Below are 72,089 nucleotides of genomic sequence, written 5' to 3' on the forward strand. Positions count from 1 at the left end.
CTATGATCTCATTTCTTTTCTCATATAATTTATATTTTCTCTAAAATTATTAATTGTCTTATTTACTCATTTTCTTAATTATCCATGTATGTATCACTTATTCACCCCAGATTTATCAATACAAATGAAAATCTGCTTTCTATACTTTTAAACTCATTGGTTATTCCAACAGTTTTCTTTTTTTCCTTGGGAGATATCTTTTCCTAAAGATTTCTGTCCTCATTTTATAGGCAGAAATAATTTTCTCTTCCCTAGGATTGTTATATAACCATCCTTTTGCCTCTCCCTGTGTTGAACGTCCTATTACTTCAGCGATAGACCTAACTTTTTCTTGTTTACCACTGTATCCATAGCAACTTGCACAATACCTCCACAGAGTAAACACTCAAATATGACTGACAGAATGAATAAATGTGTGATTGAATTAATGTCTTATTGCTTCCTGGATCATTGGTTGAGCCTCCAAATAAATAGCATATCTCCACTTCTGCGAAGAATTTAGTGACATCCCCAGGGAATAAACTTGAGGAACATGGATAATAAGTCAACACACAAGTTTGAGCCTCATGGTCTAGTGTAGTGGTAGAATCCATGGCAGTAGAAAGTATAAAGCTGGCTGGTCTTTGCAGGAGCTCAGCCTCTTGCCCTTGGCTTCATTAACTCTCTATTCTATCCAGCTGAACTAACTAGCTATAGGCAAGCAGCTCAGGAACTAGCCTGGTAAGCTGGCCCCCATATTACTGCTCCTGGCTTTCTGTTCCTAATGAGGATTGCTACTGTCCTTGAATTTAGCCCAATTCCTTCCAGTAGGCTGCCCTTTAAGGATACTTCTTATCAGCAGTCACTGACCCAACAAGGTGAAGAGGGCTTCCTGCTCTCATAATGACTCTCTATGTGTTTGTCCAGACCAATTTACTGCTGAAACCTACCTTCACTGAGTAGAGCTTTGCTCTAAGCTCCAGAGGTTACTGTCAAGCTTTCTTCAAAAGTCTTTCTTCCAAAACCTTAAATTATTAATTTGTTTGCCTTCCACTACACTTTTTTGAAGCTCAGTCAGCATTACCCTTTTCTTGCCCACAGTTCAGAATTGCAGGGACCTCACTGAACATGGACTATTCACAGGTCCTCTTTGACTCTCAGATTTTCATGATAGCAGACAGCCCCCAAGTAAAAGGCATGTTCTGCCACAGTGTATTTCAAAAGTCTTGGTTGTCAGGGGGTGTTGCTTTCATCAGATTGCACAGATGTGGAACCTATCCAGGAAGTAGATAAAGGTAAGAAGGCACTTATAGAAAGGGAATGAAAGGGCAGGTATGAGGAAGCAGGAGGCTAACTAGAGTGGGGGATGCTTGAGGCAGTTTTCTCTCCCATTTCCAAGGTGAGAGATTTTTCCTCAAAAATAATGTTGGTTCATTCTTAACAAGGACTTATTGTATGCTGATGGTAGGCATATATCATCTCACTGGATCTTTACCATACATCCATAAGGTAGGAAACAGGAGGAAGAATGGAAGAGAGGGTATCCAGAACTGTGGGTATGGCATCCTATCTCTTTATGGTGGAACCAGGCATGCACTGCTCATATTTCCTTTCTAGCAAGGCCTTGCTACACAGTAGCCACAACAGACTCAGCAGATAGTCTTTGCCCGAAGCTTTTTTTGTTGTTGTTGAAGATTTTGTTTATTTGACAGAGCATAAGCAGGTGGGTGGCAGACAGAGGGAGAAGGAGAGGCAGAAGCAGACTCCCCACTAAGCAGAGAGCCTGACAGGGGGTTTGATCCCAGGACCCTAGGATCATGACCTGAGCCGAAGGCAGATGCTTAACTGACTGAACCACCCAGGCGCCCCTGCCTGAAGCTTTTTCAAGGTGTGCCTCAGCATCACAACCTGAGCCTCAGTGACATATGACACCCAATGTGAGATAGGTGCTGGGGTGACCTAGTATCCCAATTTGCTGAGGGCACCTGGAATGTGGGATTCTCTGGGCTGAAATAAGAAAAGTCTTGGGCAAACCAGGACAAATTGGTCACCCTACGACAACAGATAAGCCACATCTACTCCACAGTTCTCTACTGGGTTGGCCAAGTTTTGTATGACCTCTGACCTATTTGTCCCGCTGTCTTACCTGTTTCTTCATCTCACTTCCTTAGGTATTAATCCCTGATAAGCATCTTGCACAAAAGGTTCTATTTTAGCCTCTGCTTCTGGAGACCCCCTTACAAATTCCCACTGCCATAAAGCATCAATGCTCTGGAGGAAACCCAAACCCTAACCAACAAAGAGCCCAGGCAGAAAGGGGTACAGTATGTGAGAAGGATTGAGGGCAGAAGATCTGAAATTTCCACTCTCAGACACAGAGACTATCCAATTACAAAAGTCACAATATACAGAACCAGGCTGATGATATTCTGACTTGTTAACCTCTCATTGGTTATGAGAGAGGAGGAAACAGCCTGACAGTAACCAGAAACATTTGGAGGAATACAAGGAGTGATGGGCAACACCAACTTGCTCCAACATTTGCACACTTATTCCTTCTCCCCTTTGCAGGCATGTTCTTATCACCCTCTGGCCTCAACTTCTTGGCTATACTCTTCTTTTCTATTCCTACCCAGACTTTGCATTGTGGCTGCATTTTTGTGAGGATATCCTATCACTGACTGAAGGTTTCTTTAGAGGCAGGTTTCTCAACTTAAAAAATGGATTTGGGTGAGGATGTAACTTTTCAGTTATGAAAAAATCCTACTCCCATTAATGATCTTTGTCCTTAACTATAGGTCAGAGATGATGCCTTTCCTCTGGGATAATCTACCTCTGAGTCCCAGAGTGGTCACATATGTCCAACCTATTCAAGTGTGCACGAAGATCATGCCTCTTCGTTACATCTCGTAAGGCTCCTGATGTTGCCAAAGCAGGATGGTTTGGAACAGATGTTTGGACAGAAGAATAGATAGTAGTTGAGGAGGCATCTCTTCTGATAGTCAAAGCCCTCTCTATGTGACAGCTTTGCCACATCCACATCACATACTTTACACTTCGTCACACCTGTTCACACTTAAGGGCATTGACGAATCAATTAACAGCATCCTCCAGGTGCTCACACATCACTTTGCATCAAACCAACCATTCTTTTGACAGGGGCTGACGTTTACCATTCTTGTTGGAAATTTCCCAAGGAATGAATCAAAATACAACCAGACTTGACTGCAAAATCTTTGGGAAGATTAGTAGGGGCCACAAACAATTCAAGGTGAAAATGGGAATGAAATTTCTTATTTATTTTAATGTGATGGCCATTGCAATGTGTGGTGTGCCAACTGCCACTTACTTGCTATGCATTTGATCTTGGGAAAAGAGGATTCCCTCTGAACTGAGTTTCATCATTAGGATAGTGTAGGTAATACTTATCATTTTATCTCACAGGGTTGTTGAGGTTCTAATGAAATGCTATGTGTGAAACCACTCTTGCTGAACTGCAAAGAACTATGTCAATGTGTGGTATTTTAGTATACTGCAAGGACATAAACTGTAAAACAAAACAATCCAACAATAATTTATTGATGAAGAAATTCATCAGAAAGTCTGGTAAATAAAAACAAAACAAAACAGTGGTATTGGCCATTATGGGTAGCACAGCCATTTAGAATGAAGTGTGCTGTGACATGTGGCTCTGAGCATTGGCAGGAAGCTGTGAGGAAGGGGAGACCAGTGCAGCTGGCAGCCCACTCTGGCAGGCAGAGGAAAGCGGTAAGCCTTACTTTTAGAAATAGCAGCTCAGCAGCGGCAAGGAGCGCTTGAGAAATGCAGATGTTGATCCTCAGACATGAGACCTGCACGTTGCTGGTGGAATGACAGGTTGAGATCATGGGTGTCTGGAAGCAAGAGGGCTGCAGTGTAAGCTTCAGATTTTTGAGACTTACCTTCACACATGCATCAGAACAGCAATGACCACAGTAGCATTGCCAAACAGAGGACACCAGCAAACTTGCACTAGCATTTCTATGTAAAATCTTAAGACTTTCTAGAGAGCTCTGAGCCAGGCCCTTAATCATCATCAAGGCAAATGTGAGCCATAAAGACCAGAGACAATAAACGCCACTAGTATGCAAAATCCAAGTCACCCCTTGTCAGTAAAATGCCTCCCCCAGGTACCCACACACTGGGATAAGACTCCTCCAATATTCAGTGTCCATGCTTTAATTGAATCTCATCCTTTGCTGGAATTTGAGGGAAACATGCAAATGAATCCTGCCTGCTCTAAGGTTTCCCTGTCTGCCTTTTTTTCCCCATAGGCATGGGAATTGGATGTTGACTGACTATTATTCTAGCTCAAGAATGACTTTCTGGGTTAAAGAGAATTTCCCATCCATCAGTATAAGGACTTATTCTTCCCCTGAATTAGGAATCCTGCTAGGCTCATAGGACAGACTTTGGTCTGCTTTCTAGCATCCTGCAATGACACCACAAAGGGAGTCCATGTTCTGCCCAGTGGGTGCAGTTTTGAATACTTAGATGAACTACTGTGATTCTTTTCCTTTCTTTCACCAGCAGACTTTGACCTTGCATCTTTGCCTCTATCCAGGCACAGAGAGATCTCCTCAAGGTCACCAGTAACCTCCAAATACATCTATCTTTCACTAGTCCACAAGCTTCATTGTATCCAGGCTTCATTCAACATGGGTTCCCCCCAGCTCTTTCTTAAAACTGTGTTCTCTTTTGGCACCCTTAATTCCGCTTGGCCCAAGCTCTTCTCTTCCCTCTATAGGCGTGGCTGCTCTCCCTCCTTTGGCCCTTCTTCTTACCATCGATGGGATCCCTGCACAAGGCTTAGCTCTCTGGTGAGGGCTGGGCCCTGCCATGAAGGGCTGAGCAAAACAGGCTGCTTCAGGGAGCGTTTCTTGGTTTGGGGGGAAGCCTGGAGAGTTGGGCTAGGGCCTCCTAACCAGAAATATAGGGACTTACAGAATAATTTTAGCCTTCAGCTCAGTTTTACCTTTAATTGGAAGATCAAGCTCATTGAAGAGCAATTTTATTTTTGCTTATGTTTCAAAAGAGAAACTGCACATTCTGACAGTTTGATACAGTGTATGAAATCGCTGATTTATCTTGTCTTAAGAACAGATCTGGCAGCTAAAGGTCTATGATGCTTATTTTTATAAATATAAATATATCATAGTCAAGCTTCTTTAAAGAACTGGTGTCAAGGGACAAAAAAAGCCTCCATTATTATTGGGTGGCCACTTTATGTGAAGTTATGTTTTAAGACATGGTGCTGCCCTATGGTAAATCTGAATCAACATAGTAATCGGGCATGCTATAACACTGTTCAGCTAGATAATAAAATATATTATGTTTGGTTTAAGATACACCAGGGTGATTTTAAGCATCATTTTCTTCATGAAGGCTGTTAACATTAACTGTTACAATCCCTCCTGGTCTCTTCAATGAGGTTTCCCACAGTTGCATCAAGAATAAAAGCAAATGAAATTTGTGTTAAGACCTTTTAATTCACCAAATTAAGGATTTCCCAATTAGGGGCAAAAGGCAGATCTAGCAAAAGAAATGTGTAAGTATTTACTCTCTGTTTAAAGACTTTTTGGATTAAAAGATATTGGAACGGATAACACCACAAAATTAGTTTTTGCTGTGATGGCAAGGTTAAGACTTCTGCTGTTGCTAGGATATACCTCCCTATCACAGCTGATCTTGACGGTGAAAATTGGTGCCTTAATTTCCCAGTGGTCCGTGCTACTTCTGACTTCGGCCTCATTCTGGTTAATCACACTGTCATTCTCACTGCAGATTGCCTTTTGACATCTTCATCTGCACAAGGGTCCTGCAGCCAGGACTCAGTGTGTGGAGTCAATTCAGTGGTCTTCAGTGGTCAAGGCCTGGTATCTGGGACCTGGGATGATGGGGGAGGAAGGGAGCTTAGAAGAAATGTGTGCCACAACTGTAAGCAAGGCTGGAAGGAAAACAGTATTTCTCTCTGTGTACAGGGAGCTATGATTAGGAGTCATATGCAAATGAAATTATGGAGAGAATCTTAATGTGCAAAGTCAAAGTCTACAATAATTACAGCCGGTGATTTCTAATGAAGTAATACTAATGAAAAAATCTATCACAATTTTGAATTCAAGGAAGATGGAAAAATCAGGTGTACTGAATTGGAAAATCTAGCTTTTATCTACCTATTTTATGCCTTCAATCAGTCAATATATAAATAGGACCTTGAGCCAATACCTCATTTCCTTAATCTACAATGGCTCATCCAAAGTGTTTCTGTATTGCCAGTTATTTGCCCTAGTATTTAAAAATGTCAAGAATGTATATTTTTCATTAGAGTGTTGTTGTAATAGAAAACCCTGATTTGAATTATCACCAGGATTTATACAGCATCCGATTTTAGGTCTAGTATGTAACAAACATATCTCTAAAACTCACACAATTCTGTATGGTAGGTATGAAGTTAACTGAGGCTTGGAGATGTTAAGTCACTTGTTCAGGGACACACAGCTGGTAAGTGGCAGAACCGATCTGAACCCTTACCTCTTTCGTCCCTAAACCCATAATCTTTTTATTGCAATACATTAAATTGCCTCCTGACTGTGTTGGAAGTTGTATCATATATTTCTGAAAGCATGTGACTTATAAATTGTAAGTTATATACAGTAATTATGGTAAAAATAGACACATGGTGTGTATACCTGCTTTTCCATTGCAGTTTTTTCTCTTATATTCTCTTATGCTTATATTATAGATAGACTCCTGGGCTGGGGCCACCAAAAGTACCCATACCCTTTCAGTAGAGGCTGCAAGTAGGGAGGGGCCGTAGCAGGCAATTTTGCAATTTTGTCTCCACCAAGAGTTGAGTGGTAAATAATATTCCTCCTCCAGATGCACAGCTCTTACCTCAGTATCACTTGCTGAAGGATTCTTTCTTCCAGAATACTCAATCTGTGGACATTGTATTGCACCAGGAGAATGAAATTCAATGCTTAGAGTCTCCCAGCATTTCTGTAAGGGACCCAAAGGGCTGTTATGCATAGAAAACTGAGGTCTGTAGCAGTCTGTCATTCTGATTTGAACCCCACAGCCACTTCACAGGATAGAAGGGCAATAGGGATCACTGTAGGAAAACCCAGAGAATCCTGAAGCTGCAACCTGGCTAAAATATAAAAAAATGCACAGACCCAAGTGTGGAACACAAGCTTGAGTTTTGGGGGAGAATTCTTATGGGTTCTTGGCCATATCTCTCAAATGAGGAACCACAGACTTTAATAAACTCTTTCTCTTAGATATTTGAATACCCCTGTAGTTGCTTGAAAGACCACTTAATTCCTTCTTAATATTGATATACTCTTTTATAAAGAGTTTTGGGAAATTACCTAGATGGAATGAAAGAGAAATATGACTCAATTCATTAGCTTGACATGTGACTCTGAGCATCATTTCACTTCTCTCAGGGTTTCCACAAATTGAGTAGATGAGGCTGTGTGTGCTCTAGAGTTCTGTTCCAGTCAAAAATTATGTGACCAAAAGCAATGGAGATTCATAATGGTGATTTTTAGTATCTTCACATATTAGCATGTCCTATCCATCCAACTCATAATTATACTTCATGTCTTCATGACAAGGGAAGACTCACAGTTTAGAAAATGGTTGCCCCTAAGAAAAATTGCAGATATACTCAACATGACAGCACAACCTCAGGGGTCTTTTGGGTTATCATAGAATGGTCTATTTCCTCTCCCAAACGTTTCACATATCAGTTTCCACACAATAAAACTAACAAGAACTCACATTTTTTAGCACTTACCACATGTGTCTGTGAAATACTTTAACAAAAATGATCTTATGTTACCCTTCCAACATACTCTACAAGGCAGATCCTGTTCTCATCCCAGCGTACAGCTGAGGAGACTGGAGGCTGGGGAAGCAAAGTGACTGTACAGTTTGACAATGCTGATAAGTAGCGAAGGCAGAATTGGAACCCCATCTATCTGACCCCTGGTCTGTGACATTCCCCTCCAGAGCACTGCCTCCTGATAGATGGTTAATATTCACCTGGTCTCATTTCCATAACTCCAGATGGTAAAAAGATGTGTACATTTATAGATGCCAGCGTGGAAAGGGTCACGGTTCTGTTTAAGAGAGAGCTAAGTTTAAAAACCAAACGAACAAATACAACTCTGGTTTTCTTCCCTGGAGTGCTCACTCGTCACACCTCCAGGATGGAGTGTAGGTGGGGCCCTGGCTGAGAACATACCTCACCTCACAGTGGGGCCCTCCCAGCTACTTGTCCTCCTTCCTTATTGCCCTATTGATTGGCCTCTTTCATTTACAAAGAATGCGGTACTTGAAGAAAAAGATAAATGGCTGTGATTGTCTGCCCTGATCCCCTTCCTTCCTGCTAATGATTGAAGAAACCTGAAATTCTGGGTTTAGCGCCAAGGAGTAAACACACATTCCAGTATACAAAAACTAGGAGTCAAAATAAAAAGAGAAGGGGCAAAAGCAAACCTGAAGCAGCCACCCCCTCTTCCTTTGCCTGAAGTTGAAGAAACACCTCCGTATGGCTTTATCATTTTTATAGGCCATATGGTTTTCTCAGTTATAGAGAAAGGTAGACAGCTAAGGTGCTTGTTCAAATTTTTGGATTAAAATTAGCGTATTGGCAAGTCAAAAAAGCACCATAGGGCATAGTTCTTGTTGAACGAAAGAAAATACTCACCTAGAACAGACCATCTCTATTTTCTTTACTAACCTTCTGTTACTGAAAATATCTATTAGGTCCTTAGAACGCATAGGGGAACTGAAATTTTCCTCTGCAGGGCCTGGTGTAGCATTCAGCATGTGCAGCTCAGAGATAAAGGCTAACTTATCTGTAATAACCCCCAAAATAGCATGTGCAATGTGCTGATGAGGATTTGCATGGAGCAAACAAGAGACCATTTTAAAAGATGATGGGAATTGGGCCCTTCACAAACAGCATGCGGGGCTGAAACTGCTGAGATCATTAAAGAAATTTCCGAAGAAGATGCAAGCTGGCCCTCATCCCAGGTGGTCAGCTCACTTTCCCTTGTATGTTGAGTTCGTCTTTGCTTTGGCACCATGACTAAACATCCCACTCAAAATGAATCTGTTTTTTACTGACACACATTTCACAAACTAGATACAGTCCCTTTCGGGGGAAATATCAGGGCTGCTTCCAGCTAAGCATGTGTTTCCATAGTCAGTGCCAATCAGGTGGACGGAATTCATTTTCCAGCACATCCCACCTGGTGCTCTACAGTTTTTAATCCATGGATTCCCACAGAAAAAGCCCCTTTAACTGTTTATAAGCCACACACTCTGAATAGATGTAAAAATTGGCATTGATTTTTATTTTAAGCTTAGAGAGGGTTCACTTGCTCTTTCTGCAGAGGAGCTGCCAGTAATTACACTTGTGGTATACGGTGCCCCATGTTCCAGATTAACCAATGCATCTGAAATAGCAGGATCATCTAGAATGGCAATGAGCGGTTTATTTCTTCTTTGCTCTTCAGTACATGTTTCAACTTTATCATGCTTTGCTATATCTCTGTACTAAAGTATGTAGCAGAGGGATTTTCTTCTTCACCTTCCCTTTATAAAATAATTGACTGTGGTATCAATAATCATGACCTCTTGCATAGCGCTTTTCAGCAAATACAGTATATATATCTCCAATATACAGAGAGACTATATAGGATTTTTTTTTAAACAGTCTTTTAATGTGGAGAGTTATTCTCTTCTCCCTACTTGCGGAAGGGAAAACTAAGGCTCAGAGAGGTTGAGTGATTTACTCAAGGCCACACAGATAGTAAAGGGCAGACCTGAAACATGAAGTCAGGCCACTTAATTTCAGAGTCAGTGCTCTTTCCATTATTCTATGCTGCCTCCTGAGAATGCCTTCGTGGAGGGAATTTTTTCCTCTAAAACCCTGTAATGGCCTTTTCAACACACTGAAGTCCAAGTCAGAGGATCTGGGGGCATATACCACCCAGGCCATGTCCACAAAGAGCAGACAGTCACAGAGGGATGCGGAGCATACAAACGGCTGCTCTAAAGCCCAGCCATCAATATGGATTACTGCACAGCTGATGGCGTCCAAGGAGAGCTGCATCAATTTAGCAACAGGCAGTGATGAACAGTGTGAGCTCTGCCGTTGTCTGTTTTTGCTCACTCCTAGAGATGGGAAAAATAGTGGGGTACACAACCCAGGCAGCTCCCCTACAGCACACAGAATAATCTGTTATGGTCTGTTCCCCTGTGGCTCTGTAAGAGGGTCTGGACAAGCCTCGCATCATTATTGCAGCCCTTTGGAAGGGGATATAGCTCAGGAGAACGGGCCCAGCAAGGCCCAGCTTCTGTTGGCAAGTCTTGTACCTTCCTGTACACTGGCTCTGTCCTTCGCCTTCCCATCCCCCATAGCTGCCATGGAGCTGACAATAAAAAACGATGCCCTAGGCTGTCCTGTTTTTATTATTAGTTATATGGCATCATAAATGTACATAGAGATGTTCAGTAAATGAAATTGTGCCAAACACCAAACAGGGCCACTGCCCCAAAGATCTTTTGGCCTCAGGGCAATGGCAGAACAATATAAGAGGAACAAAGGGAGCTGAGAGCCAGATGAGTGAGGTTTCAGTACTGTTTGGCCTTTCAGAGGGGGAAGGAACAGGCTGTCCAGCAGGCTGATGGAGAGGTAGAGCATGCAAAAAGCATTGTGGCCACAAAGGAACTTTGAGGCCAGTAGCCAGGCTCCTAGGAACAGGCTGGGGATGATTTTGGAAAGTCAGGGGAATCGGGTCCTTCTGTTATTTAATAAGGTAAATACAAGAGGGGGGAAGGAAGGTGTGATTATTTGCTTTTGATCATGAGCAATCTGCCTCTGTTAGGAGAGGCATAAGCTGCAGGCTCACCCTTTTTGTAAGTGTCCCTTCGGATTCCACATAGTATTAAATTGCTTCTCCGGCAGATGCAATGTGTAAATATAGGACAATAACTGGAAACTTATGAGGTTAAATACTGAGGAATTGCTGAGTAGTAAAATGAAGAGACATAAATTACAGGAAATGCTGCCCTTCAATGAATACATTATGCATAATAATGAAACTTTTAAAAGGCAACAGAAACCAAATATCAGAAGAGGGTCTGAAGGAGAAAAGCCAAGTGAAGAAGTAGGACTAGGACAGTCCAAAGTCAGTGCTGCTTTGTCACTGTTAAACTGACACATCAGTTCCCTTAGATTTCTGTGGCTCTTTGTCCTCAGAGAGGTGCCCTATTGCAGTGAAAAGTATGAAGAGTGCAGTCGGAAAAGAAACTTCTTCACTACCCATATGACCTTCACCAAGTTACTTAATCTATATGATCCTTGGTTTTCCCTTCTGTAAAGCATTTTTAATAAAACCCATTTTATAGAATTATTATAAAAGAATTAAGAAGGACAGACTTGTAAACCACTTGGCCTAGCATGTAGGATTGTCTCACACACACGCGCGCGCATGCGCGCAGACACACACACACACACACACACACACACACACACACACACACACACAAATGAGCTTCCTTTAAGATCTAGATCAAATAATAAAGTGTTAGCAAAATACAGAGGAGGAAGATTGGCTGTGACCAGAGAGATTGGGGAACACTTCTTAGGTGGAGGAGCTTTTGAAATTGGGGTTAGGTTCTGGTGAAGAGATGGACAGGGCCTGAATCAAGGCAAGGCAGAGAGAAAGGACAAGGAATGTTCTGGGATGGGAAGTCAGGGGAAATAGAGAAGATCAAGCAGGCATTAGGCCTACGTTCTGGAGGGTCTTGACTGGCATGCTCAGTCATCTGGCCATTGTTGTGTAGGCACTGGGGAGACACCACAGGTAGCAGAACAGGGAGTGAAATGATCAGGGAGGTATTTCATGAAGAGGGCTCTGGCATGGCATGAAAGATATATTGGAGTGGGAAAAGACTAGAAGCAGGGAGGCCAATTGGGAAATTGTGGAATAGTCCAGGCAAGCACCAACAAGGCCCTGAGCTCGGGCAGAGGCAGTGAGAATAGAAACAAGGAGACAAATATGGGACACTGAGGAAGCTGATATGGCAGGATTTGGCTATTGGTTGATTGTGGGGAGAGGGACTGCAAGGAATATAAGAAGACTCTGAAGTTCTACGTCTAAGGGAACTAAGGATCTGATGATGTCATTTACAAAAATAAAGATGGGAGAAGTACATAAAAGTGAGTTAGTTTTGGATTTATTGAGCCTGGGGTTCCAAGAAGAACTGTTGAAGAACCTACTGGCAATGCAGTCCTGTGATTTGAATCTGGACTAATACCCAGATTTGGGAATCACTGACACTGTAGTTTAAATTGATGCCATAACAATGATGGGGTCTACCAAGGGAGAGAGAATGGCTTGGGAATGGAAAAAGTGGGAAAGAGGGGAGGAGAGGACAAGGGAAAATGCCAGAAAATGTGTTTGTTTTGCGGCAGGAAAAGGAGGATGCAAAGGAGGTGGAGGGAGAACATGAGAGAGACAGGGCCAGTGAGGGTATTTCTGGGAGAAAGAACCATCAACAGTGTCCAAAATCAGGGAGGAGCTGAGATGGGGTAGAGCTAAGAAGAAGCCATAGGTCTTGGTGACTTTAGTAACTAGGTTTTATTCCCTGCCTTCTTCCAAAATACATGTGAAGAGACTTAAAAGATCACAATACACTTCAAACAGTACAAGTGAAATTAATGTTTTAAGGAGACAACTCAAAAGCCCGCCAGAAGGAGGCACTGGGGTGAGGGAAGTACTGCAGCTGAGTACTCAACTTAGCACTGACCTCCTTGTCACAGAGGAGATTTTGGGGTCATGGTGTGCCTTAAAGGTTCAGTTTCACTGGGGGCAGGAGACCCACAACTTATAATGCCATGGGATGTGAGGAAGGAAGTGGAAGAGCACATCTAGACAATGTCCAAGAGTGGTTTTGTGGTGCAGAGAAGGAAAGAGGAGGACAGTATTGGCATCTAGAGTAAAAAGTAAGTTGTGGGGACAAAGAAGAAAAAGAATAAAGAGATGCACTGTCTAAGCCCATGAGATAGACCAAAGCAGCCTCTCATACATATACCCTTTCTACAGAAGTATGCACATGAAGAGGGGCAGGACGTCTGAAAGAGCAGGGAGAAAACTTCGCACAGAAGGCGGCTTCTCACTTAGACATAGGTGAAGATACGGGGAAAGAACATTATACTGGGAATGGGGGGGAGCAGCTAGAGTAAAGGTGCTGAGGTGGGGTGAAGCATGGAGCCTCTTGAGTGGTGAAGAATCTCTTTCTCAGAGCACATTCAATAGTCTACCTCTTAAATTCCACTTGACACAAAGGTTTTACAAGTCTATGGGTGACAAAGAATTGAGTGGAGCCATTTCCCTGGTACATTGTTGGGAGAACTTGCCCGGAGGTCTTGCAGACAGAGATTCCCAGCAGCTATAACAGGGAAGGAAGTGGAGTGGCTGGGAGAACCTAAGGAAAGGGCTGTGTTGGGTTCCCTTTCCAGCCAAGCATTGCAGACTCCCCCACAGGCCCCAGGTCTGCTCTCTGCCCCTCTTCCAGGTGCTCCTGTCTGGAGGCAAAAGGTGTGGGAGAGTGTGGGTAGACACACAACACTTCTCCTTGGGCCTGCAGCTCCATTTTCCCATTCCCCAAGACTTTATCTATATTAGTGATTTTCAACCTTTTAAGAACCACAGGATGCTTTCAGCTTTTCTTTTGACACCATAGGACACCCAGATGACGTAACCTAAAAGTATTATCACCTTGATTGTTGCTTTCTTAATCTGAAAGTAAGATTAAATCATAAAAATCAAGCATAGTTATTCACATTTAATGGACCAGCAATAGCCACTTTTTGGAATATTTGAAAATTCACTGATGTTGTTTTATTTGATACTTTTGTTTAAATGTTTGAGCCTTTTGGGAAATACATTTTAGTATAGAAACCATAATAGTTACTCTTAGTGCTTTTTTTCAACTGGAGCTCCTGGTCATTTTATAAAAGAAAAAGGGGTTATAGGAAACAGGGATAATGGAACTGACAGTTTTGGGGATATCTTCTATATGTTCAGTACTTGGTATCTAGTAACATTTTTCAATCTTCAAACATTTGTTTAAGGTAGGTTAAGTATGAGGCTCAAAAAATTTGGATGACTTGCCCCACATCAGTAGTAGGGGCAGGAACTGAGTCCAGGAACATCTCACTTGAAAATCTATCTTCTTTCCATTGTACCACATTGATTCCTATAGCAGAAGACAATGAGTGAGAAATGGAGCCATGAAATGGGCTTCTTCTCCCTTAAGTTCCCCACATCATTCCTACTGTAGTTCCAAGTGCCTGCCAGCATGCCTTTGCTTTGGATGAATTGTGTATGTGCACCTCCAATGAGTGTTTTGTCATTCAGAAGTGTTATGTAGAAGAGAGGTTAGCCTTGTTCTGTGCTGTTCAGCAGGTAGATCTTAGGCAAATGGATGAAGTTGAAAGGTATAAAAGAAAAATCATGAATAGGGACAGAAAATGGATCCAAAATGAGGTAAATAATAATAGGAACTATTGTACCCCTTTATACAGTTGAGGAAACTGAGCTATTGTGCTTAGGTAAATTGCCCAAGATGGAATAGGAATTTTCCCGTTTGGTTAAAAACTTCAGTCAAAAGAAATAGGGCCAGTAAGATGGGCCAGAGGATGTCTATTTTTTCCCATCTGGTGCCTGAATTCTAACATATAAACAAAATGGTAGACTGAGACAAAAGGACAAATGGGAAAGGAAGGGTTACTTTCTCTACCTTTTCAAAGTGGTCCTTTTACCAAGAAATTGCATGGAATATCTCTGAACCATGATCCAACTCGTTTACCTTGCTGTTTCTTCACAATAATTAATTTACCTAATTATTCACTTGACAAACATTTATTGGGTATCCCTCATTCTAAGCATGATGACAAATCCTGGAGATACAGTGATGAGTAAAACATTGTTCCTGCCCTCAAAGAACCCCCAGTTCCCACAATAAGAAGCTAGACAAACACAAATCAGGCTGTAATGAGATACCCCAAGAGAGGCAGGCATAAGCAAAGTGTTATGGATTTGAGGAAGAGAATAAGAAATAATTTTTAATGGAGGTGGGGGATCTGGAAAGACTTCATGAAAATGAAAGTACCAAAAAAACCTTTTGAAAAATGGATCAAATTTCAGTAGAGACAGGAAGAGAAGATCTGAGCCAAAGTCTTGATAATTAAAAAGCAAGGATTGTGCTGAGAGTAAAGATATACAGATAGGGAAGGAGGGAGGTAAGGATGCAAAGTCATGCCGGAACTGAAATGTAAGCCATCTTGAAATTCATGGACTTTTAGCTGGACTTGGGGAACAATAGGAGGTATTTACAAATGAGATCCCATAAGCTAAGAGATGTATAGACTATGAAACAACATATGCATGAAAGAAGACACGGAAAGAAGGGCAGTCAGGAGGCTGCAGTAGTGAGGAGCAGAGTGAGCCTTTACCAGGGCTCAGGAGTCAGCCGGACTCCTCTCAGAATCTTTACTCCTCCCAGCTAGTCCTACTGCTATGAGCAAGTTCTTTTTTCTCTCTGGCCCTCAGTTTCCTCATATGTAAATGATTACTTTGTAAATTTGTTGGGAGGACTGAATGAAATATTGTGAATACATCTTTTAGCAGACAATAAGCAAAACCAAAGCTAGAAATAGCCCACGGATTGAATGTGTCTCACCTGTTCACCAGATTCTCTGCAAAACCTATTGTTTTATATGTAGGTTTTTACACTCTCCCCTCTATTTGACATACTGTAAAGGAAAATACCATCACATCAGAAGACTTTGCTTCATTTTGCCATGGAAATCAGGGTAGTGGTATGTTCCCTGCAGTGGACTTTCTCTGTGGACACTCTGAAATTCTACCCAGCAACAACCACACCACACAGCCAGGATGATTATGCAGGATTGATCACCAGGCCTTGTCTGGGGCACACAAAGAACCCTGGAGGAGAGGAAGAAACAGTTACCTGCTTTGTGTGTACAGGGCAAAAATAATGGGAAGAAAGCCATTTCAAGTGACCATCCATGAGTTGGGCTGAGACACACTGGACAAGGAGAGAGAGAGACAATGACACCTCTGTGAGGTCATACCTTTTACAAATTTGATGTGGCTCATAGACGCACAGCACAAACTATTACCTGAGCTTTCCTTCATATGCTGTGATTATGTGTTCAGTAAATAGCATGGAGACTGTTAAGACTTTGTTGTGAAATCAGGCAACATTAACTCATTAAGTCAATAATTCATGGACTCTTTTATCTAAAGTGGCAACATCACACCATCAATTCACAAAACAGCCACTTCTCTGAAGTGTATGTGATGATAATAATGGATTTTCTAACAATACCCTCTCAAAGCAAGGTCACTGCGCTCAGATGCTGTGGACATGCTGATCTGACCTAGGTCAGCAAAACAAGCTTTATTATTGAACCTAATTATGAACTATCAAGATAATGGTCTAGACTAAACTGTTTCCTAGGGGATTATTTAGAAACTAGTAAGCCATTTTAGTTTTAAATCTACTGTACTTGGCAGTACCTGTGATCATGCAGGAAATGTGTTTGCTATGTAGAATGGACTACAATTTGTGCAAATACTTCGGGATCTTAGGAACAGTAGTGATACACAATGTTATACTAGTACGTAATTTTCAGATTACTGTCTATGTTGTTATATAACCATCTTACAAATAGCTATACAAGTAAAGCTCAGATTATCAAAGCTCATAATGAAATATGCAGTCCTGAATATTTGTAGTCAGTTCTGTAATGTGATATAAAGGGACACATGGTTTGTTGTAGTAGCTTTTATGTCTTAACTTGGTAACTGCTTGTAAAGATATTTATTTCTGATATTTATTGAGAACTTTTCTCCTGCCTGTCAGAATGTGGTTAATATGTTTCTCCTATTCAGGTTCATAGACTTCATGATTTCCTGACACTGGGTAATACACCAACACTGGCATACTTTTGCATGAGAGTTAACATGGGGTAGAATTCTGGGAGAAGGAGCCAAAGAACATGCTATTTCCTGGATTGTAAACTGCACCAACAGGTTTACCACAGCTTTTGGAGAAAAAAATGCATCTTAGACTTGAGGAAATAAGATACATCCTATTTGACTGATAAAGTCCTGGTAAAACTACTCATCTTGCATGAGTGAAGACTGCATTTTTAGGTATAAAAATAATACTATGGCCAGTGAAACCAGTGTTTTGTGACCAGTGTGAAAGATGTTGTGGTCAATTCAAGTCATCAGTGGTGGTATAATCAGATATAGGGTATTTATCATTCTTGACTTTTTGATAAAAAATTTTAAAGATTCATGTATTTTAGAGAGGGTGCATGCATGAGTGGGGGAGGTACAGAGGGAGAGAATCTTCAAGCAGATTCCCCACTGAGCACAGAGCCTGAGGGAGAGGGCCTGGATAACTATGACTCATGAGATCATGATCTGAGCCAAAACCAACAGTCAGATGCTTAGCTGACTGAGCCACCCAGGTGCCCCTTGAATTTTTGATATTTTAAATGCAATTCTTGAAGTTTACGTGAGAAGAAGGTTTGACACATCACTACAACTAAGAGCAGTATCAATCTATAGAGTTTCTGCTTCATAATTGTTGCATGGACTTTTACAGTAATTTGCAATGGACTTTGAATCTCTAAAACTACAAAAGAAGCAAGTAGTGTGGTAGTTCATAACATGGTCTCAGTAATCAGAGTGATGGGTTTATATCCTGCCTTTGCCACTTTCTAGAAATGACTATGGACAAGTTGCTTTACCCTCTATAAGCTCAGTACCTTCCACTCTAAAACGGTGAGGTTAATCTCCTACTACATTATAGGCTGGTTGAGAAGATAAAATAAGGTAATATCCCCAAAGTGCCTGGCACTTAGTAAGCACTACTAAATATAAATTATCATTCTTCAATATAAATTGCCTGAATTTACCATTTATAGGATTTTTCCCTTGGGTTGTCTTAAAATTTTCCTCTCTTAACCTAGATCTAGGAGCAGGGCTCCTACTACACTTGTCTTCTCCCTTAATTCTTAGCAGCTTCAGCCTTATGAACTGAACTCTGATTAGACTGCAAAGATTTGTTTTTCCTTACTTTTTCCTGCTTCTCTGTATTTCCAACATTTTTTTGCAACAAACGTGTTATGAAATAATTGATGTGAGCGTTAGAAAACAAAGTCTCTCTTCCTATGTGCACGTGTGTTCACACACATGCACTTGCACATGCAAATATGCAAAGGCCCAAGTTTAGAGCCATTTCAGTGACCACAATTTTGCCAAGTTGCCAAAATAAACAAATAGATTAAAAACTGCCCAGTGAACACATGTAGGAATAGACTTTGTTGAAATATTTGCTTGCGGGCATATTAGTTTTTCTTATGCACTTGTTTCTTCTTTTCTTACTGTGATTTTAAAATTTCACAGCAGTCAGTTTGGTACAGGAAAGAAATATTAATGGAACTTTCTCAAGAACTCAAATAATGACCCCACCTAGTCTTCAGCCCTATTCAAGTCATAAGGAGATGATTTTCCATAATTAATACATTTACTGTAGATGTTACCAGCCACATAAGTAGTTAAATTATTACATTAAATGTGTTGAGAAACAAAAAATTTTATTTTAGTAAAATAATTTCATTTGTATTCTATTCTAATTTATGAAGGATAAAATTAGCTAATATCTAAAACTTTAAGTTAGTAGAAATATACTTCTATTTCTATTTATAATGGAAAATAATTTTGCTGTATTCTTTTTATTCCCTGTATCTGAATTTTCAATACTAATAATAAAAACAACAATTGCTATTAAAAATGTCAGTTTACTTAATGGCTCAGGATTCTTCATTTAACTTTAAGTAATTTTATGATTCAATTAGTATAAAAAGACCCAAGATCAACAGAGAATTCTTTATATGTGGGATTTTCCAAGATAAACAGATGCTTCTAGGTTAAGAACTAATGAACCTCTTAGGAGTTAATCAACAAATTCTGAAATAGTGCCCAGGCCATAATTAACCACTTGCTTCTCTGAGAGAGCACCCATCATGACGAGGGTGCAGGGTTTGATTAGAACCACTTTACTCAGGAGGCTGCTTCCAGGCTGCACTTAAACAACTAATCTGCAACATCGCTCTTGGCTTTGGTGGCGGCTGCCCACATATAAGGGCTTCAGGATGGAGAAGATCAATTACTCAGACATGTAATTCACTAGAGCCTAGGCTCCTGAAGCTTGGTAACAAGGCTGCATGAAATTGATTAGGGTGGCTCCCGTAGTGAGGTTTGTGCTTCTCTAGTGCCGTTGTCAAAATGGCACGATGGGATGGAACCAAAGAGTTTGAGAATCATGCAGATGCAGAAGACTACTAGACCACAGGCACAAATTCCTTTATTGAGAATTTATCATTCTATCCCCTCGTGCTTCTGGCTGGAGCTCTGACTTCTTCTGTGGTTTCTGGGTCACCTAAGAAAGGAGTTTACATTTCTTTTTTTTTTTTTTTTTAAGATTTTATTTATTTATTTGACAGAGAGAGAGACAGCCAGCGAGAGAGGGAACACAAGCAGGGGGAGTGGGAGAGGAAGAAGCAGGCTCACAGCGGAGGAGCCTGATGTGGGGCTCAATCCCATAACGCCGGGATCACGCCCTGAGCCGAAGGCAGACGCTTAACCACTGTGCCACCCAGGCGCCCCAGGAGTTTACATTTCTTATCAGCCAAAATAGGTGGAGACCAGTTAGAATATTAATAATAGTAATCCCTTGTAGTTGGTGCCTTTTAGGCACAAAGAAAGAAAGAAAGAAAGAAAGAAAGAAAGAAAGAAAGAAAAGAAGGAAGGAAGGAAGGGAGGGAGGGAGGGAGGGAGGGAGGGAGGGAGGGAGGGATTAAATATTTAGATTGATTTGCAGTTTACAGAATGTTCTCACATCTGTTGTTTCAGTTGAGCCTTGTAGCCTGAGTTTGGTATCAGTGTCTTCACTTTTAAAGGTCACCTTCTGTTTCTTTGACTCTCAACACTTCTAACACCAAATGTGTGGGTTTTCCACACCAAGCAATTCTGACACTAACTGCCTGGAGTTAGTACAGACCCCACAGGTTAAGGGCTTGATCCTATACTATACTCAATTCAGATGCTGGTCACAAGTTCCAGTTGTCTCCTGTACTCTGACCAACTGGCTATAAATTAAGGGTTCCCATAACTCCTTTCTCAGGTTTAGTAATCTGCTAGAATGACTCACAGAATGCAGGAAAGTGATTTACTTACTATTATTGGTTTATTATAAAGAATGCAACTTGGGGGCACCAAATGGGAGAGATGCATAGGAGAAGGTGTATAGGAAGGGGCACAGAGCTTCCGTCACCCTCTCAGCACCTCAGTGTGTTCCCCAATCAGAAAGCTCTGTGAAACCTGTCATTCAGGGTTTCTATGGAGGCTTTATTGCATAGGCACAATTGATAAAATCACTGGCCATTGGCAGTTGGTGGGACTGAAAGTTTCAACCTCTAATCAGTGTTTGGTTCCTCTAGGAATCAGTCCCCATGCTCTAAAGTCACCTAATTAGCATAGATTCAGCTATGGCAAAGGGGGCTATTAGGAATAAAAAGAGATGCTTCTGTCACTACAAACACTGAGTATGTGATGAGGGTTTTAGAAGGTCTGGGCCAGAAATTGGACAAAGACCAAATTTATGTTTCTTATTGTGTTACAACATCATGAATTTGAAGGTGGGAAAACTGACATTCTGAACAGTGAAATGACTTGTTCAGACACATATTGATTCGATGTAGCAAAACCAAGGCAAAACCCAGAAATTCTAAATACTAATCTACGAGACCATAGAGTCTAGGCAGAGAAGACCTGGACTGGGGGCAGTCAAGGGGATGCTGGAGAAGGAGGACAGCAGAGGAAAATGAGACAGATAAAAAGTGGGTGAGGTATTTCTCTGCTGTACTGTATATAATGTGCAATGAGAGTAAAATGAGATAGACTTTAAACCAAACACCAGAAAGCCCACCAGCAAATGTGTGGGGTTCCCTTCAGAGTGGTCACTGTGGGAGGGGGAGAAGACCATGGCTGAATGTGTGTTTCAGAGAAAGAAGGCAGTGTGGTGTCCAAGGGAGGTTGGCTCTACCCTTTGACTTCCACTCTGCTGTGGCTTCCGAGGAGGGACTGTGCATTGCTGGGGTGAGCTTTTGCAGGGCCATGACCATGAGGCAGTCTGTCACTTTTATGACACAATGGCAATAATTCTTTTTAATGTGTGGTGCACACTGTTAACAGTTTTCCTGACCAGATATAGCCTTCCAATAAAGTGCTACTTCACTTAATGCTTCAGTAGTCCTGTGAAATATGTATTATTTTTATTCCTATTTTATAAATCATAAAATAGAGGTTCAAAGAAGCTAAATAACTTGTCCAAGATCACTCAGCTAATCAAAGCCAGGATGATGATTTAATTGGTCGATTCATTCATACAATAAATTAAAGTGTATTGAGTACCTTCTACACACCATGCTGTCTTTTAGGGAGTACAGTTGTAAACAAGACCAACAAGGTCCCTGCCCTCATGGAGCTTACATTTCAAACTTCTGATGGTAAATCCAGTGTTGTTCCCATGAGCCATAACTGTCTAAGAGTTCTAGGGCCTCATTTCAGGGTACCAAGTCCCTCCATGATATGTCTTTCTCCAGACATGTTCTTTCTGTCCCTCTGGAGGGAAGGCCTTCTTCCATCTGCATTCATGGGTTATGAGGACTGCTCCCATCCCTCTTGCAATGGTCCCTGGCCAATGATTTAGCATCTTCCAGCAGTAGCAGCCTGAGATACATCTCCCTGTGCACAGTTTACAACACTGAGTGCATCCTCCATCCAGGCCAGGAGTGACCCTGCCTGATAACCACTACCACAACTACAGTTTCTCAGGTATTCACAGTCCCCAGTACTGTGCTAAGCATATGGATTAACATATTTACTCCTCACAACTACCTTATGAGGGAGACATTTTCCACTTGAGATATCTCAGTTGCCAAATATCTAGCTTAGGTCACAGAGTAGAATTGGAGACTAGTTCTCTGTCACTTGGAGCTGGGTCCCAACCTTCATGTTTTGCAGTGTGGCACTGATACACCACTCAGGCCTTTCTGCAACCTGACTGGCTATGCTAAGAGTAGTTTTCCTGCTGCCAGCTCTGTCTGTTGAATTACATAGGATGCTGCAGCACTCAACAAATCATTGTTGAGGATTATTCTTTATTTTTTGTTTTTGTTTTTGTGTTTTTTATAATAATTTTTTATTATGTTATGTTAGTCACCATACAGTACATCCCCAGTTTTTGACATAATGTTCCATGATTCATTACTTGCATGTAACACCCAGTGCACCATGCAATACGTGCCCTCCTTAATACCCATCACCAGCCTATCCCAATCCCCCACCCCCCTCCCCTTTGAAGTCCTCAGTTTGTTTCCCAGAGTCCATAGTCTCTCATGGTTCATTCCCCTTCTGTTTACCCCCACTTCATTCTTCCCTTTCTTCTCAAGGGAAGAATGATGATTATTCTTTAAAGTAGTTTTGTAGAATGAATTTTTGAATTAATCTTCCATTTTTTGTTTTTTAAAAAATATTTATTTAAAAATATTGAAGTGTAGTTGACATACAATGTTATATTAGTGTCGGATGTACAACATGTAGATTTGACAATTCTATACATTACTCAGTGCTCATCATGGTAAGTGTAGTCACCATCTGTCACCATACCATGTTATTACAATATTATTGAGTATATTCCCAATGCTGTACTTTTCATCTCTGTGGCTTATTTATTTTACAACTGGAAGTTTGTACCTCTTAATCCCCTTCACCTATTTTACCCATCCCTCATCCCTTTCCCCTCTGGAAACCACTGGTTTGTTCTCTATATTTAAGAGTCTGTTGGGTTTTTTGTTTGTTTTGTGTTTTAGATTTCACATATATGTGAAATCATATGATATTTGTCTTTCTCTGTCTGACTTATTTCACTCAGCATGATACCCTCTGGTCCATCCATGTTGTTGCAAATGACAAGATTTCTTTCTTCTTTATGGTGTAATGGAGTAATATTCCATATATATCACATCTTCTTTATCCATTCATTTATCGATGGAAACATGGGTTTCTTCTATGTCTTGACTATTGTAAATAATGGCACCATAAACACATGGGTGTTTTGAATAAATGTCTTTATTTTCCTTGGAGAAATATCCAGTAGTAGAATTACTAGATCATATGGTATTTCTTTATTTAATTTTTTGAGGAAACTCCATACTGTTTTGCACAGTAGCCATACCAATTTATTTTCCCACCAACATTGCACAAGTTTTCCCTTTTCTCCACATCATTGCCAACACTTATTATTTTTTGTCTTTTTGATACTAGCCATTCTGGTATGGGGTGATATCTCATTGTGATTTTGATTTGCATTTCCCTGATGATTAGTGGTGTTGAGCATCTTTTCATGTGCCTGTTGGCCATTTGTCTATCTTCTTTGAAAAAGTATCTATTCAGTTCCTTGCCCATTTTTTAATCTAATGGTTTATTTTTTTGGTGTTGAGTTGTAAGAGTTCTTTATATATTTTGGATATTAACCCAAATGATATATCATTTGCAAATATCTTCTCCCATTCAGTTGGTTACCTTTTTGTTATGTCGATGCTTTCCTTTGCTTTGCAAAAGCTTTTTATGTTGTTGTAGTCCTAATACTTTAATTTTTGCTTTTGTTTCCCTTATCTAAGGAGACTTATTCATAAATATGTTGCTAAAGCTGATGTCCAAGGAATTGCAGCCTCTGGTTTTTTAGGAGTTTTATGGCTTTAGGTCTCACATTTAGATCTTTGATCCATTTTGAATTTATTTTTGTGTATTTTGTAAGAAAGTGGTCCAGTTTCGTTCTTTTGCATGTAGCTGTCCAATTTTCCCAACATCATTTATTGAAAAGACTGTCTTTTTCCTACTGAATAATCTTGCTTCTTTTGTCATAGATTAATAAGCCATATGAGCATGGGTTTATTTCTGGGCTCTCTATTCTGTTTGATTGATCTATGTGTCTATTTTTGTGCCAACACTGTACTGATTTAATTAGTATAGCTTTGTAGTAGATCTTGAAATCTGGAATTATGATACCTGAAACTTTGTTCTTCTCTTTCAAGACTGCTTTGGCTATTCAAGATCTTTTGTGGTTCCATGCATATTTTAAGATTATTTGTTCTAGTTATATGAAAAATGCTATTGGTATTTTGGTGGGGATTGCATTGAATGTATAGATTGTTTTGGGTAGTATGGACATTTTAACAATATTAATTCTTCCAGTCCATAAACATGGCATATCTTTCCATTTGTGTCATCTTCAATTTTCTTCATCAATGTCTTATAGTTTTCAGAGTATAGGTCTTTCACCTCCTTGGTTAAATATATTCCTAAGTATTTTATTCTTTTTGGCACAATTGTAAGTGGGATTGTTTTAATTTTTCTTTCTGCTACATCATTATTAGTGTGTAGAAATGCAACAGATTTCTGTGTATTAATTTTGCATCCTGAAACTTTACTGAATTCATATATTAATTCTAATAGTTCTTTGTGTGTGTGTGCATGTGTGTGTAGAGTCTTTAGTGTTTCTGTATATTGTACCATGTCATCTGCAAATAATGACAGCTGTACTTCTTCCTTACTGTTTTGGATGCTTTTTATCTCTTTTTCTTGTTTGATTGCTATGGCTAGTATTTCCCAGTTCTATGTTGAATAGAAGTGGTGATAGTGGACACCTTTGTCTTGTTCCTGATTTTAGAAGAAAAGATTTCCTTTTTTCACTTTGGGTATGTTAACTATGGATTTTTCATATATGGCCTTCATTATGTTGATGTATGTATGTTCCCTCTAATCCTACTTTGTTGAGAGTTTTTACCATGAACTAATGTTGCATTTTGTTGTATACTTTTCCTGCATCTATTGAGATGATCCTATGTTTTTTACCTTTCTTCTTCTTAATTTGATATATCACATTGATTGATTTGCAAATATCAAATCCTTTATATTTTTCAAATAAATCCCATTTGATCATTGACCATGATTCAACCTAGTTTTGATTTTTGGTTTGCTAATATTTTGTTGAGGATTTTTATATCTATGTTCAGTAGGAATACTGGCCTATAGAGTTTGTTTGTTTGTTTGTTTGTTTGTTTTGTTTTCTTTTGTTTGTAGTGTTTTTGTCTGGGTTTGGTATCAGGGTAATGCTAGCCTCATAAAATGAATTTGGAAAAAAAATGAATGTGGAAATTTTCCTTTCTCTTTTATTTTTTGGAATAGTTTGAGAATAACAGGTATTAATTTCTCTTCAAATGTTTGGTAGAATTTGCTGATCCTGGACTTTGTTGGAAGTTTTTTGATTACTGATTCAATTTTGTTTTTAGTAGTCTGTTCAGATTTTCTATTTCTTCCTCATTCAGTTATGAAAGATTGGGAACTTATCCATTTTTCTAGGTTATCCAGTTTCTTGGCATGTAATTTTTTCATAGTATTCTCTTATAGTTCTTTGTATTTCTGTTGTTATTTCTCCTCCTTCATTTCTGATTTAATTTATTTGCATCCTTTCTGCTTTTTTCTTAATGAGTCTGGATAAAGGTTTATCAATTTTTTTTTTATCTTTTCAAACAACCAGGTCTGGTTTCATTGATCTATTCTATTATTTTTCTAAGTTTCTATGTCATTAAATTTTGCTCTAATATTTATTATTTCCTTCCTTCTACTCACTTTGGGCTTTGTTTATTCTTCTTTTCTAGTTCTTTCAGGTGTACAGTTAGATTGTTTATTTGAGATTTTTCTTGTTTCTTGAACTAAGTCTGTATCACTATAAAGTTCCTCTTAGAACTGCTCTTGCTATGTCCCAAAGATTTTGGACTGTTGTGTTTTCATTTTCATTTGTCTTCTTGTATTTTTGATTTCCTCTTTGGTTTCTTCATTGACCTACTGGCTGTTCAGTAGCATGTTATTTAGCCTCCAGGTGTTTGGGTTTTTTTCCAGTTTTTTCTTGTAATTGATTTTTAGTTTTATACTGTTGTGGTCAGAAAAGATGCTTGATATAATTTTGGTGTTCTTAACCTTCCATTTTTAAGGCATAAATGTAATTGTTTTAAATTTTTTAAATTTTGCTTTGGCACTTTTAATATAAAACAGATTATACAACTTCGACTTGGCAGAGAATCTGCATTCATGTATTACATGTCTTCCTGACATAGAAGGTCTATGAGTTCCCTGAGAACATAATTTCTTTGGTATACAAGGGAGAACTGAGCGTTGGGTAGCAGACAGCAAAGTATATTTGTGGAGAATTTTATTATAATTATGCTCATTTACTGGACAAGAAAAATAAATGAATCCTTTGGGGAGCAGTGAAAAATCTTTTAGTCATGTAGTATATTGAAGGGTTCTGGGTATTCACTGACATTATTTCTTTAGTTCCTTTTCAAAGAATTATAATTGCAGGATAGAATAATATATTTATAAAAATTATAACTTCTATTGAATGTTCTTTCACGTAGAACATTTGTGGTTCTTTTGTAATTCAATTTTCCAAGGAATTTTGTGTAACTTTATATATACAGCATGGACCATTTGATAGCAGTGGCATGGCATATACCTATCTCGTTGAGGTATGTACAAGGGTGTATGAAGGCAAAAGTTACATGATCTGTGTGTATTTCAATTGATTTGGAGGGAGGGAGGAAACTAATGGCAATGCTTGGTTATTTAACTCGCACTTTGGATGAAGAAAATAGATATGTTTGAACCAATCATACTAATCGTATCTCTGACCTAGCTTACCTAGCATGATTTGCCTTACCTGGTCTAACATCTTGGCTTCTTTTCTACAAGTAGGGGGGAAATCCATAACAAATTCTCAGAGACTCTTTTATAGGTAGGACAATTAGAATCATTTTCTGACAATAGAGAAAGGTAAAAGAGATCTTTCTTTTCAGTTGTTAAGAAAAACTACCTTTCAACCTTTCCCTTTCTTCACCTTCAGTATTTCAACCATCACCTCGAGGTAACTAAATGATGAGGCTTTAAAGACACTGGATCTATTGAAGGAAAGGGCTGGAAGGGCATGGAGGCATCAGCCAAAAAAAAAAAAAAAATAGAAGAAAAGGAAAGAATAAAAGAATAAAACCAAAAGCAGAAATCAAATCTCCAATCTTCAGGGTTTGAGAAAGAGGTGACACCATCTGCATAGCAGTGGCATTCATGCCCAAGTGCTTTTCTGGATCTTAACTCCCCAATATTGCGAGACAGGTAAGACTTCAGGGGATTAGCTATCGTATGTGCTTTTGGAATTTCAAGAGTGTTACTCTCCCTGCCTGACACCCACTCAATGGATTTAGGTATTTCTACAGTAACAATGGTACCACTTATTGAGCACTCACTATGTTCCAGGTATTTTACAAATGACCATGTCATTGGATGCTGACAACTACCCTATGAAGTTGATTCTACTTTCATCATAATTTTTCAGATAATTAAACTGAAGTGCAGAAAGGTTAAGTCATTTGCTAACTACCATTTGAAGAATAAATGATCCAGCCAGGATTCAAACCTAGAAATTGTAATGCTTAAATCTGGGCTTACAACCACTAAGCTACATCTTATGGAAGATGTTATCTGAATGAAGTGATTTTAGAAGCAAAAATATTATTTGGAAGAAACTCAAAACAGCCAAGAATATAGATTAAACAGGTTTTCTTAGATTATTGTGGTGAACATTTCAGCTAATTACATGTGCTTAATGTTTCATTTTGTAGTTCATGATTTTTGCAGTTGTATTCATTTTTCACCAACCTCTTCTCACTGGGAAGTTATTAAGTTTTCTAGTCACATATGTAGATCTATTTCTGATTTTCCATATATACATTTTGCTATTTACTTTTTTGCTCTTATACATATGTTTTAAGGGATTTACAGATTCTGTCTACATTTTCTTGATACCGCATAATTATAGTTAGGATCTTTATTACCTTAACTGCAAATACTCTGAGATCTGTTCCGCTGTAGCTTTTAGCCTATTTTTCTTCTTTATTCTTTCCTATTCTTTGAATTTAATTTCTCTGTGCATAATATCACACTGTATCAGGCAAACCTTATATGAATCTCTCTTGGGATGAGATGTCTGCTTATTTGTTCTCAAGATTTCTCTGGTTCTGTCACTTACCTTCTGTGCCAACCAGCTACATAAGGCAATCAGCTACAGGGAAAAGAAAATCTAACTAATAAAAACTTGACAAGCAGGGAAGTTGTTCTTTCACATATCACAATTCTAGGGATAACAACCGTTAGTACTACTTTAGCAGTTTATTGATGTCAGGGTTAATGTTTTTTCCATTCTCTACACCTTTCCTCATGGGCACAATTTAATAGTAGCTGCTCCAACCATCACATCTGCATTCCAGGCAAGATTAATTAGGAAGGGTAGCACTAGCTATGTCTAACCTCCTTTAGCAGTGAAGCAAAAGCTTTAACTAAAACCCTAGTGGACTTTTGTTTTCATTCTCATTGGCTAGCACTGTACCATATGGCATCTCTAACTATAAGAGAGGCTGAAAAACAAGAGATTAGCTGGCCACATTGATCCTTAAACAGTATTGGGCTTTTATTAACTAGAACAAAAGAGAATGCAGAATGAGGAAGCAGCTTCTGTAGATAGCAAGCTGTTTCACAGTATTTTGTTCTTACTTTCTGCCATGGTAATAGAATATTAGCTCGGCACATGGCCACCCAATTAAAGACTTCATTCCCTAGCCTCTCTTGCAGCTCGATGTGGCCATGTGACTAAGTTCAGGCTGGTGGTATTTGGGTATTTATGATATGTGCCTTTTTCGGGTCTTATCCATAAAACTGTTGGTTGTGATCTTATCTGGCCTTTTGTCCTCTTTCTGTTAGCAGGGAAATAGCAGAAACTGGGACAAGCTGTTTTGGTCCCAGTGTTGAAAATGGCAGAACTGACTACTTTCCCACAGTGGTCTGCCCACCTTTGGACTATTATGTAATAGAGAAATAGATTGTTTCCTGTTTTGGTAGGTCAGTGTATTTTTAATCTTTATTACAGTGGTTTAGCTTGTACCCTAACCATCACAGCAACTAATATCTGCCACCTCATCCAAGCTAGATCTTAGTCCATTGCATGCCCTAAGAAACTCTACCCTGGTCCATAGCTACCAGGTCATGGTCTCTCTGTTCATGCTGCTCACCATAGCTACTGTGGCCAATGATTATGCTGAGCCCAATATATGACCACATCTTAGTCTTATTTGCATATGGGTTTCTCAGAGTCTTTGCAGTCCAGTCAGTAGAGGGGAAAATGTACTTTTTTGGTTTGGGGAAGGGAAAAATTATCACTAGGAGTCATTGTTTTCCCCAGCCCTAACCCAAGTCCAGGAAGCAAGGATCCAATCCTTCTAAGACTTTTCTTGTTTTACACTTTCAAACCTAACCCCTTTCTGAGAAGGAGGAAGGGAACAAAAAGTGCTTCAAAAGCTATGAACTTAAGTCAAAGGACTGACATCCTGATGGAAAAATCTTTGGCATCTGTAACCTTCACATTCCTTCCTGCTGGCCATCACAAACCACTTTTGTCTTTCTTAGTTTTAAATGTTATTGAGTTTTACCTTTTGGGTTGATTTTTTTTTCTCTTGAACTACACCAAACAGCATTTATGACAAAATAATATGATTTGATATATGTGAATGATGCAAATTTTTAAAATGTGATTTGCATCTATCTTTTCCATACATATATGCCACAAAATTAGTTTATGGGCAGAGTTGATCTTGTAAAATTGAAGAGTCAATAAGCTGTCTCCTGCCTTTTCATTTTCTTGCATTTTCCTGCCCTTTCAAACTTTCTTCATCCTCTTTCTCTACAGAAGATTTCCAATTTCATTATGCTTCCCTGATCTGTCTTGCTATTAAAAGTACCTTCCTCAAAACTGTCAAGGTCATCAAAAACAAGACAAGTCTGAGAAACTGTCAGAGCAGAAAAGACTCGAGAGACATGATGACAACATATAAAATGGTATCCTGAATGGGGTACAGATAAAGAACATGAGGGGAAAACTAGTGATGTCCGAGTAATGGGTGTTTGATTAATAGTAATGAATTAGTGCTACTTTCTTTGTTGTGACAAATGTATCACAGTAATGTCTGATGTTAACAATGGGGGAAACTGGTTGTGGGCTATAAAAGAACTCTGTAGTATCTTTGTAACATTTTTGTAAAACTAAAATTAAAAGTTTATTTAAAAAAAATAGGTTAAAAAAAGCGGAGGGAAAAAACACCCAGTAAACTCCTTCACAGTAAGGATTTGGGGACAAAATGTGAAGCCACTCCTGGAGTAGTTCCATAAATTAGCATTTCCTGGAGTATGTTCCTCAGAATACAATCTACTAGATGTTTCATGACCAAGTTCATTGGTGAAATATTTGGTTAACATATTCTTCCCTTAGAGATTCCTGATTTGTATACATAATTCATAGTACATATTACACATAAACACAGAAAAGTCCTGAAACCAAGAGACCCCTTTATCTAATACAGGGTTTTCCACATTTATTTGCCTATGTGAACTTTTTCTCCTCCAATAACATATCACTACTTTTGGAAATAATATCCTGCAAATACACCCTGGGAAAGCTGGCTCAGAGAAAGCAATTTTTACTTTGGAAGCATGAATGGTGGAAGTTTAGAAATGACATTAAGCCTCTGGGGGCAGTAACCTCATGGTTTTGCTCATGTCATCTCATCCCACATTATTCCACCAAGCCACAAATGTGACTCCTCAGGGAATGATCAAGCTACGGGAAAATCACTAAGGTTTTATTATAGATACAAAGGATGCAAATTATACTTAGAAACACAAAATGTCAGTCTACTGACTCTGCTAATTGACTCCAACTTTAATGGTGCTAGGCTCATTATTCCCCTTTTAGCAGTGTCCAACATCAGCATTCGGGAGCCTTTGAAACCGTGTGTATCTTGAATAGGTTGCAGTTTGATCATTTAAAGCAGAAAGATCAATTGTCCAGGCTCTAGCTATATGGAGCTGGCAAACCAGACTGCAGGATGGCCGATCCTCTTACTTCAGCTGCCTTCCAATTGATACTGATTGCTGCATCCACATCAATTGGTCAGTGATCCACATCAATTAAAGCTGCTCAAAGGCATAGAGAGGAGTTGCTTTATCCAACCTCACTTCAGAAATATAGGAACAGCTAAAGGGAAAAAGGCTTTTGTGTGACTTTCAGTGGAATATGAAGTATGCTGATCTATGATCGATCAATAGGCCATGAAGAGGATTCTAATGAGCCACTTTCTGGCCAGGAGGAGTGGATCTGTGCTGCTTGCTCCCCATGCTCCACTCTTCTTCTCTTGGGTCACATTATAGTCAGTTTTGGGGACATTTGCAGGGGTCAGCCAATGGCTACACCCCACCATACCTCATTTGAAATAAATGAGTTAATTAAGCAATATTTGGTTTAAATAAATATTGATTGGGTACGCTTACTCTATGACAGTCACGATGCTATGATACATCAGTGAACAAGATATGCTCTCTGCCCTTAAGGAGCTCCCAGGCTGGCAGGAAAGGCAGACAAGAAAACAGACAAATATAATACAAAATGACAAGAGCTTTGATAAGAGGAGGTTTCAGGTGCTTTGGCGGCACTGAGAAGGAACCATGACCAGCCTTGGAGTGCTCTCAGGGAAGAGTTCCGAAGAGAGGTGACATTTTATCTAACAAAACAGTATGATCTTACTGATCATCAAAATATGGAGAGAAATTATATACAATAAGGACATCTACTGAACCATGGGCTTCCTAAATTTAACAAAAGCTAGATACAATGGAGAAATTTTGTATTTTATTTTGTTTAGGTACTAAGTAGTCTTTAACCTATTTGGCCAATACTTATACATAATGTAGAGCTAGAATTTCATATATATGTGTGACAAGTATGTCAAAAAAGCACAGCTTCTGATATAATTAAAATATTACTCCACTGCTTTATGTCCCTGCTGCTCACATTATTCAGTGTGAGTAGCCTATCCCTTCCCTGAAAAGAAACCTAGACAGGTTCCTGATTTTGCAAATCACTCTAAGGTAATAGAAAGACCTAGGGACCCTTTAAGTCACAAACATTGCCTTGGTTCAGAAAATCATGTCTAGAACTATGAAATAATAAAATCTCTAGATGCAAGTGATGGTCCCCACACTGGTGCTAGCTAGCCTGAGGAGGGAGCAGGAGCTCACTTCATTGCCAGCTCTAGCGGGTACTCCTTTGCTCCCTGTCTGTGTGGACAGAGGTCATATGCTGAAAGTACAGAGAAGGGAAGTTTGTATGTGGCTAGGTGGCTTTTTATTGTCTGGGCCGTGAAGATGATTAAAGCTGACTCTCTGGAAAGAGTGATGGCAGGCTCTTGGAGTCATCCTGTTGAACTCTCTTCCAGTTTCCTGACTTTAGTAGATACAGCTCTGTTCCAGTCTGGTGGCTCCTTACTCAGTCCTTGGGAATCTGGTGCCATTGCTAGTCTTTTCTTGCTGAAGCCAACCCACTTCGTGTAGGTGACTTCCTTGAGAGGGCTATGGATCATCCTACACCTGCACCTCAGGAAACAATCCCACACCCCACACACCTTGCCCTTGTGAACTCTGGGAGAACAGTTCCAAGTATTCCCATGAAAACTTTTTCACAGGGCAAGAGGTGAAAGGATAGCCACCTCCCCATGATCTACAGACACATTCCTGGGGTGGAAGTAGGGGAGATTGGGCTTGTTTTCATAAAGGACCAGATAGCAAATATTTCAAGTTTTGTGGGCCACATGGTCTCTGTTGTGACTATTCAACTCTTTGACTGTAGCACAAAAACAGCTGTAGATAATAATTAAGTGATCATAGCTGTGTTCCAATAAAACCTTATTTACAAAGCCAACAGATAAACCAATTGAAAAATTAGGCAAAGGATTTGAATAGATATTTCTCCAAAGAGGACATACAAATATCTAATAAGTACATCAACATCATTAATCACTAGGGAAATGAAAACCAAAACCACAATGAGATATCACTCCACACTCACTACAATGGCTGTATGAAAAAGACGGACAATAGTAAGTGTTGACAAGAATGTGCAGAAATTGGAACCTTTGAATCTTGGTGGTAGGAATGTAAAATTCTGTGGCCCCTTTGGAAAAAAAAAGTCTAGCAGTTCCCCAAGTATTAAACATAGAGTTACCATGTGAACCAGCAATTCATCTCCAAGGTATCTACTCAAGAGAAATGAAAACATACGTCCATGCTACTGGTACAGACTCTATGGAAAACAGCATGGAGTTTCCTTTGAAAAATTTAAAAATAAAACTACCTTATGATTTAGCAATCCTACCCCTGGATATATATCCAAGGGAAATGACAATGGGATCTCACAGAGGTATCTATACTCTCATGTTCATTGCAGTATTATTAACACTAACCAAGGTATGGAACAGCAGGTGGAGTATCCATCAACAGATGAACAAATAAAGAAGATGTTGTATATTTACACAAAGGAATGTTATTCAGCCATGAGAAAGAAGGATCCTACCATTTGCAACAATAGATGGAACTTGAGGGCATTATGTTTGTGAAATATGCCTAACAGAAAAACAAATACAGTATGATATGACTTACACGTGGAGTCTAACAAAGCTGCACTCAGAAACAAAGAAAGGAATGGTGGTTATCTGGGGCTGGTTATCAGAGAAAATGGGGAGATGTTGGTCAAAGGATACAAATTTCCAGTTATAAGATGAATAAGTTCTGAGAATCTAATATACAGTGTGGTGATTATAGTTAAATACTCCATTATACGCTTGAAAATTGCTAAGAGAGTAAATCTTAAATGTCCCCAGCACACACACACAAAAGGCAATTTTGTGATGTGATGGAGGTATTAATGGTGGTGATCATTTTGCAATACATAAGTGTATAAAATCAATACATTGTGCACCTAAAACTTACAAAATATTATGTTAGTTATATCTCAGTAAAACTTAGAAAGAGAAAATATATCCATGGAAAACTTGTACACTTGTTCATAGAATCATTATTTATATCAAAAAAGTGAAAATAACCTAAATGTCCATCAAGTAGTAAGCGGATATCCATTTGGTAAATGAATAAAATGTGGTACATCAATGCAGAGGAATATTATTCAGCCATAATAAGGAATGAAATATTGATGCTTGCTTCAACATGGGTGAATCTTGAAAACGTTATGCTAAGTGAAAGAAGCCAGTCACAAAGACCACATAATGGATTGTCCCATTTATATAAAATGTCCAGAATAAGCACAGAGACACAGAGTAGATCAATGATTCCCTTTGGTTCGGGACAGATGAGGAGGCGATGAAGAGGGACAGCAAATGTGTGCAAGTTTTCTTTTCAGTATAATAAAAATGCTCTAAAATTAGATTATGGCGATGGTTACACAACTCTGTAAATATACTAAACACCATTGAATTCTACAATTTAAACAGCTGAATTTTATGATATATAAACTATATGGCAAAGTTAACAATGACAGGCAGCAACCCGGGTCCTGTCTGAGGGCCATGTTTTGTCGATCTCTAGTCTACAATCTTTTTTGCCCTGCCCAGATCCCCTCAAAAATCCTTTTTAAAAAAATTTTTTTAAATAAAACCGTTTCTGTTTCAGCCCCGGCTCCCCTCCAGCATGTGAGCAGTGTACTTTCGACTTCGTTCTTTGGAGGCCTATCCTTGGGCTATGGAGTTGCTTTGCTCTGGGCAATTTAGAGTTTCATCCCAGGGGAGTGGCTAACCAATGACTGCCCAGTTGGGGATTGTGAAAAGCCAGCTTTCTTGCCTGAGGATGGGATAGTTTGGGACACAGTTTATACTCCTGAGTTCCCCTGGGGAATCCACCTGAAGCTACCCTCTGCAGGATCTTTGCTAAGATTACAGATCTTAGCTTCCTCCTCTCTCTGTTCCAACTCCCTCCCTCCCTTTCTAAGTAATTTTATAAATAATTACTTGCATATGAATGAGGATTTTGACAGGTGGTCAAGGAAGCTCTCTCTAAAGAGGTGATTTTAAGCTACCATCTGAAGGATGAAGGGAAGTCAGTTACCTGAAAAAACAATGAGCAAAACAAATTATTTCTTCAGTGGTCTTTTCCAAGATATTGGTCACATATTATGAGTTGAAACTTAAGACTGAAGTATCAAGATATGTTCCAGACAGCTCTATTTGTATATCTAAAATTGTCCCATAGCAGGCTTATTAACTCCAATCCACCAATCCCATCCTCCACTCTAGAGCTCCTGCCATTCTGCTAAGAAAGGAAGCCCCTTCCTTCTTCTATTATCTCAATTGTAGATAGTGGAATGACTATCTCCCATCATGTTCGAGTTGGAAATCTGGGAAGTTTCTACTGCTCCTCATGACCCTTAACCACTTTTCATCCCCACCCACCATGTTCAAACATTATTGAGCCTTGTCAACAGTATCTCCTAAATATTTCATTAGTCTTTCTATTTCAATTAATTTTAGTTGTTACTGCCATATTCTGGGCCTTGATCATATGTAAAAGCCTCCTGATCTTCCAGAGTAGTTCTTGCCCCCTCTCTATTCTATCCTCTTCAGGGAACAGGGAAATCTACACAAATGCAGATTTGTATGTGTCATTGCAAAGCTCATAACCATTTGAGAAAGATCTAATAGCTATAGGATTAATGTCTGAATTTACTATAACAAATGCTCTTGCTTTTGCTCCTGTTTTCCTGTTGGCCTCAATTCACCACCTCTTATACTCCAACAACACAAAATGAGACAAAGTGTACCACATATATCATTGCTTCATAGCTTTGTGCCTTCTCTGCTCCAAACACTTTTTTCTCCTCTTTTCAATCAGTAACACCTACAATCAGTTCTGCCATTATATGACATATATGTTCCTAAAAAACAATTCTGTGCAAAACTGCACAATAAAAATCCCCCAAAATGGGGTTAGGAGCACAGCACTCAAAAACTTCCCAAGTGGCTCATATAAGGATAAGAGAGGACCCTAATAAAAACAGTAGTATAGCTTTATATACATTAGGGTTAAGAAGAACACAAATACTATGATAAATACGGCACTCCACTTGGAAAAGACCTGAAACTTGCAGAAATGGGCAGAAGAGCTGTAGCCTATGAGTTATCATGAAACAGCAGAAGGGGGGGTTATGTGACATTGGATGGACAGTTGTAATACCACATATGAATGGGTGAGGCTTTTAACACCCACAGTAAACTGAGGAAGCTGTTAGATGTTTGCAGTGTATGCATGTGTTCATTTTGTTATTTTTATGTAGCTCATTTCAGCATTTTTCTGTGTCTCCTCAGTGGTTTGCATGCATAAAAAAAGACAAAATTTGTGTCGTGCACAAATTATCCTTTAATATATCAATCACAATGGAGCAAATTCACATCCTCGAAACAAGCTTTATAGCAGTACTGACTATATACTTATTTTTCAAAAGATAAAAGAGTGGCACGAAATAAGAGCCTGGAGCATCTTGAGTTCTAGAGAATAAGAAAGTGCTCAAATCAAGGAAGAAAGAAACAAAACAAAAGTATGATGATGAGATTATGCCAAAGGGATATAAGAGCCAATTGAAAGAGTTCCCAATGGCCAAAGCTGAAATAATTTGAACAACAAAATAGGGTGATATTGAATTAGAACTCAGAGTATAAGATAAATACTGTGAGTTCATACTGATATAAATAAATGATTGAATAAATAAATAAATTGGGAGAGGAGAGATTAATTTCCTGTGCAGAATTCTAATTATTGATGTAGATACTCTGTCCTTAAGGAGAGGGAGAGTAACTTGGGAGTCAACTTTATAGTGGAGAAACTGACAAACTACCCCAGCCAGGTGATCAAAGTCAACATTAACAGTGATAAGTTATGTTGATAGTATGTACCCTTGATGTGGTATGATGAAAATGACACTTTACCTCTGTGGCCCTTCTCTCAAAAACCCATCATCCCACTCTAATCATAAGAAAAACATTAGATGAATCCTCACAGAGGAACATGCTATAAATGACCAGTAAACCTGATAACTTTCTAAGATCAAAAACAAAGTCTGGGAAACCCAGAAGCAAGAGGAGCCTCTAAAGGGCATGACAACCAAATGTAATGTGGTATCCTCAGAAAGGATAGAAAGGATAGAAAAAGGACATTAGGTAAAAACTAGGAAAATCTGAATAAATTATGGACTTTAGTTAATAACAATATATCAATATTAGTTCGTTATTTATAACAAATACACCATACTAATGTAAAATGTCAGTAATAAGGGAAACTGGGTACAGAATGTGAGAACTCTGTACCTATCATTGCATTTTTTCTGTAAATCTAAAACTGTTCTACAGAATAAAGTTTATTTTTAAAAAAATATGAAAGAGGAAGCAACACATCTCTCACAAAACTTCTTCTCATATCCTATTCAAGCTGTCAGTCTGCCTCTGGATTTGCAGAGCACCTTTGTCTTAATCTTAGGCTCTTATATATTCCATCATGGTGTAATTTTGTTTCCTCCCTCGCTACACCATTATCTTAAAGAAAGGAATCAGGCTGTATGCATTTTTGGATGTCCAGTATTTAGCACTATTCATGTTAATAAAAGTTGTCCTAGATGCATATATTATATTGAAACAAACTGTAAATATTAATGATATGTCTACTTGGTGTAACTCATATTTTCCCTTGTAAGATATTAGAATGCCAAAGAAGCAGATATATGTTATATACAACTAACTTCTCTTTTCGACATTTCAAAGTCCTTCCTTTTGTTGGGACCTAAGAGAGAAGAGAAAGTAAGCAAGTGAGCCATATTTCCCCATCCCAAAACCCTCTGTCTTTTTTGTCTCCCCCACTGAGCAATAGGTTTCTGATTTTGACACTTTCATCTGCATTTGCCTCTGTCTTCTATAACAGCATGTCAATCTGAGAAATCAAAGTGGTTCTAAATAATCCATACGCCCAACATCTAAGTACTTCTTCCTTGAACTGATGTGATCCATTTCTAAGGTCTCTTAGGTCACCCTCAGTCAGGCAGCCCTAGGATGGTGCTATTTGCAAATGATCACTTTAGCTCCCTGATGGCCATAAGACTTGACTTCTGGTTCATCTGTGTTACTTATCCGTAATCCAAACTTCCTTCAGGACCTAATGAGTTGACCAGACTGCCTGACTGATGGGGGTCATTGCTGGTTCAAACACTGGCACTCACTTTCCCTTCAAAAGCAGTTAATTTCAGGAAGAAAATATTGGCAACAGGACACTTTTTATTTTAGAACAGCTTTCCCAAACAGAAAATCATATTAAAACAGTTACCCGGAAAGAAACTGTGGTTCCTTTCTCATTTAACTACAGAGACAGAAACTTCATGGTGAATATATTATTTGGGGGAAAAAAAGCAATTAATTTTACAGTGAGTTTATGTCTTTGGTGGATTTCATGTACAGCAGAAATATCAAGTCATAATGATGTTTTCCCATATGTATGCATAAATAAATAATCTCCAAATGACCTCAAAAGCTGACATGCCTCAGAGGATTCACACATAAGATGAGAAGGTGGACTCAGTGGTCTTGAAAATAAGTCTCTTCCAATGAGAGAAGACCTGATCCCAAGATTCTGTATAGTCTATAGTCAGGATATCATATAGTATATCTGAATCAAAATTTGAGGCAAGGTCAGAAAAAGGTAATGCTTTGAAATTGAAACTAGTGAAAATAGAGCACACAGATAAGAATATCAAGAGAGGTGACTTTCATTGGAAGATAGTTTATATATATGCTCCTAATGGAACCAGAAACCAACATGTATCTAAATCATTGCCCTGAAACTTACAAAGGAACTGCACATAGGAGACTGGAATGTATGTCCTGGTCAGTAGATAGGTGTGTTCTTAGATAGATTATACCTTGGATGAAATATAACAGCTTTAATTTAATAGACATTATTGGTATTGGACAAGGTATTATAGGGTAAAGAAGATATAAAATGCTTCAATGCCATCCTTGTCCTGTTTTCACAACGTAGAAACAAGCCTCCAGTTAATTATTCTGTTAACAAGGTACCTTAATACAGAAAATAGGGACACTATGGGGAACTGACATAAGAGCTCTGGTCACTGGAAAGATGTTCCACATTGTAAGCAATCTGGCGTTTTGGTTTACAAATCAGCCACTTATGAGTTTGGCTAACATGAGTCAGACACTGAACATATAGTCATTACTGATGGAAGAAATTAAAACAAGTTTTTATATCTGAAAAGCTGAGGTGAAACGTTGGACCCATGGTGACCCTGTGAAACGTCTAGGCACGTCTGAAACTCATCCTGGATTGGCAAAGTAACCTCATCTTTAATATCACTGTGGTACAGTATTAGCTTCATCTTCAGTACTATCACTAGCCCCATACACCCTCTCCTCAGATATGTCTGTATTTGACTTTGGAACATCTTAACATTCTGGGTAGTACAATTTTCATCATTGTTTAAATATATAGTGAAATTGTTTTTCCATAATGACTATTATTTCCTTATTAATCAAGAGAGAATGAGAAAACAATATGGGAAATGGTAGGACCAGGGGACAGTGGATTGAGATAAAAATTCATCCCAGATAATCTACAAACCTGATAACACTTGCAAAGAAGGACAGTGGGTTCTTGTAACTTTTCAAAATTAAAAAAAAATTGGAAAAAATAATTTTAAAAAAGGACAGTGGTACCTCTATCTATCTATCTATCATCTATTTTGCATGAGCGTACCTGATTTAAGCACATTTCTTTTAGACTTCACAGACTTAAAATTATAGTTCAGGGAGTATACTAGATCAATAACTAAAGCAAAAGATTCAGGAGGCAGATATTATTTGGATAAAGGGATATATGCTTCCTGTCTTTAGGATCAGAGCCCACAACTCTGAGTTTCTAACCTCATGATAGCATTCAACATACTACAGAGGAAAATAATAAATCCTAAACCTGTGTGACATCACTCCTTCTAGATGCTCTCTTTATCTTTCCGTGCCTACATTATTTATCAAGGAAGAGGCTCTCTGAGAATTCGATGCAAGTTTTTTGTGATGATCTGGACACTGGTTCAGGAAAGAAAAATAATTTCCTTGTTGAGTCAATTGGGGATGGATGAGTTGCTTTGAAATATGTTCGTCTCTGACTACTAGTCATTTTCTTCAGAGATCCTCACCGTCAATAAGAATTATAACCTCTGAAATGTTTTTTCCCTAATGAAAAAGTATTTTCATTTTGATAATGTAACATGGGATTAGAAAGACTCCTTAATTGACTTACTTTCTGGAGTTTTGAAATGGTTGTGAAATGCTTCTCAGAATTTTATTCATCAAAATAAAAGCTGGGTTGACCTTTCCTGTTTGGGTTCACGTAGTTAAGCCAGTCACCAAGGGCTTCCCTCTGCTCTAGTTTTGGACAGACCCCTTGAGTTGCTGCCCTGAAAACAGCCTACAAGTTTGCACTGCAGATTGTAGTCAGTTATATTAGCTCCCAATCCCCGAGTATTTATTTTGCTACAGATGTTCTGTAAGTAGTGCATATCAATTATGTACCTCAACCATCGCTACAACCCAATGAACAATTATCCCCCTTTTACAGGAGAGAAAATTGAGTCTCAGATAAATTCAGCGGTTTTCCAAGGCCTCATAACTAACTAATGAGAGGGTCAGGATTTGAACTGAGGTCATTAGAATCCAAAACATGTCCTTTTGGCTAATATGCTGTACCTACTTCTTGTATACAATGTGATAGGAGTATTTAGAGACCTAGAAAACTTGTTTTGTCTCTCTAACAATCTTCATTTCTCCTCTGACTCTGCCCACTTTCTCCCTGTAACTGACCAAATCAGGGGGATATATTTTATAAAATTTGGACCTTCCCTAAAAACAAAGCATACTCGGCAAAGACTGGTACCTAACAAGCAGGGGTTAATACTTATGTGGCTTACCATATTTCATCAAACTAAGACGCATAGATTGTAAGATGCACCATTATTTTATATGCTTTGTGAAAGACAAAAGGCTACCAATTAAACTGACACTATGTTTTCTTATCATTTAGAATTTTTATTTTTTAGTCTCTTGAAAAAGCTTATTTAGCCTCCACAAAAACATTGTTTTTTTATAGCTTAACATCTGTGTGTATACATGAAAAGAAAAATATTTTAAAAAATGGATATGATATTTCTAAAACTTCCTTACATTTATAGTCTCACTCTTCTGAATTCTTTTTTACTTAGCTATGACTATGCTTTTCCATACTATATCATTCGTTACACCATCAAGTGCATTGAAGATTTGGCATTTTTGAAAGAAACCCATAAATAAACTAAAAGCTATTTGTTCCAGCCTCCTAGGCTTGCTCTGCAATTATGTAGAGCTGGCCTAGCTTTGGGAATGTTGCTAAGCATGTCTAATTATCCTCTTTCCCAGCACACAAGCATTTGGTTTTTAGGGATTAAAAGGGTGCTTCGTTATTGTCCTCTTGACTTTCTTCCGAGTCCTGATACCCATTCTATAGATTTTGATATTAATGCTTTTATGTTCTTTCAAGCATGCAAGCCAGTGGTTCTAAAACTTGAGTGTGTATCATAACCACCTGGAGGCTTGTTAAAACACGGATTGCTGAATCAGATTTTCTGCTTTAGTTAAGTCTGGTGTGGGGTCTATGACTTTGCATTTCTAACAAATTCCCAGGTGATGTCCATGCTGCTATGTGGCGAGGCAGACACAATTTTAGAAACATTGGTATAACAAATCTCAACCAAACCACTGCCATGCTGACAGCCATTGTAAGACTTCATTTAAGAAGCAGTCTGATTTCAGAAATATTAAAATTTGAAAAAAAAACATGTCTTTGAATTGATGAAATATGGTAAATCCCATTTTCCCATTAACTTGAGCTATAATATTATGTTCATTCTAATTGATTATCAATTGACTTATATTTAATCTATTCATACACTTATTCATAATATTCTCTACTTGTTCCAAAGATTAATTGAAATGGTTTCTCTAATTTTAGCTAAGGTTTTCTTCCTCCTAATGTTTTAGGCATGGAATGATCTGTAAAATATATGTACATTTTATATTGTTATAAACATATATAAGCATATATATTTATACACATGTAACATATAAGCATATATATGTTTATATACAATTATATGCATATACATAGAGCAGCTCCGTCTGTCAAACCCTGCAGGCTGAAAAAAGCTGTCTCTGACAGGGAACAATGACTCATTTCTTAAATGGAGGAAATCATAGAAGCAATCAGAACTGGTCCCACACAAAACTACACATATGTCCACTAAAATGAATGGAGTAGACAAGCCTTTCTCTAACAAACTGGCTATTCAGATAAAGGTGATGAAAGTGTTAATGCAGCACCAGGAATGCAGTTTCACACATAGCAAAACCAGAACATCAGTTATGCCTATCACAATATTTAGAAAAAACCATAGTGGCCACCTTTGCTTCTTGGCATTTTTTCTTTTTCTTTATTGAGGAAAAAAAATAATCAGCAGGATCTAATTCATTTGTCCATTCGTTTGAGAGAGACGCTGCTTAATTTCAAAGTTACAATCAACAATCTTGAAAATGGAAACAATACTTGTAACTGACCAACGTGTTTTTTATAGAGGTAAAGAAATCCAATGAACGCATTCCAAGTTTAGTTCCAGAGCAGGGAGTGGTATTTGTCCCTTTATTTGAGAACCCTGGGCCGTCCCACCACCCAAGATGCATCATGAAGCTGGAATGAGGACTGTCTGTACTTAATTGAGGAAGAAATAGTAACCTACAGTTTGATCTGCTATAGGTGACATTTGCCCTGTTCACTAGGGAACAGCTCTTTAAAGTATTTTGAGAATTAGCAGCCAACAGCCTTAATTTAATAGCTCTGCTGAACTACTGGGGAACATCCAGATGCGGAGTCAACTGTGGGAAATAAAATCCAGCCAAAGGAGGAAGCTAATGGTTACCCTGTGGGCCTAGGATTCTTGGCTTGAAGAACTCACTGTGTCTGTTCTTTGTTTGTTTAAGGGGGTTACCAGCTTAAGTACTCGCATGTGGGTCAGCAGATATTTTCCCAGTTGAGGCACCTTACACTATATTGTCTCCTTCAAACCATGGTTATTTGTCATACTATAGAAAATAGTGAGGGGCAGGAGTGTTTGTGGCTATAAACTAACCACACCTCATGTAGCACTAAAGTTTGATGATGAGATGAACTGAACTTTATTTCAATATTGTGACTTTCTCCTTCTTTGTTCTTTCTCACTTCAGCTATCACCGTCCCCATGGACACCATGGAGAGGGTGATACAAGTCTCTGGATACAAGTCTCTATGCAGACTTGTATTATCTTGCCAGAGCAAAGTGTGTTTTCTTCTGTAGCCATGTAGAGGAACTAAAACCCCCCGCTAGAGAGGAAGCAAATTTTCAGAGATACTTCCATGTTTGCCAACTGGGGTTGGATTTACCCATACTTGCCTAACAGACTCTAAACCATAAGATTATTAGTCCCATCCATATAAATTTCTGCAAACAAGTTGTCAGGGCAAGGTGTGGGAAGAGTGGGAAGAATTTAAGAGCAAAATAAATGTACCATGATATGAGAGGCAAATGCAGAGACCCAGAAGCCTGGATATCAGAGTTCCAGTCCTAGCTGTCACTAATTTCTAGGAAGTTAACTTCACCTCTCCACGCTTCGGTTTCTGCATTTGTTAAATGGAGGGCTTGGACCAGATGAGCAATCAGGCCTATTGGCTTTGACATTGTACATTTTTGTGGAGTATGGACAATCTTATAAATGCAGATAATGATTACACATGAGCATTCCCTCAAATACAACAGTCCATTTTCATGAGTTAAACTGGGAAAGCAAGTAACCAGAGAGGTGGCAGAGCCAGGGGAAGTGACCATCTCAGCACACAGGCAGCTGGTCCCAAGGGAATCATCACTGCCTTCAGACAAGCAGTAGAACTCTGAGGGAGGAGATCTAATCAGATGAGGCAGCTCAGGCTGCTTGTGAGCAAGTCAGGGCCAAAGAGTTGAAAGGTCTATACAAGACACACACACACACACACACACACACACAGAGTATAAGATTTTAGGCAGGCTCCTTTTTATGTGGCTCAAGTTTGGAAATCAAACCATTTTTCTCCCAGAATAATTTTTTTCTCTCTCCTTCAATAATGAGGAAAGCAGTTTGCTAGTCTATTTCTTTATTCCCTTCCAGTGCAGCCATATCACTTCCAGCCTGAGATTATTTTTTTTCCCAGCCTAAGATTATTAAATGGCAATTATGACTGGTAAGGAATGACACAATGAGTTTCTAATTAGCATAGACACCCACTTTGATGGATTAGAAAAGGAAAGTTCAGAAGAATAACTGCACAGTAAGATCCCATATCCACTACACTTCTTCTCTTGGATGGAATGGCTCACTGGAGAATGATTTACATCTGCTCTCATCAAACTCCCATGTGCCATATTTGCCCCAATCTCTCTTCCTCTACTATTTTGAAAATCCTAACCACAGTGTTTTTTCTTGAAAATGTCTTCTCCTTCGTCCACCTGTTCAGATCCAGGAACATTTCTTTAATTTTTCTTTTTCTTTTTGAAACAGCAACAACAGTTACAACATCATTTTTAGGAGCTTTATGTAAAAGTGGTCATTCATGTTTGTATGCAGAAATCAAGTTAAATCAAATAGTCAAATGCTTGCTTCTATCTGGTTTGTATAGTGAGATGGGTGGTCATACTTCCTGCAGTCCCCCTTTAGGAATTCCCTTTTCTTCCTCCCGTCCTTTCTGTAGTCTCCCACCCTTCAACAGTAATCCTGTGTTTCTTGAACAGATAATTCACAAAAATGGGTACTTGGATGTCTAATTTACAAATGCAAATGGGTCAACTTTATTATCTATAGGGGAAATAGAAACAAAAATAATAATGAGATATATTACCCATAAAATGGCTAAAATTAAAATAATTGACAATAAGAAGTGTTAGTAAGTTAGCAAGTTGATGGAAAACAATAGAACTTTCATATACTGTTAGAAGGAGTGTAAAGTGGTAAAAATTACTTTGAAAAACTGTTTGATAGTATCTACTTACATACATGTGTGTGTGTACATACATACGCACAAACACAAGAATTAACTAATGCTACATATAACAACATGAATGAATCTCACAGACATGAATGAAAGAAGCCAGGTAAAAAAAAATAAATACTCTTAACTCATTCATATGAATTAAAGACAAAATTAATCTATAGTGATAAGAGTCAGAATAGTGGTTATCTTTTGGCAAAGAGGGATGATTATTTGTCTGTGAAGGAACACAGGAAAGTCTTCTCCAATGTTGGAAATATTCTGTCTTGATCAGGGTGATAGCTACATGAGTGTACTCTTATGTATAAGTTCATCCAGTAACACAGTTAAAGATAGTGCATTCTGCTGTTTATTTTGCTATAATATATATCAATAATGAAAAAAGGCAAAAATAGTTTGCCCCAGGCAGTGAAGGTAGCAGAGCCTGGTCATTTTACTTGTCATGTATCATGTACTAAATAAAATGTTGTGTAATTATCTTAATGGCAATGTTTTAAATGCACTGGTTGTTACCTTCTAATGACTGTACTTCCTCTGATGTCTTGTGGATCATATTTGGAATATCTTTCTTATCTGAAAGAAAGTCTAGGAGTAGCTGCTCTACAATGAAGTGCTTTTAGTTTGAGTACTCAACTAGATAACTGAGAGAATCTTTCCAAATGGTTCGACAGTAGGCTGACCCTTATGCCATAATTGTGAGCACACGGGTCCCACTTATAATTTAAAAAATAAAATAAAATGAAGAGCATTATATAGTGAACATCATTCAGTCAAATTAAATATTTACTATTAGAGTGGACAGTATTACAGGAACTGAGGTGATTCAAAGATGAACAGGACATGCTCCTGTTCTCAAGATGCTTACATTTGCTGGTTGTGGGAAGCAGTTATGTGCGGAGATAAGTATCATTGAAGGAAGAAAGGGTAAGAGCTAGGATAGAGGCATAAAATATTATAGGGTCATAACTGAGAAAATGGGAGGAGGCTTCCTGGATTGAAACTTCTACCTGAGCCCTGAAGAATGGGAAGAGATTTCACTGACATAAGTAGGAAAATGGAAGGAGAAAGCAGCTCATTGTTATTGAAGGAAAACAAAGCCAAGTTTGATATGACTACCTTTCAGCTACTCTCAATTTGAAGGTCCCCATCTCATGTAATGGCCCACTTGTCCTGACAAGTGTTGTAGGCTGAACCTGTTGGCTGCCTTTCCACCAGAAGCATCTGACCTCACTGCTTCTGCTCCAGATGTTGATATACGAGAGTTTGTGACATGGGCAGTGATGGGTGCTCTGTAATGTCACTTCAAGACCTACAACAGATTAGTGGAAAAGAGACCTTTGATCATGGACCCCTGGCACCTCTGCAGCACTTAAGAGCCCTCATTCTTCTGACTTGGAGATAACTTACCAAAGGCCAAGCATGGGATTAATTTATTGCCAAACTGGTTTTTAAGTGAGAGCAAAAACAGACTTTAGCATTTGTTTTTTCTAATTTACCATGAGGGTGAAGTCCATCTCTTGCAATAAGAAATCACTCTTATGGACAACTGGGGTGAGAATCTCATCCCGTGTCACAGTTTATGAGCTCAAAATCATGAGGACAAGAGTAAGTCTTTTTCATCTTCTCTTATTTGACTAAAAAGATACTTGATCTTTTGTTAATCTCATAGCAAAGACTCTTTCTTATGTTTCTTATTTTCCTTTTTTCAAAAAGGATCATGCAACTTCACATGGATAAAGGCTCCCTTGAGTTATATAAGGTGATCGCTTAATTTATTCTCCAGACAGTGGTATTTTTGATAGAGTATTGGGTGCTCAATTTGGATGATATGTCATAACATAAACATAACGTAGAACTGTCATGGACAAATCAGGATATATGGTCTCTTATTATAGAGAGAAAAATGTAAGGAAACAAAGTAAATTTTCAAACAGTGCCTTAAAATAAGCACCATTTTTGGAAATCACCATTGAAAATCACTATTACTATTAGACAAGGTAGTTCCCCACAGTTTTTGAAGAGAAAGGAGCAAGTTTCACCTCTCACATTTATTTCATTGAAGAGTTAGAATCTCATTTCCTATCCTTGGCATAGTTTAGTATCCTTGTGACAGTGAAATATAGGTGGAGCTCTGAAATAATGATTCCTGGTACCTTCCTTTTGCTCCCTGAAAGAGAGCTCCTATCAATCAGCATGCTTCCCATCACCATAAGGTCTGGTGGGGAGATGAACAATACAGGGCATCATACACAAAGGTTTTTCCAATATAAAATTCATCATTTAGATATTTAGAATCATGAATGTTTGACTAAGTTTAATGTTCCCTATTATATTATAACCATGTATTCTGTGCTTTAGTTTATACTCATCCTATTTTTTTTTAAATCACTTTAAATGTGGATGCTTTCATCAGCTGACAACACAGATGAGCTAATACACAGACACACACACACACTTATGTTATTGGTTGTGGGAAGCAGGGGGATCATGTAGATCACTTGGTATGCACAACGATATGGACCTGAGCCCAAATTTATTGATCATCTGACCTCCATAAGCCCCTGCTCTGACTGGTGTCCCAAAGACTGGCATTTTGAGTCTCCAGGAATTAGTGCCAATTTAGAGCTATTGTCCAGTACTCCCCTTCCTCAATGCATAGACACTCTAGTAAATGGCTACAGCCCCATTGGAGAAGACTGAAGGGGAAGATACACACTATAAATTGTTGGTAGTGTACTAGGGTCTTCCTCAAAGGGATCCAGCCTCCCTCTCATTCGAGGGCCTTCAGGTTTGTAAAATGCCCCAGTCCTGGAAATTTGTGACTCTTTATTGTGGTAATACAAGTCAGACTTCCTTATTACCAGATTTAGAGCTTTCCTAATTATACCAACCAAATCAGGCTTTAGTTGTCTGCCTATTTCAATTCTAGCTAGCCAATGATGATCTCTGTGGGTCAAACTATTTTGATTATTACTTTGACTCTGTTGCCCTTTATAGTAACCATGTTCACATAGTTTTTGGTGATTAAATGCCACCATTTGGCCTCTGCCACCCATAAATTCCTCATCCCTGTTGAATTCAGGGATCCCCATTTGATGGTAGAATTTTTCACTATCAGTTCTGACCTACAGAGAACAACACCACAGAGCTCTTCAAAAATGATGGGGGCACCTTTCATATATGTATTTCTCACAGCTTTGATCAAGGAAGTATACTCTGGAACTTCTCAGAAGACATAGTGAGAGGGTGAATGGAGTTTTTACTTAGCATTCCAACCTCCCTAAAGCTTCACATACCTTTTAAAATCAATGTCTCAAAGTTATACCATAAGAAACTAAATAAAGAAGAGCAAAGTAGAGCAAGGTGAGTCAAAGGAAAGATATAAAAAGAAATAATAAATATTTAAATGAAATAATATTAATAAACAATAAAAATAATAAATATTTAAATAAATCATGAATGATGTTGGGAAGACAACCAGTTGAGAAAATTAATAAGTGAGTACCGTGCAGCTGTAAAAATGAATGCTATCATTATATACTACAGAGAAATAATCTTTACAATGTACTGGCAGTTGAAATAAATCAAGGTGGAAAAAATGTGTATATATTATGCTTTTATGTATTGAAGAAAGAGGCGTTTATAAAAATATACATGTGCTCTATTATATTTTATAAAACAGTGGAAGAAAAAAACATTAAAATTGGGAAAGGACAGAATAGGTGGAACAGACAGGAACAAAAACAGAGTTTTTGAAGTATACTTTGCTTTAGGAATTTGACTTTAGAATCTTGAAAAGAGTTTACATAATGATAAAATGCAATTGAGTTAAAAGAATTTTTTAAAAAAATCTTAAACTGAGTAGTCATATTTTTATTAATAGCGTTAGTGCTTTTATTATCTTACTGTTATATATGATACATGTATTGTGAGATAAATCAAATGAGTAATTATCTCTGTGTCATTAAGAACTATGATTTTTGTTATGGGAAAAAGGATATAAAGATGTAAGATCAATAAAGCTAAGTAAAAATATTGCATTCCTGAATTTCAATTGAAGTATCAGTATGAATTTACTGTGTATTTTGGCTTCATTAAAAAAATACAGAGTTCTTAAAGACTTCCACTAATTACAGAATCATTTTTCATGGACCAAACTTCTCTTTAATAACAACTTGGAAATTTGGACAAAATACCAAAAGCATCAATTTGAAGACAGAGCTTTCAAGGCTGCCAAGATTTAAGGAGAAAAAATTCCAGAGATTAGAAAAGTTCATGAAGTGAGATATTGTGCAGTATTTTTCCCTTTGAGGAATTTAATGATATATAATGAGTTTGGATTGAGAAAGCAAAACAAAAAGTGGTAGCTCTAGCTCAGTGCCTGGGAAGCTGAGATACATGTTAGTCAGCATTGTGGTCCTGAGGAAAACTGGAGTTCAGGGTGGGCCAAGGAGAAGGAGTACTGTTAATTTCAGACTTCTGTTTAGAAATCTGTAGTGAGCTACCCCCAGGGGTAACGGTAAACCAGAAACAGACTAACACACAGGAAAGAGTATGATAAAATTTCAAAGAAGCTCATTCCCAGTCAAGGACTAAAGTGATTTGCTGGTTTTTTTTTTTTTTTTTTTTTTTTTTTTTTTTTAGATTTTATTTATTTATTTAGCACAAACCAGAGGAGGGAGGCAGAGAGAGAGGGAGAGAGAATCTCAAGCAGACTCCATGCAGAGCACAGAGCCTGAGGTGGGGCTTGATCTCACAACCCTGAGATCATGATCTGAGCTGAAACCAGGAGTGGGGACATCCAACTGACTGAGGCACCCAGACACCCCTAAGGTGATTTGATCTTATTTTACCACCTGAACAAAAGTAAAAATTGTTTCTGGAAAAAGATAATATCAACCAGAACCTCTCATTATCTCTCTCTCTCTCTCTTTTTTTAATAAGGAATGTCTGGTATTCAATGAAAAATTGAAACATAGCACAGTACAGGATCAAATGACCAAAACCTAAGATAAAATACTACGTAATATAATTAGACCCACAGGTGATAAGATAGAGAAATCAGACATGTCTGTAAACTAGCTGTAATTAATAAATCAAAAAAATGATAAAATAGAGAAAATCCCCCAGAGAACTTCAATCTATATTAAAAAAAAAAAAAAAGTCAAACAGAGGCACCTGGCTGGCTCAGTCAGAAGAGCATGAGACTCTTGATCTCAGGGTCATGAGTTTGAGCCCCAGGTTGGATGTAGAGATTAGTTAAATAAATAAATAAACTCTAAAAAAAGAGAGAAAACTTGCTAATTACATCACACTTTTAAAAAAGTAAAATAAAAATCCCAGTACTATGCATATATAAAAAATGAAAGTAAGGGCCCAATAGATTGACTTAAAAGGAAACTGGATACAGAAAAAGGCAGATTAATGAAATTATAAAGTAGATCAGTAGAAAATATGCAGACTGAAGCACAGAGAGGAAAAAAATAGAGAAACACAAAAAGTGTAAGAGACATATGAGACATATGTCTAACCAATGTATAATTGGAGTCTCAGAATGAAAGAAAGAAGGATAGTGCAGAAACAATATTGGTGGGGATACTAGCCATAAATTTTCCCAAACCCGAAAGACATGAATTCTCAGATTCAAGAAGCTTTATAAACTCCAAGCAATATAAATACAAGAAAAGTGTACCAAGGCACATATTAGTTAAACTGCTGAAAATCAATGTGAAGAAAAAAAAAAGTTTAAGCTTTCAGAAAAAGAAAAAAGACATTCCTTTTAAAGGGGGAGCAATAAAATTTATAGATGACATCTCAAAAGAAATCATGGAAGCAATAAAAAACTTTGTAGTTCTGAAAGAAACTACCAGCCTAAAATTCTATATCCAGTGAAACTATTCTTCAAACATAAATGTGAAATACAGACATTTTTGGCAAAACAAAAATTTGACAGCATTCATCATTTTGAAAAAAAAAAACACTTAAAATTGGTGAAACTTATAGTATGTAACTTACACATCGATAAAGCTAATTTAAAAAGAAAAATAAATATTAAAAGGAGTTGTTTAAGCAGAAATAAAATGATCCCAGAGGAAAACATGGAAATATGGGAAGAAATGAACACTAGAAAGAATAAACATGTGTAAATCTGAGTGAATATTGGTTGTACAAAATGGTAATTTTAATGTCTTCCGAATCTAAAATCTGAAGAGAATTAAAATACATGTCAAAAATAGAACAAAGTTCAGGAATTAATGTGTCCAAAGTCCTTATAGTTTCATGGGAATGGTGAAAGTAGTAATTTACATTCATCTCCATTAACTCAAGGATACATGTTATATTCTTTATGACAACCACTAAGAGCAGAATAGAGAAACATATAACTAACAAGCTAATATCTTTTAATAAAAGATTGCTCTAATAAAGGATTTGAACATCTTTTTTATATTTATTACTAGGTACCTTATATTACTGTTGCTATTAGAAATGACATTTAAAAAAATACTATTTCTGGGATGCCTGGGTGACTCAGTCGGTTAAGCATCTTCCTTTGGTTCACGTTGTGATCCCAGGGTCCTGGATTCGAGTTCTGCTCAGGCTCCTTGATCACTGGGGGCCTCGTTTTCCCTCTGCCTTCTGCTCCCCCTGCTTGTGCTCTCTCTCACTCTCTCTCTCTCTCTGTCAAATAAATAAATAAAATCTTTAAAAAAATAAAAAAATATTATTTCTAACATATTGCTAGTATATAGACATTTAATTATTTTTATATACTAATTCACATCTAACCAACTAGCTACATTCTCTTATCTAGAATAGTAATTTTTTTGGAGTTTCTAACAATCTTATCATCTGTGAGTATTGACAGTTTTTCCTTGTTTTATGTCTTTTTCTTCCTCTTGTTTTATTAGTTTGTTGGTAATGCAATGTTGAATAGAAGCAGAGATTCTGGAAACTGTGTCTTATTTCTGATGTTTAAAGGAAACTTTACATATGGTATTTGCTGTTGTTTTTTGTTAGATAACCCTTATGAGGTTGATGAAGTTCCTTTCAATTTGTAATTCACTAAAAATTAAAGTATGAATATAAAATTAATTATGAATATTATAAAATAAATTTATATATCTACTCAAATCATTTCCTTTTTACTTATTCACCTGTTAGTGTAGTGAATTACATTCACAGATTTTTCTAAAGCTAAACCACTCTTGAATTTTTGGAGTAAGCTCAACTTGGTAATGATACATTTTGTACACATTGCTCAATTCGGTTTGCCAATACTTTATGATTGTTGCATCTATGTTTATAAATGAAATTGACCTGTAATCGTTGTCTCTTGTGTTGTCCTTACCTAGTTTCCATATCAAGATTATACCATTTTCATGCAATTGGGAATATTCACTCTATTTTCTAATTTCTGGAAACATTTACATATGGATGAAAGAGTATACTTCTTGGAAGTTTTTAAAGCTTATTTTTAATGTCATCTGGTTCTGGAGTTTTCACTGTTGGAAGATTATATGTTAATTCATTTTTTACTTCTTGAGTCCCTTTGGAAAGTATATTTTTCTGGAAATTTCTTTGAATTGTTTAAGTGATCAAATTATGTTTTAAATTTGTTGATATGAAACTATTTTTTTCTATTTTATTTTAATTCCCTAACATATTTCTAGGTTTTTTTAAATTGCTACTATGTTTGGATTTTATTTCTTTACCAATCAGTCTTTCTAGAAATTTATTTATTTATTTGTCATTTCAAAGAATCAAATTCTGTTTTTATTGTAGTCTGTTTTCTAATTAATTAATTTCTGTTTTTAATATTATCTCGTTTTTCTAGTTGCTTTTGTTTATTCTGTTATTCTTCTTCTTCTAGCTTATTAGTTTGAACACTTAACACTGTTAATTTTCAGCCTGTCTTCTTTTTAAAGCTATACATTTCTCTCAAAGTACCGTGTTAGTTCCATCCCACAAGTCTTGATACGTAGCTTGTTCTTTTTCAATTTGGTCACTCCATTCCTCTTGCTTACACAGATCTACAATGCCTTAAGACTATGGGTTTTGTAATCTATTCAGATTTGCAGTTGTTCTCAGTGGGAGTGTTGGCCTTTTTTAAGTTAGTCCACCCTAAACAAAAGTGGAAGCACCACTAATTCTTTCTTCAACTGGTCACTTTTTTTAATAGACTTTACTTTTTCGAGTAATTTTAGGTTCATAGGAAAATTGACAAGAAAGTACAGAGAGTTCTCATGTATTCCTCATACCCCCCTAACACTACCTCTCTACTTATCAACATCTCCCACCAGAGTGGTACATTTGTTACAATCAGTGAATCTACATCATTATCACCAGCAGGCCATAGTTTCCATTCGGGTTCACTCTTGTGTTGTACATTCTATGGGTTTTGACAAATGTAAATGACATATATCCACCATTATGGTATCATACAGAGTAGTTTCACTACCATAAAAATCTTCTGTGCTTTACTTATTCATCTCTCCCTCCCTACAGCCCCTAGCAATCACTGATCATTTGACTATCTTCATAGTTTTGGCCTTTCCAAACTCATACAGTCAGAATCATATAGTATGTAGCCTTCTCAGACTGGCTTCTTTCACTTAGTAATATACATTTATAATTCCTCCATATTATTTCATGATTTGATAGCTCATTCCTTTTTAGCACTGAATAATAGTCTGTTGTCTGAATGTACCATAGCTTATTTATCCACTTACCTACTGGACATCTTGTTTACGTCTAAGTTTTGGCAATTACCAATAAAACTGCTATAAATACCTGTGTGCAAGTTTTTATGTGGACATAAGTTTTTAACTCATTTGGTTAAACACCAAGGAGCCTAATTATTGAATGGTATGGTAAGAATGTGTTTAGCCAACTGTCTCCCAATGTAGCTGTACCATTTTGCATTTCCTCCAGCAATGAATGAGAGTTTCCTTCCAGCATTTAGTGTCAGTGTTTCGGATTTTCACCATTCTAATAAGTGTGTAGTGGTTTCTTTTTTTAATTTGCAATTTCCTAATAACATGCAGTGTTGAGCATCTTTTCACATGTTTGTTTTTCATCTGCATATCTTCTTTGGTCAGGTGTTTGTTCATATCTTTTGCCCATTTTAATGTCAGGTTCCTTTCTTATTGTTGAGTTTTATGAGTTCTTTGAAAATTTGGGTAATAGCCTTTATTAGATAATGTATTTTGTAAATATTTTCTCTTATTATGTGGCTTTTCTTCCTATTTTTTAATAGTGTTTTGACAGTGTTCTCTGGAGGGAGAGAGAGCAAAAGTTTACAATTTTAATGACATCTGTCTTATCGATTATATCTTTCATGGGTCATGCTTTTGGTGTTGTATCTAAAAAATTATCACCAAACCCAGCATCATCTAGATTGTCTTCTATCTTATTTTCTTCTAGGAATTTAATGTTTGTGTTGAGGTCTGTAATCCATTTTAAGTTAAGTTGTGTAAACTATGTAATGTTTGTGTCTAGATTTTTTTTTTAATATGTAGATACCCACTTGTTCCAGCACCATGCTAATCTGGTTGTTAAGTTATTCCATGAGTTTATTTTATTTCATTTTTTAAAATTGTAGGATAGTTAACGTACAATGTCATATTAGTTTCAGGTGTACAATATATTAATTTGACAATTCTATACATTACTCAGTGCTTAACAAAATAAATGTAGGCACTATCTGTCACTATACAACATTATTACAGTATTATTGACTTATTTCCCTATGCTGTACTTTTCATCTCCATGACTTATTTATTTTATAACTGGAAGTTTTTACCTCTTAATCCCCATTACTTATTCTGGATTTCATTGTTAAAAGCTAATTTTGTTTATAAGTAACTTGATTTTTTTTATAATCTTTTTTCACCTTGTTTATACCAATTTAAATAATTTTATGCACAGTCATCTTAAGTCTGTGTCTGATCATTCCAATATCTGATATTTGTCAGTTCAATTTTTGTGGCTGGTTGGTTCTGCTCTTAGTCATGGTGGCCTACCTCCTATGTTTATATTATTTTTTATTGTGAGCTTATGTTTTGTCAAACTTAACTGATATATCAAGGAACTTGGGCTGATTATGCATTTCTCAAAAAAAATTAGTGTTTATTTCTGTCAGGTGTCAGGAACATTATTATACTGGGACCACTGATTGAATTTCTTGGCATGTTGTTCCCATGACTAAATACATAGCAGACATTTGAGCCTCAGACCCATCTGTGAGCTGGTCTTTGGTTAAAAATTATCAGAAAATACTATTGTTATTGTCATTACTATTACTTTCTATGTAGAAATGTGAAGACAAGTTTTCATACTGTCTCATTTGTACCAAGCAAATTTTTATCTAGCTATCATTATGAGTCTGTAGCACCTTCAAGTATACTGGCTTTAGGTGGAGTTTTCAGATTCAGCTCCAACTTGGGAATGGAAGACTCTACTTATACCACTGCCAAGCGGTATTACCACTAGCCTCCAAGTTCTATGTTCTGGTTAATGGCATTTGCCATCAGGATAATCTCTAGTGACTTAACATTCTGGTTTCTGGATCTATTCACTTAACATTTTGTTTTCAACTCTCTTTTAAGTATTTCCCTCCTTTTTAATGAGCTCAGCAATGCATATGTGTTAAAGTTTATACATCATCTTAGGGGTTTTACAGAGAGACCACTTTTCAAAATATTCAGTCTAACATACTTTCAGAAGCTGAAGCCTGCATGTTCTGTTTATATATCAACTCATAGATTCATTGTCTCTTCAAATCTGAGGGTATTGCTTAGATTTTTTTAAGTTCCCCCTGTCCTCCAAATTATTTTTTTCCAGGGGCTATGTGTCTTACTGTTTATTTTTATATCTTTCTAACATTCTATGGAGGTTCCTCAAATGTCTGGTGACCTTAGCTTGTTTATTTATATTTAAATTGAGATAACAGAAATTCTGATTGAGACTGTGTTATATACCAACAGAACTATTTAACTGTTGTGTGATAAAGTGCAGAACACACAGTAGCAGGGGGAGCCCTAAAAAAACACAACGAAACCCCTGAAGATCTTCTCTTGAAACCGTCTTAAGAATTTCTTAACAGAGGAAACTTCTGACATCTTTATCTATGGGGTAGATGCCCAACTGTCTTGAAGGTGCTCCATGAAGGAGCAGAGGAGGGATTGGAGGTGGTGATTCACTGTTTTCTTGACCAACTTTCAATTCATTAAAATTTTTTTTTAGTTCCACGTTTTACTCTGGCTCTATTATTTTTGGTGTTTCTGAGACTCAACCTTTCTCTGGTTTTGCCAGATTATTGGTATCCTTCTAAGCTGTAAACCTCTCTGCTTATTCTGGGCTGTGACTTTTTCCTCCTGTGCCAACAGATACCACTTCACCATCTGCTTAACTTGTGGAAACATTTTTCCCAGTGATGAACTCTCCCATTTTCTTAGTTGTTAAGATTTTATTTTTTCCCTTTATTACTTTGATAGTGAGATTTCTGGAGGAAAAGGATATAAAGTCACAGGGTCAATCCAATTTTTTTCTAAACTAGAATTTTAATGTAACTGAATTCTTACTATAGTAGTTGGGTGGAATGTCTTACTCTATTGAGGTGTTTAGGTACTGTAACAAAATACCATACACTGGGTGTGAACAACAGGAATTTATTGCTCATAGTTCTGGAGCCTAAAGTCCAAGATTAAGGTACTAGCAGATTCAGTGACGAATAGGAGCTTTCTTCCTGGTTCATAGAGGTTGGTCTTCTCACTGTATCTTCATTCGGAAAAAGGGGCACGGGAGCTCTCTTGGGCCTCCTTTATAAGGGTAATAATCCTTTCCATGAGGGCGCCATCCTCATGCGCTAACTGCTTTTCAAAGGCCTCACGTCTCAATACCATCACTTTGGGGAATAGGTCTTAACGTATGAATTTTGGAGGAACACGATATTTAGTCCATTGCATAGTTTTCCCAGTTCAGGTAGCTATACATATGGGTATATGTGAAAGGATTCTTCAGCTGAGGCATTCTGATGTTGAGAAGAAAGCATGTTGGAAATAGGTGACTTCGTGCTTTCAAGATAGATTCCATAACAATTAAGAACATTGTCTCTGAATTCAGGAAGATCCAGGGTCAAACCCTAGCACTGCCACTTAACATTTTGTTCTGTGTGACCTTAGGTAAGTCACTTTGCCTCTCTGAGCCTCACTTTCCTCATCTTTAAAAAGGACATATTCATAGTTACCTCCTAGACTACATGAAGGGATTAAATAAACATCACATAGTGAATATTGAGCGAAGGCTACTCCTGTAATTACTGTAACCTGTAATAAGAGCTATATACAGTTTGTTCCACATGGTCATGTACAGTCTTATCCATGATGCCGTATTCTTTAGACATCACTTTGCGTTTGCTCAGACTTTAGCTGAGAAATTCATATTGATTTCCATATGAGGTCATTTTCCTTTCAGTACATCCTGAAAGATGGCAGGCTTTCTGCCTCTCTAATCTTGAAGTCTCTGCCCATGTGTGTTGGTCACCAGATCCTCTGAAATATAGTCAGCATTCTTTCATACAACATTGTGATGGAAAAGAGCTAAACAACTTCTCTTCTTAGAGTCCAACTGAAGATGTTTATCTACCATTGTACAAGACCATGATAATTCTTACTTAATTAACAAGCCTATGAGGTACAGGTAGAGGTTTTATTACTCTTACTTAAGAAATGAAAAAGTTGAGATGCAGAGAGTTTAAGTTGTGTACCTTGTGCCTTTAGATTAGAAATTTCACCTTATTCTGTCCCTCCCATGGTTGTTGAGGGAATGTCTTAAACTTTAAGTCAGACTCTCCTTTTCCCCCTGAAGTTTCCAGCCTTATTTCCTGCACTTCAGCTTTGTGACTGTGATGGATTTGCTGAAAACTGGGTGGCTGGAAAGGCGAGGAGTTTGAATGGTATACAAGATGTATGCAAATTTCTAAGTGCACAAATAATGATTGATAGAGGTTGTTCTAATACGTGAATTACCTGTAAATGTATTTTTGTGATTTGATTTAGGTTGGTGGATCTAACCTTAGAGGTTCCAAGTAATGAGGCATTAACTTCACTGCTATTTTTTTCAAACTACCACAAAATATAAGCACATTTCAAAAAATGAATCAGATGATGATAGTTGTTTTATGGGTGGTATTTTAAATGTCATTATTGCCATTGCAAACTCAAGCAAAATGAATCTGGTCATTTTAGCAAAATCCCCAGTGAGCAATAGCATCCATTCAGAGGCAAGTCTCACATCTTGGTAGGTTTGTCCACAGCTGCTTGAACGGGGCATAAGGCTGTGTAGGTCTTCTTTTCCAGATTGAGGAGGGCTCTTCTGGGTTAATTTTCTGATTTAGCCATTCAGGGCTAGCTCCTAAAAGAAACTGGAAAATTTGTGTTTAGGGTTTAGAGTATTTATGTGCCTTTTTCCCTAAGAGAGTTGTCAGCTCCGCTATTCCAAGCGTCAACTTAAACTTTTATTATCCTCCCTCCTTGACTTCATTACTGGGTTCTCTTTCTCTCTGTCCAGTTCTATACAAACTTTGACCTGATGTTACACTCTCTCTCTGGTTCTGACCTTGCACTTCCATAGACTCCTGCTCCTAATAAGTACACCCTGGAACCTCCCACTAAAATCTCAAGCAACAGACTTCCCCAACACAGCCCAGCTCAGCAACCCTGCATTGGTCAGGTCCTCATAAGCCCCAACCTCCATCTGTTCAGGTAAGGGAAGCAGAATAGAAGAACCCTCTTCTTTGTGGCTCAGTATTTAGCTGGTCCCTTCTTCCTTCTCCATACATACATGCTGCCCTCAGAACTGCCATTTCTTTCAGTTTCATGTGACTGATAACTCCAAGCAGTGTTTCGTAAACTTTTTAACCACCAAGGACACTACTTACTATGCCACCTTCCATAGATGCCATGTTTTGAAAGATTTTTTAATCTGCCAAGTTTTATTAATTCATTTTTATTTATTAATTAATCAAATACACAAATGCCAATCAGATTTTTGTTGCTGTTGTTGTGATAAGACCACTTAATGTGACATCTACCTGCCTAATTTAAAAATTTTCAAGTGTACAGTACAGTTATTGACTATAGATACAAGATTGTCAACAGAGCTCTAGAGCTTATTTATCTTACTTGACTAAAATTTAATGCCTGTTAATGACTCCCTAGTTCCCCTCCTCCCAGCTCCCAGAAACCACCATTCCACTTATTGATTCTATGAATTTGACTATTTGGATACCTCATGTAAATGGAATCAAGTAGTATTTGTCTTTCTGTGACAGACTTATTTCACCTAGTATAATGTCTTTAAGGCACATCCATGTTGTTGCATATTGCAGAATTCCTTTCTTTTTAAAGGTTGAAGAGAATTACATTGGGTGTTTATACCACATTTTATTTATCCATTCATTTGCCAAGGGACATTTAGGTTGTTTCTACATCTTGGTTATTATGAATAGTCCTGCAATGAATGTAAGAGTGCTATATTTCTTCAAGATCCTGCTCCCAATCCTTTTGAATAAATACACAGAAGTAGGATTGCAGGATCGTATGGTAGATCTATTTTTAATTTTTTGAGGAACCACCACACTGTTTTCCATAGCAGCTTTGCCATTTTGCATTCCCATCAATAGTGTGCTCTAGTTCTAATTTCTCCACAACCTCTCAACAGTTCTTGTCTTTTTTTTTTTTTTTTTTTGATACTAGCCTTCCTGACAGTTGTCAGGCGATATCTCGCTGTGGTTTTGATTTGCATTTCCCTGAAGATTAGTTGCATTGGTGGCATTGTGGTGAGCAGAGCTGCTTTCCAATCAGCTTTCATCAGTACTAGATAACCAGGTTTACCACACAGACTTGATATCATCATTCCAGCCAAAAGCAAAGAAACTTAAATTGTAGTTAGCCTTTGTAGCCTTATTAATATTTTCCATTCAGCACTTCTATATTAGAATCTTTACTCATAAGTTGCAACTACTGATAATTGTTTTTTTCTGTCAGTGGGAGTTAATCTGAACAAGGGAAAAAGTTTCAAGCTAGAGAGATAAAACTCAAAAGGGAAAATCATGCAGTTGCTAATGAATGATATCTAGGGACATTTGGAACTTCTTGGACATCTGAAATAATTCTTATGAAGTCAGATCTTCAGTTAGACTGTGAGCTAGAAATAGAAAGTGCACCTAAGAAAAATCTAATAGAAGAAATTTCAGGGAGAACGTTGGTCATTGTAAATGTCAGTGGCATCCCTGGCATGGTCATAGTTACAATGGTGCAATTAAAGCCAGGTAAATGGAAAAAGTGATTAAAGAAGAGGGTGCTAATGAATAGAGATTCTGTTTAATTGGTATGGGAAAGTATGCATCAGGTGATTCTAATATGAAGCCAGGTTGAAAACCACTGCCTATAATTGGTCTTTAGGCCATTGGTTCTCAAACTTTAAAGTGCATCAGAATCACTTGGAGGGTTTGTTAGAATACAAATTACCCCACCCCAGAGTTTCTGACACAGCAGGACTGGGGTAGGGACTAACCATGCATTTCCAGCAGGCTCCCGGGCAGTGCTGATGCTACTGGTCTGGCAGCTACACCTTGGGAATCTAAGGTGGTTATTTCTGTACCGTCTCCCACTAGACCGTAAGCCCTGTGAAAGATATGAGCCTTGTCTTGGCCAATTGGTAATATCGTGTCTGGCACATACTGAACATTTCAGAAATATTGTATTATAGATCAGTACATTAAATTTTTGATACAAATCAGTGTTATTTGAGTTTGAGGATGGCAAACTACAAGTTCCGCAGTTATTCCCATGATGATTCCAATCCGAAGTTTCTAGTCCTGCCAGGCTAGTCGCTGTGCTGCCATCACTCTCACCAAGGTTTTCAGGCTGAATCTCCCAACTCAACGACTCAGCCTAAAAGCCTATAAGCTCATCTGTTTTCATCAACTACACTGTAGTTTCCAGTTTTAAGGCATCAAAGATACATCTGTCTGCACTAGTTTGTTTGTTATTTGTTCCTGAACACTCATTTTAGGCAAATTAGTCATATCTAAAATTTTTATTAATTCATTGGAAAATGAAGTTTTGCAACATGTTGTTGGGGAAAATATCCTGATTTAAAAGAATAAAGTTTTGTATTAATGGATATCATAAACATTTCTGCTTTCCTCTTTACCAGGTTCAATAAACACATTTTTAAGAGTGTAAATCTTTCTTTATTTGGCAAAGCATTACTGACCATGCAGCATCTGTGTCCTACATTTAGGGAACACATGGGTGAGCAAGATACAGCCCTGGCTCTCCAGAGCCCCACAGGCCACTGAGCCTGAGGCAGCTTTGTGATGGCCAGAGGTGGTTATCAGTCCCCTATGTGGTCCAGAGTGACATGAAGGAGAGGCCGTGGTCCAGTTCAGTAGGGAGATAGGGCCGGACAGGGGGTAGGGGTGCCAACTCTTAGAAAGGAAACATTTTTATTCCTCACTTGGTGAATCCTTCTGAAGCTGCTTTTAATAAAGAATAAAGAAAAAAAGATGCTTCTTATGACCCAAATAATGAGTAAGTTCTATTTCAGAAATATAGGGAACAAATAGGCTTCCTTGGTAAAATTAACTTATTTATAAGGACAAAAGTGAGATTCTGGGATCCATGGGAGTTTTGTTGGTTATTGGTGCCTGTATCCCATACCTCCAACTACTACACAAACCAATGCCCCCCATACTTATATGCAAACACACACTCATCAAATTTTTTATAATTTTTTCAAGTGGATCCTTTGTTTGCTCTGCTGTATGTCCCAGTGTCAGCCACTCTGATTCCCCAGCAGACATTAAGGATAAGGAAGCAATTACACTCTTGAAAAAGCACATTTATGAACACTTCACATGTCCATTCGAACCCTTTCCCATGGCAAGTCTTGCCTGTGGCTGCCTCTAGATAGGGAAGCCATTTTAAAGCCAGTGTGTGTGTGTGTGTGTGTGTGTGTGTGTGTGTGTGTGTACAATTGTAGCTTCAGAGAGCATTTATACATTTAGAATCCTTTCTTATCTTTGCCTTCTGTTAAAACAAAGATTATAATACTTAATCTTTAAGTGTGGGGCATTACTTTTGAAAAAAGATTTATCCAACCCACAAATACAACTCCTTGGGTTTTCATGGCTTGCAGAGAATACATTCTCTTGTAAAACAAGTTCTTTTAAAAAACCTCATTGATTTTTAGATGGGCTTTGTGGTTAGGGTGTGCACATTGATTTCTATTCAGGAATACCTCTGGAGTTCTCTTTAGATGGGCCAGTGTGCTTGTCTTACTACAGAGCTATGGTGAGATAATTTCAATCTAAACAGGATATTTTTTCTTTACTATTGAGCATGTTTTAGATTTTGTTTTTCTGAATCATTTTTAGTCTTAAATGAAAGGAAGATGTGCATTTCTACTCTACTCGATTTTCAGGCTGAGTACTTTATTTTGCACATCTTTTTCTCATCAGAAACTATACTTGAGAAGAAGCACTTCTTTTTTCTTGTTTCTCTGTCTGTGGAACTTCTCTGTTATTCTGTACATCTGTAATATCTTTGTAGAGGCCCGATTTGGGCTTGGCTTTAATTCCTCAAAGAATTCCACTTTAAAATAATTGTCTACTTAACCCTGTGGACAAAATCATGGGCTACAATATTCATAGCTTAAAATGTTAATTTAACTCAGGAACAAGATATGAGAAACAAAAACGCAGGATGAGCAGAGACATTATCTTACACATTTTGGAGTAGTACAAAAGGGGAGGATAATTGTATCTCTGTCCAACAGTTGTTTTGAGGATTAAATTAATTAATACCCATAAAGCAATTATAAGAGTGTCCAATTCTGTATGTGATCAATAATTGTTAGCTAGTATTATTACTATCTGAAAAAATAAAACATGAAACTTAAAATAGCATTTACACCCAGCATTTTGTGGTGGAGGAATCTGGTCAAGGATTATAAATACCCAATTCTATGTTTATTTCAAATTCTCTACTCCCTTACCTTTTACTCTTCCATCATTCTAGATAGCAGTCAATGTATTTCTACATGGAAAAGAAAACAGCCTCTCGCTCTCCTAACTGCTCACTTTATGAAGGAGATGGTGATGTGTAAGGCACACACAAAACAAGTAATAATAATATTAACAACCACAACAGCATCAAAATCCTTTCTTGAGGCCATCTTTTTCTAAGTCTGGGCTTGTTGTTGACTGGCCACTGGTTCAACAGTCAGAGGGCTCTAGGTTTGGGGCTACATAAGCAGCTCTCCCTCCAACAGTATGACTCTCTGCTAATTGGAATAAGAAGTTAATCTCTCTCCAACTGAACCCAGCTGAGTCTCTGAGAGCAGTGATGTATTTAAAAGATCTCTGGCAGTCCAGGGCATGTGGCACTAACCGGATTTAGCTCATTAGCAAATCCGCAAGGCCCTGCTGACACTGCACCCGGAATAAAATACATGAGGCCAGCCCGTGCCCTGTGGGCACCTACAGCATGACTACATAATAAAAAGGCATTTATTAATAATCTCATTGGTCACACAATACAAAGGAAGGCAACAAGAAGTCAAATGCTGTCATTTGTCGTGACTAGAGAAGCATAATTAAAATAAGTGTCATGTGATTAACCTTTGAAAAATTAATCTGGTATGAAAAAAGGCACAAAAACAAGAAAGATAGGCTCTTAAAATTAATTTAATACAATAGGCAGCTGTTCTATACATGTGGTTCAAATTTCATGTGCTTGTGAAACGTTAGAGCCATTGATAGCAAATAGCAATTAGTAAATTTAGCGGGTAGAATGTCTTTTATTAAAGACAACAGGAGGCCAATTAGTGTGTCTCGTGCCAAACAGGGTAGGATTTTGGTGCCGTTTATCTGGGTTTGAATGCAGGTTCTTCCATTTACCAGCTGTGCATCCTGGGGCAATATTCTCAACCTTTTAGTAACTCAGTTTCCACATCGGCAAAATGGGGATATGAATATATCTCATGTGATTTTTGTGATGATTAAATAAGATCGTATAGCTGAAGCTCTCAGCATAGAGTTGGGCACATTGTTAAGATTAGTGATGATCAAAAGCACTTCAGTCCTTGATAGGCAAAAGGAAGTTTGCTCTGCGCAGAAAACATGAAGTGCACACTCAGCACTGTGATCTATGATGCGTCAATGCTGGTCAATGGAGTTTTTTTCAGGGTTTTGCTGGCAGTGATCTTATCTTGTGATTTAAAGTCTAGAGTGGTGCATTGGTAATCCTGAAGGAATGTTACAGGCTCCGGTAGGACATGTTTCCTGAATGTTAGAGAGTAACATTTGTACACTTGGTCTAGCCCCCAGAATGCTTAACTCAAAACCTACAGGGGTCAAGCAGTAACCCAACAGGTCAGGAAGTTTTGCTGGGGGATATTCAGACAACAGGCTAACATTTACTCTCGAGTGGAGGCAACTGCCACTTGGATAAGGCCACTTTTTGCTATATGAAAAGGTAAGTCCGAAGTTGCCAGATTTCCCAGTTTTTACAAGGGATGCTAGAAATACTGATTTTCATGGGAAATGTTCTATTTTTAAAAACACTCTGTTGGTCACATGCAGACCTTCATCCGGGGCTGGGACTAAGGTAAGGCAAGTGAGGCATTGGCTTCAGGTGCAGCATTTAAGGGGGTGATCCAAAATTCAAAAGTGATCAAGATTAGTAATAGCTTTTTTTTTTTTCTGGAAGATGAGTAATATCTTAATGCAATATTTTAAAAATAAAAATTAAAGCAAAAAATTCATAATGAAGAAATTATCAAAATCTTGGTAAAGACAGTCTCAGTATTATTTATTTTTCCTTCTGCCACAGGCTATGACTTAGCTCTGAGTGACATTGCCTTCAGCCTTTATCTCGACTCTAGCACATTGCTGGCACCCTAATGGCAGGCCATTGCCAGCTTTGCACTGGACCAGTTCATGGAACAACCAGGCTACTGCCCCAAATAAAATAGTTGTATAAATTATCAACTAGTGTTAAGGATACACTCAACTTCATCTTTATACAATAAAATCTCACTAACATCACCTAAAGAGGAACTAATGAAAAGTCAGAATTAATCTATTTGCAAATCAAAAGGTTGTGTTGCTTTCTAAATAATCATCAAAAAAAATATTCTGCTAGCAAAATGGTTTCAAATAAATGCTCCACTTTTATGAACAGAAGAAAAGAGATTTAAAAATAGGCAGTAACTGGGTGCCTGGGTGGCTCAGTCGGTTAGGCATCTGCCTTCGGCTCAGGTCATGATCCCAGGGTCCTGGGATGGATCCCCTGTCGGGCTCCCTGCTCAGCGAGGAGTCTGCTTCTCCCTCTGCCTCTGCCTCTCCACCGGCCTCATTCTCGCTCTCTCTGTCAAATAAATAAATAAAATCTTTAAAAAAAATAGGCAGTAAGATAGGCATTCTTGAGTCAAAATCTCTTTGAGATTGTAGGCAACATTTTGAATGTGTTCTGCTTCTTGCCTTTCATACTATTCTTATGAGGCCTGGGACTCCCAGAAGACCAGGAATTATTATAATATAGCACGAAGGTGAGAACACAGGCTTTGAAGCCAGTTAGACTTGGTTGAAATGCTGCTTCTACCCTACTGTGATACCTTGGACAAATCAAATAATGTCTTTCTCAGTTTTCTTATCTGTAAAATAGGACCATGTCATAGGTTTGTTATAGAGACCGTAGTCGATAATGTGTCACGTTCTTTCTCTTTTTCTTCCAATTTTTATTTAAATTCTAGTTAACATATAGTGTAATATTGGTTTCAGGAGTAGAATTTAGTGATTCATCACTTATACATATACCACCCAGTGCTCATCACAGCAAGTGCCCTCCTTGTCACATTATCTCTTTACTCTTGGCCTGGCCACACACACTTGGCATGTGGCAGTTGTTCCTATCATTTATACTCCAAACCATTCCCTGCCAACATCCTCAAAAACACATGATTAATTTAAGTAAGTTAAATATGTTCTTTATTATGCTATTAATTTGCTTACTCATCTTTTCTTCAAAAATAGCACAAATTTCAGCTTCCGTTTGGGTGGAATTACCACAAATCCTGAATTTAATAAGGCCCAAGTTAGAAAAATTTAACTGTCCTTGATATAGCAAGTTTTTCCCCCAATAAATTACAATGAAAAAAAAGGTAGCATTAAAACAATAAACTGTAGAAATAGATGACTGCAGCCTTATTGCGCATTCTGGGGGAAGAATGACCACTGACCAGTCAGTGGCACAACCTACCAGACTACCAGGGTGCCATGGTATGTGGCCTGGTAGAATTAGCCATAGAATTCAGCTTTAGCAGCCAGGGTTTTTTTTGGTGTTAAGCTTTGCAATAACATTCCTGCTGTCTCTGTATAAACGTGGATGCTGCTGAGGTTAGGAATAGCATCATAACTCAATGGCTCTGGGTTCAAATCCCATTCCTGCCACAGATTTGCTGGGTGACTCAGGGCAAGTTCAATTAACTTAGCCGAGCCTTAGTTTCACCTGTTGTAAATCATTTCCAGCAGGGCTTTCCACTGGTGCCCTGTCATATGCATTCAAGAAAAATGTGAAAACTTGCATAGCTTTGCTATCCTCTGTAATACATCTTTATTTTATGTTCCTTTTCTGCCCCACTATTCTTCTAAGAAGCAGCTGGATTTCTCATTTAATCAGGAAGCCATTTTTTATCATCAATGAAAATGTAAAAACTCTACCAGTTAGAATTGAATATTTATGTCAGGTTCATCTGATTAGAACTTAACTCTATTTCATTAATACAGAAAAATGTCACCCTTTTAACTAATGAAATGCATCCATAATAGAGCTATATTTTTAAAGGCACATCATCACAAACAGCCATATGCAAAATGCCCTTTGGAGTACATGCAAATTCCTCAACTGCAGTCTCTCTTCCTTCTTCTATCCTTCCCTGACCCAAGTGAAAATTCCTATTTACTGGAGAAGGCAAGGTTTCATTATGGAGGAAAACATTTTTGATTGCTTTCCCATCTGAGGAAAATATTCCTGTATTGTCCCCTCACTTAGGTATACTTTAAAGGAGTCATAAAACCTTTAATTTAAAATGTTCAGTGCCACAGATGGCTTTGAATACGTCTTGGAGAAGAGCAGAGGATGTGTTAAAAACATTAGAAGCCAGGCACTTTTGAGGCTGTTCAGCCCCTGCTAGCTGTTCTCCTGGCTGCTCTCCTCCACCATGTTACCAAGTCTGGGATTCAGAGGGTCCTAAGAAAAGGGCTTTTGAAACATTCCCCCAAGTCTGGTTGGGAAGGCCCATCCCTTCTTCCCTGTGGCAGCATCTTCAAGAAGACTTGGCAATAGCAAACAGTAAAGTCTTCAAAAGAAATCACTGAACAGATCCTGTCTCTGGGGCTGCCCTCTTTTCTTCACAATACAGCACTGGCTAGTTTAGCAATAAATGCTGAACCGTGAGCACCAGGCAGTAGACTCTGTGGTTTTTCATCTCTTCTCTCTCTTCCTCTCCCTCCCTTTTTCCTTCTTCCTCTTTCCGTTTCTCCTTCTCCCTTTCCTCTCTTGCTTCCTTTCCTACTTTTTCCACCCATCTATTCATTTATTCGAAAAAATTCATTTAAGGTTCAGTATTGCCAAGTAAAGCATTAGGCTCTGAGAATAAAGGTGAATACCATGAGGGAACCTCTAGTTTAGGGACAGGAGGCCTTCGTGTATTCAATAACCCTAACAATGGGATGTTCTCTGTAATCCAGCTGAAAGGTGAAGGCGGTCACCTCTGCTTACCAGAGTGAGGGAACAGGAAGCAACTTTGAAGTGGCTTGTGAAAGAGCCATCGTGAACTCACCAGCCAAATGTAGAGGGGAAAAGGACATTCCAGGCAGAGGAGGGAAGAAGTAGAAGTATGCATGGTAGAGTGGCAGTACTGAGGCAGCATTGTGTGCTTGGACTGCTCTAAGTGGGTGGTTTAGAGGAACATGGTTGTGGGGACAGGAGGAGTTACAGCTGGACAGATAAGCCAGGAACAGATGAAGGAAGACCACCCAAAAAGATTTCACAGATATCTTTGGACCTTTATTGTGGATCAGACGCTGTTCTTGGTACTTAAGACACAGTCTTCGCTTTCATGAAGCTCATATTATGTGATGAAAAGACAGACAATAAAGAAGCAAGCAGACTCTAATCTGTCAGACACTGATAAATGCTATTAAAAAAAAATAAAACAGGATTGAATAGGGCAGAGACCATTGGGGGCATTCTCCTTCCGATAGGACAGGTGGGGAAGCCCTCCCTTAAGGGCTTCAAAAGAATATGTACTTTTCATATATCCTACTTTCCAGGTGAGACTGGGATAGCTGTACTTTTAAAAAGCATCCCAAGATTCTGATATGTAGCTGGGGTGAAGCAGCTTAACCCCAGGCAGTGGGGCCATGAGTACAATTTACATGAGAAGGATGCCCAGTCTGGGCATGTGCTCTGTGGTTAGCTCATGGTGCAGAGCACCAGCAGCTATGGGGAATGCTGCTTGGAGCTTTAGGCTGGAGAGAGGGAGGCCTATTGGAAGAGAATAGGTCATGAGGAGGTGCTGGCACATGAAATTATATCTATGCCTGCAGAGGCAGAAAATACTTCGGATGAATTGGTGTCAAAGGAGCTCAAAACTTAGGACCCAAAAAGGTAGGAGTTAAGAACTGCCACGGTTGTGTGCCAAACTCTAAGCCAGCCAGCCACCACCTTGGATGGCTTTCCCAGAAAACCCTCATCCAGGAGGTGAAATTCATGTTAACTTTGCATGAAACTAAATGCTCTAATCCAGAGTTCAGTAAACTTTTCTTGTAAAAGAAGACACAATAAAAATTTAGGTTTTGTAGGTCATAGAATCTCTGTCACAATTATTCAACTCCGTCATTGTAGCTCAAGAACAGCCATAGACAATATGTAAATGAATGGGTGTGTCTGTGATCCAAGCTACACCCACTGTGACTCGATTTATAAAAACAGGTACTGTGGGGCACCTGGGTGGATCAGTGGGTTGTGTCCAAGTCTTGATTTCAGCTCAGGTCATGATCTCAGGGTCCTGAAGTCAAGCCCCAAGTCAGCTCTGTGCTAGATGTGGAGCCTGCCTAAGATTCTGTCTCCCTCTCCCTCTGCCCCTCCCCCACCCTCTGCCTCTCAAAAAAAGAAAAAAAAATATATATATATATATAAACAGGCAGCGGGCTGGTTTGGACCGTGGATGGTATTTTCCCACACCCTGCTTTACTCAGGAGATTCTTTGGATTGTGTCCGTAGGCTCTAACAGAAGGAGGTTGATGAGTATTTTACTTTCTTATAAATGAGAATTTTACGTTCTTATTTTTATTAAGCAGCAAGTTTAGACTCTATTTCTAGCTCTGCAGGTCCTGGTTTTGTGCTTCATCAAGCTAGCAGAATTGTCATACACTATAATCACACAGGCGACAATATAGCCGCGTTAAGAGCAGCTGCAGACATCCACACACCTAGGTTTAAGTTCTTCTACCATCCAGTGTGACTTTATCTCACAGAGCCCCAGTTCCCTTTTTGTAAGGGTTGGGCTAGATGACTTTTAAGGCTCTGTCTGGTACTAATAGTCTATTTCTGTGTGCTTTGTTAATTAGCTGGAATGCTAGTGAGATTTGATAAATAGAGACCCAAATAGAAGAGGCAGAGGTCAATCAGATGAGAAATGACACAGGTCTAAAGGAGGGAACTGGCAGCATGGACGGAGACGCCAGCACGCAGGCGACAGATGTTTGTGGTATGATGCCGAGCACACTATTAAAATGAAATGAATGAGTGAGGTTGTCAGTGTGAATGCAATTAGATGGATATGAGTAACATGGGTAGGAAAGAGTAGAAGATGATCATGAAACTCTGAGTCTGAGTGACAAAGGCCTTGCCATACATCAGCTTGGATGAAGGATAGGGAATAGATGGATGCAAACCCCAAAATGGTAACTTAAAATAAATCATGAAGTCAGGGCTGAAGGAGTCTGGCTGAGGATCTTTTAGATGCGGCACATCCACTACCTGCAGTTGGCCTCTACTTTGCCCCACCCAATTCCATCTGGTATATAACTTCCATACAAATACTCCCCAGCACATAGCTTTTACCCTGTTACTTGACTGGTCCGGAAACTGTGGCTCCCTATCAGCTATCTCCTTGTACCGGCATTCTATATCACTGATAACCCAGCCCACCTGAACTTTTAGGTCTAGTCTCATCTTAAACCTCTGTACAAATCCTACATCCCTGGTATCTCATTGACACCTGAGCACACCTGGGCTTTTTCACCTTCATGTCTACCTTGAATCACATGTTTTCCTTACCTGAAGTGTACTTTCTCCCTTTTTAAAATTAATTCATTTATTAATTTATCTATCTGTCTATTTATTTAAAGACAGGGAACAGTTTATTCAAACCCATCAGAGAAATGAACAAGCTTGATTCTGTAACAAAGCATCATGTTTTATTTTATTTATTTATTTATTTATTTATTTATTTATTTATTTATTTTTAAAGATTTTATTTATTTGACAGAGAGACAGCGAGAGAGGGAACACAACAAGAAAGGGGAGTGTGAGAGGAAGAAGCAGGCTTCCTGCTGAGCAGGGAGCCTGATGCAAGGCTCGATCCCAGGACCCTGGGATCATGATCTGAACTGAAGGCAGATGCTTAACGGCTGAGCCACCCAGTGCCCCAAAGCATCATGTTTTAAAGCATAGGTCAGTAATTGTGTATCAGAGTATACACTGCTACATACAAATTCACTGATCAGACCACAAATTTTTAATGTTTAAAACAGAATAATGTTCCCTATAAAAGTAGCACCTTTGTGACATTTTTAACTTTAGTATTCTTCTCCTTCTCCTTCATCCTCTCCTTCAACATAATCCACACCAACCTCCTCATAATCCTTCTCAAAGGCAGCCATGTCCTCCTGAGCCTCAGAAAATTCTCCTTCCTCCCTGCCTCACCCACATACAAGTGAATGGAGGCATGGTTGGCATACATTAGGTCAAACTTGTGGTCCAGGCGAGCCCAGGCTTCAGCAGTGGCAGTGGTGTAGCTCAGCATGCACACAGCGTGCTGTATTTGGCCAGGTCCCCATCAGGGACCACAGTGGGAGGCTGTAATTAATGTCAACTTTGAAGCCAGTGAAGCGCCAGCCCACAAACTGGATGGACTCTTGGTCTTGATGGCGGCTATGGCAGCACTGACATCTTTGGGAGCCACCACACCATGGTACAACAGGAAGCAAGCCATGTATTTACCATGGCAAAGGTCACATTTCACCATCTGATTGACTGGCTCAAAGCATGCATTGGTAATATGCTATAGAAAGCTGTTCATAGTAAGATTTCTCAGCAGAGATGACAGGGACATATGTGGCCAGAGGGAAATAGAAGCAGGGATAGGGTACTAGCTTGGTCTGAAATTCTGTCTGATCAATATTCAGAGCTCCATCAAATCTGAGGGAAGCAGTGATGGAGGACATAATTTGACCTATCAACCTATTCAGGTTAGTGTATGTTGGGAGTTCAATATTGAGGTTTCTATGACAGATGTCACAGATGGCATAATTGTCTACCACGGAGG

General features: G+C 38.3%; 1 pseudogene; it reads right to left on the reverse strand.

The window, feature by feature from the left end:
- Positions 1 to 71,340: 71,340 nt before the first annotated feature.
- The window catches only part of LOC113269738 (tubulin alpha-1A chain-like), a 1,345-nt pseudogene continuing 596 nt past the window's right edge, over positions 71,341 to 72,089 (reverse strand).

The sequence above is a fragment of the Ursus arctos genome, unplaced genomic scaffold (genome assembly GCF_023065955.2).
Source record: "Ursus arctos isolate Adak ecotype North America unplaced genomic scaffold, UrsArc2.0 scaffold_36, whole genome shotgun sequence".
In the NCBI taxonomy this organism is placed as follows: Eukaryota; Metazoa; Chordata; class Mammalia; order Carnivora; family Ursidae; genus Ursus; species Ursus arctos.